At 53.6% G+C, this 68,002-nt stretch overlaps 6 protein-coding genes across 7 annotated transcripts; 2 read left to right on the top strand and 4 right to left on the bottom strand.

Moving 5' to 3' along the window:
• On the bottom strand, nucleotides 2,445-9,861 carry CNGA4 (cyclic nucleotide gated channel alpha 4). Of its 2 annotated transcripts, none has more exons than XM_021062349.1 (6): nucleotides 8,616-9,861; nucleotides 8,392-8,493; nucleotides 8,057-8,163; nucleotides 7,148-7,688; nucleotides 6,063-6,412; nucleotides 2,445-3,743 (listed from the first exon to the last, which is right to left on the bottom strand). In XM_021062349.1, the coding sequence occupies exons 1-6, from the start codon at nucleotides 8,675-8,677 to the stop codon at nucleotides 3,235-3,237; spliced, it is 1,671 nt and encodes a 556-aa protein (XP_020918008.1). In that variant the 5' UTR covers nucleotides 8,678-9,861; the 3' UTR covers nucleotides 2,445-3,234. The 2 variants fall into 2 exon arrangements, with proteins under 2 accessions (XP_020918008.1, XP_003129509.3); XM_003129461.6 differs by having other exon boundaries at nucleotides 2,446-3,743; nucleotides 7,148-7,793.
• Nucleotides 13,063-35,687, top strand: FAM160A2 (family with sequence similarity 160 member A2). The gene is given in 13 exon segments (XM_021062351.1): nucleotides 13,063-13,203; nucleotides 22,343-22,671; nucleotides 22,800-22,944; nucleotides 22,947-23,437; nucleotides 23,802-23,960; nucleotides 24,135-24,221; nucleotides 24,411-24,578; nucleotides 28,301-28,380; nucleotides 28,602-28,807; nucleotides 29,200-29,979; nucleotides 32,363-32,541; nucleotides 32,712-32,874; nucleotides 35,165-35,687. Coding segments are annotated over 12 exon segments (2,958 nt in total). The 5' UTR covers nucleotides 13,063-13,203; nucleotides 22,343-22,533; the 3' UTR covers nucleotides 35,527-35,687.
• Nucleotides 13,178-14,083, bottom strand: LOC106507823 (extensin-like). Its single transcript, XM_013989465.1, has 2 exons — nucleotides 13,834-14,083; nucleotides 13,178-13,689 (listed from the first exon to the last, which is right to left on the bottom strand). Exons 1-2 carry the CDS (start codon nucleotides 14,081-14,083, stop codon nucleotides 13,178-13,180), a joined length of 762 nt encoding a protein of 253 aa, XP_013844919.1.
• Nucleotides 36,006-40,962, bottom strand: C9H11orf42 (chromosome 9 C11orf42 homolog). The gene is made up of 3 exons (XM_003129432.4): nucleotides 40,891-40,962; nucleotides 36,367-37,165; nucleotides 36,006-36,136 (listed from the first exon to the last, which is right to left on the bottom strand). The coding sequence occupies exons 1-3, from the start codon at nucleotides 40,960-40,962 to the stop codon at nucleotides 36,006-36,008; spliced, it is 1,002 nt and encodes a 333-aa protein (XP_003129480.1).
• On the bottom strand, nucleotides 44,320-49,303 carry LOC110255363 (olfactory receptor 52W1). Its single transcript, XM_021062352.1, has one exon. It carries the CDS (start codon nucleotides 46,775-46,777, stop codon nucleotides 45,815-45,817), a length of 963 nt encoding a protein of 320 aa, XP_020918011.1. The 5' UTR covers nucleotides 46,778-49,303; the 3' UTR covers nucleotides 44,320-45,814.
• Nucleotides 59,305-62,091, top strand: LOC100514118 (olfactory receptor 52B2). The gene has a single exon (XM_003129433.4). The coding sequence runs from the start codon at nucleotides 60,131-60,133 to the stop codon at nucleotides 61,097-61,099; it is 969 nt and encodes a 322-aa protein (XP_003129481.2). The 5' UTR covers nucleotides 59,305-60,130; the 3' UTR covers nucleotides 61,100-62,091.

The following is a 68,002-nucleotide window of genomic DNA, read 5'->3' on the forward strand; positions in this document are numbered from 1 at the left end:
TCTCAAATCTTAGCCAGGCGTCTTGAGGTGTCTTGAGGTTAGTGACCCCAGGAGGGAAGTGGGTGGGGCCCTAGGTCCCTGGGGAGGAAGAGGAGCTAAGCCAGAAGCAGCGGGGCTCTCGGCAGGAGGGCCCTTGAACAGTTCTGACACCCTGCAGGAATCTAGCCATGACTCCCCAACCCCTGCCCTCCTCCCACTGCTGCGTGGGTGCAGGCGTGTGCAGGCAGCTGGAACTGGCAGCTCTTCTCCAGAGCAGTGGGTGGTCCCTTGTCTTTGGATCTCACTTCAGCACCCTGGGCAGCACAGGCTTGCTGGTGATTCACAGGCCCTGCTCTGCTCCATGACTCTCTCCTCCTCTGGTACCACCCTGCTACCACTGTTACCGCCCACAACAGTCATTCTCAAGAAAAGAAGGAGCTTGCCTGGCCTTGGAAATGGTTGGGCTGAGATGGTTGGAAAACCACTTGAGAAATTGGGATGCATCTTCCTCCAACACTGGGCCCTTACCTGCTTTAACGCCCCTCTCTTTGATGGCCAAATATATTTAAGGACCTACTGTACGCCAGGCACAGTTTTGGCCTGAGGATACAGGGGTAAACAAGACAGAGTCAGCGCCAGCCTTGTGGATCTCCTCATTTGTGGGGAAATATCACAAAATAACCATCTACTTTAAAATGCTTAGCAACATGGATGTGTCTAGAGAGCCTCCTATTAAGTGAAGTAAGTCTTAAATGAGAAAGACAAACAACATACAATATCGCTTACATGTGGAACCTGAAATATGGCACAAATGAACCTGTCTACAGAACAGAACAGACTCACAGACACGGAGAACCGCCTTGTGGTTGCCAAGGCGGAGGAGGAGAGGAGGGGGCGGACTGGGAGTCTAGGGTCAGTAGCTGCAAACTTTGCGTTTAGGATGGATAAGCACCGAGGTCCTGCTCAGTAGCACAGGGGACCACATCCAGTCTCTTGGGACAGCATATGATGGGGGACGATACGGGAAAAAGAATGTATATATTTATATATGTATGTATGACTGGATCACTTTGCTGTACAGCAGAAATTGGCTCAAGATAGTAAGTCAACTATATTTTAATAAAAAATACAAAATAATTATTTAATGTGCAATGACTCTCATCATCTCTCCTGACACCTCAGCTCCAGCCCCTGCCTCAGTCTCTATGGTCATTTGAAAAAGTTCTAACGCAAGTCCTTCTTGTCTGAGTCCATCTATGTCACTTGCATCATGTCTGAAACGTCGGTCAGCTTAGAGGACACCAAGAGCTCTGGGCAACACCGTGACCACACATCAGCAGGTGCCGCCTACGCATCCCGCCCTCACGGCACTGAGGGTCCCGCCCTATGTTGCCTTGTATCACCTGTAATAACATTCTTGATCGTCTATAATCGATGATTCGGCATCTTGAAATCATGAGAAAAGTCAGTGACCAAGGCTGTTTACCTCTCCCCTGTGGTCTGACTTTCAGGGTCGCTTGAAAATCGTATGACGAACCTTTCAACTGTGAGCCCCCCAGTGGCATTTTGCTTCCTACCTGGTAGGAGAAGTCCCCACCTAACAACTTTCCACCTCTGTAGTAATAAAGGCTTTTTGCCCATGTTTTCTTCCTGTTCCTTCTGCCTCCTGACCAACCCTGGTGCTTCCCCACGTGGCCTCGAATGGCAGAGTGCACCCTCCTGTCGGGGACTGTAAGTAATAAATCCTTCTTTCAATGGCCTTGATCTATGTCATCAATCAATATAATATATGTATCAGTTTAATATTGGTTAGTTAAATTCCAGACATGTTTTAAAATACCAGCTGGCATAGCTCGCACTCAAAGCCTGGCCCGGCCCTGGAGGAGCTAAAGTTGTGGTGAGAGTGAATCTGATTCAGAGGTGACACCTGACTCTGCCTCAAGCCTGCAGACCCCTTCTAGGTGTGCCAGAGATACCCCGGAACTCCCCAAACGCGCATCTCCAGCGGTCTCCAAACATGATATTCCATCCTGCCTAGTCTCCATTCAGTGCACTCTGTATTTTGAAATACCATATAGAGGTGGGCTGGATTTCTTTTTTCTTTCTTTTTTCTTTTTTGCCTTTTTGCCATTTCTTGGGCCGCTCCTGCGGCGTGTGGAGGTTCCCAGGCTAGGGATCGAATTGGAGCTACAGCTGTCGGCCTACGCCAGAGCCACAGCCATGCAGGATCCGAGCTGTGTCTGCAACCTACCCATAGCTCACGGCAACGCCAGATCCTTACTTAACCCACTGAGCAAGGCCAGGGATCGAACTCGCAACCTCATGATTCCTAGTTGGATTCGTTAACCACTGAGCCACGACGGGAACTCCGAGGTGGGCTGGATTTCTGTCAGGACTAATGCCAGCTCTGACAACCAGCCTGGTAAGACGGGCCAGGTGGGTGCTTCTGGAAACAATTCTCCCCCTGGAATCAGTCCTGAGTGCAAGGTAGCCCTGGCCCCAGGGCGGAACCAAAGAAAGGAAGAAGGGGCAGGGGTCGGACTCTGACTGCCCACGCTAGATCCATCCCCTCAGAGCTCAAGGGGCTGTAAGAGGCAGTGGTCAGTGTGCGTGAGTAGGTCTCTGAAAGCATGTGATTTTGTAGCAGTGTGATGCAGAAGCCTGCTTTGCCTGGGCTCAGTACCACTTCTAGAATCATCAGGGAGCCCTGCCTCTTTGAATCCAAGCCATGCCCCTTGCCCCTGGAAATCAGAACTCAGACCTCAGACAGGATTCCCTGGCTTTGCTTTATCCAGTCAGCCCCAGAAATGCTTAGCGAAGAGGCAAATACTTTATTGAAGCACAATCGCAGGGCACCCTTGTCGGCCCCCCATAGGGAGAGGCATTTACAAGCTACCTGGGAACCAGAGGGCTCTGGGAGAGCTTCTGTGGGCTCACCTGTGTGTGCAAACCTGTGCAGGGCATCCGTGAGACTGGCGTGTGACTCCAAGTGTGTATATGATATGGGTATAAGACACACCCACGTGAGAAAGCATGTGTGCTCTGAGAGGGGGACTCCAGAGCATTTTACTTGAAATGCACAGTCTTGCGGCAGGTGCGTCTATGTGCAACTGGTGTGTGTGTGTGTGTGTGTGTGTGTGTGCCCGTGTGTGCTGGGGAGCGAGGGGTGACGTGTACCCGCATCTCTGCAGACCCAGTCCCCTGCCTTCTCCGTAACTGAGCGGGCAGGATGGCAGTGTCTGCAGGCTGGCTTTCCTACAAGTCGGGACTCCGCTTGGCGGGGGGGTCGCGGGATAGGCCCGGGTCACTCTGGGCCTGGGGTCCCTCCTGGCCAGCTCTGCCCTCCCCCTCCTTGGACGGCCCCTCCCCGGGCTCGGCCTCGTCGTCGGCCTCAGCCAGCTCCTCGGGCAGGGGCCACTCCCGGGTCTGCCACTCCAGCCGCTCGACGCGGTAGGCGATCTTGAGGGCGCTGGACTCCAGCTCGGCCAGGAGGCGAGCGAACTTGGTCTGGAGGTCGTCCAGCTGCTGGTCGAGGCCGCGCAGCCGGGCCTCCGTGGCCTCCTGCAGGGCGATCTCGGCCGCCTCGGCGTTTACGTCCAGCTTGTTCATCTTGAGCAGGATCTCCCGGCCCTTCTCCTCCATGACCGTCTGGGCCTGCGGGTACTCGCTCAGCACTTCCCGCAGGTCCTCTTTGCTCAGGCAAAACAGGTCCGAATAACCCAGACTCTTGATGTTGGCTGTGCGCCGGTTGCCAGACATGTTCCCTGGGGCGCAGGGGCAGACGCGCGGGGGACAGTTAGTCAGGGCGGGGGTGGGGGCAGTCTCTCGGGGACCAGGACCCCCCCCCCCAACGGGCGTGCCTGCCAGCCTCTTGCTGCCTCTTTCTTTCATTCAGTGATGCGCCGGTGGGGACAGGGCCCCGTGCTGGGTATGCGTCAGCGACCTGCCTCTAAGAACACACAGGCTAGAGGATATGGACATTCAATTTTGTGGTTTTTTTTTTTTTTTTTTTTTTTTTGATGTGTGGCCGCACCCACAGCATATGGACGGTCCCAGGCTAGGGGTTGAATCAGAGCTGTAGCCTCCAACCTGTGCCACAGCCACAGCAATGCCAGATCCGAGCTGCATCTATGACCTACACCGTAGCTTTTGGCCATGCCAGATCCTTAACCCACTGAGCGAGGCCAGGGATCGGACCCATATCCTCATGGCTACGAGTTGGGTTCTTAACCTGCTGAGCCACAATGGGAACTCCTAGAGGACATAGACATTTAACTGGATAGTTATATAACAGTATAGCTGATGCAGTGTAGACGCGCATCTGTACTGTGGGAAGACAGGCAAAGAGCCCCTAAAACGCTGGAAGGCAGAGAATTTAAGGAAGCCTGGAGGAAACGCTGTCTGGACTGAGTAGGAGGGAGCTGGGGGAGTCGGGGGGCAGCTAGGCAGAGGGCTGGAGGCAGGAGAGAGGTAGGTAGGTGGTTGCAGGAAAGAGTAAGCAGCCCAGGGTGGCTGAGGAGCAGGGTGCGAGGGGGAGGGAGAGGTGGAGAGAGGCGAGACACAGCGTCTGAAATACTTAAGCGGGGGAACTGGTATCATTGACATTTTAGTATTGGTGGGTGGTGGGTGGGAAGGTAGGTTGGTCTGGATTCTGCAGTCTCAGAGCTAAAAGGACCTTAGAAGGGGCAAGGGTGGAGTGCCCGTTGTGGCTCAGCAGGATAAGATCTTCCATCCCTGGCCTTGCTCAGTGGGTTAAGGAGCCGTTGTTGCTGAGGCGAAGGTTGCAGATGTGGCTCAGATCTGGTGTTGCTGTGGTTGTGGCAGCTTTCAGCTCCAATTCCACCACCCCTGGCCTGGAACTTCCATACAGCACAGGTGCAGCCCCCCCTGCCCCTGCCAAAAAGGAAAAGGGAAAAAAAAGAAGGGGCAGGGGACCCACTGCTTGTTGAACTCCTGCTGTGTGCCAGGCACTGTGCTGGGTGCCTCATGCATGTAGCTCATTTAATCCTCACAGATAACTCTTTGGGTTTCTAGTTTTATTTCATTTTATTTTTGGGGCTTCACCCACATCATGTGCAAGTTCCCAGGCCAGGGCTCAAATCTACGCCACAGCAGTTACCTGAGCCATGGCAGCAACAATGCCAGACCCTTAACCCACGGTGCCGCCAGGGAACTCCATGCTGGGTTTTTGGTCTCAGCCCTTTGGGTAGGAGAGGAAACTGAGGCCTAAAAGAGGGAAGTGACTTGTCCAGAGTCAGGCAGACAGTGGTGGACGGCAGACATGGGGTGCAGGGAGTTCTTAGAGGAGAGACATGAGGCCTTTAGGACAACTGGGGAGTGGGACCCCCAGGCGGAGAGCTCATCCAGCCTCAGTCAGTGACTGTGTGCTCACCCTCTTTTCAGCTCTTCCCACCCTGTGGCCTCAGCGTCTTTCCCTGTGACTGGGTCTAACAGCTCCCCTGCCCAGGCTGATAAGAGAACAAACGAGCCAGGGTGCAGTACCTGGCCCAGACTGCAGCTGATGAGTAGATAGGAATTCCTTCCTCCTACCTCCCTTTCCATGTGGCTATGGGAAAGTCGTCCCAGGGATCGGCCCCAAGTGTGTATGCTTAGGACGTGTGTGCCCTTGGACAAGCTCCCCAAAGTCTTTGTGCTCCCTTTAAAATGGGGATAACGGTACCTATTTTATAGAGCCGCTGGGAGAATTTAATGAGTTGGTGTATGTGGAGCATTTGAACAGGGCGTGTAGTAAGCAGGCAATAAACATTAGCTCTTATTATTATTATTAATTGCTATTATCTTTGCCACTTTTCACTGGTCCGTTGGTGCCTTTGGTGGACACCCACGGCTCAGGTCTGCTCTCTCTTCCGGAGACCCACCTGCTCATGGACCTCGGCTCAGCCTCTTCTCAGGGAACAGACCCTCTATGTCCTGCTTCCCTCTTGAGCCCTCTAGGGACTCAGGAAAGGGCCAGGTGTCCTCGGTCTGTAGGCCCCCAAGTGCCACCTGGTGTCAGCCTGGAGCGCTGCCGTCCCCGTCCCCCTCCCCTGGCCCTGCCCCTGGAACGAGGGCGGGGTGCTCACCTTTGATGTTGATGATGCTGATCTCCCCAAAGTAGAGCCCTGCGCCAAGCACGGCGTACTGCGTGACACCATCATCAGCCACCACGGCCAGCTGACCCTCTCGGATGATGTACATCTCTCGGCCGATGTCCCCCTTGCGGCAGACGTATTCGCCTGGCGAGTATGTCTGGGGCTGCAGCTTTAGCACCAGCTCCTCCAGCAGGCTGGCCTCACAGTTCTGGAAGATCTGCACCCGGCTCAGGGTCGACAGGTGCACAGACACGGCCACTTCTGCCCGCAGCCGCTCAGGCAGGTGCTTTAAGATGGCGACCTCATTGGTCATCTTTTTGTTGATCTGCAGGTGCTGGTACCTGGGGGCAACGGTGGCATCAGTTCCTCCCCAGCCCCTACGCGCCTCCCTCTCCCTGTGCCTTCCATCAGGACTCTTCAGCCAAGGACCCAACCGCACCGAGATCTCACGGGGGTCATGGGACTACTTGAGGGTTGGTTGATAAAGAGCTTCGGTCCACTCTCTGTGGGTCACGATGTTTGGACCTCTCCTCCCTCACGCAGGGCCTGGAGGCCGCCACCCGTTGACAGCGAATGGGAGGGACCCTTCAGCTGCCGTCAGGCTCTACCTACCCGCCACTCAGTGAGGTCTTGAACCATCCCTTCAGCCACCAGGCCCCATCTTCTTCAGAGGTCTGCTCTAGCTCCCCGTCTTGGTGCCTCTTCCCTTTGTCCAGCCTGCGGTGTGGACTCCGGGACAGCGTCACCCATTTCTTGGCCACCCCTTGAAGAGCACTGCTCTTCTCACTTACCCTTCCAGGGCCTTCTGAGTCCTACCTGGGAGTGGCAGTTCCAAGGCCCTGGATGCTGGGTTAGCCTTCCTTGCGTAGGAGTCGCTGTCCCTGTCCATCAAGCCCAACTCCTCCCCCGAAGTCCACCTCCAGTTGGTGGAGGACCAGCCAGGGAGCCCCCCAAGGGAGGGCCCAGGCATCCTGATTGCCCTGCCTGGCCCTCGGCCCGCAAGACCCCAGCCGCGGTGCTCCGCCTCTGCGGCTCCACCGCCCCCTGTGCCCGTCTGGACCCCCCGGCATCCTCACCAGTCAATGACGCGCCGCTCCAGCCGGCGGTTGACGCGCTGCAGCTTCAGGTACTTCTTCACCAGCGCGTGGTCCGGGAAGAAGGCGGCGTCGGCGGTGTTCATGTTGTAGATGACGGAGCTCATGCTGCCCATGATGGTGGCGAAGCCCATGACGGCCAGCAGGAAGTCGCCCACCATGAAGAGGTACTCCTCCTCCCGCGCGGGCAGCGGCGTGTCGCCCACGGTGGTCAGGATCAGCGTGGAGAAGTAGAAGCTGTAGAGGTACTGGCGCCGCAGGCGCTCGAAGCCAGGCTGCGCGGGGTCGGGGTACACCCAGGCGTCGCGCCCGAAGCCCAGGTACCGCGACAGGGCGAAGTACAGGCAGCTGTTCCAGTGGATGACGACGAAGATGTAAAGCATCAGCTTGGCGATGCGGAAGGCGTTGGGGTAGGCGGTGCGGGTCTCCGTGCGGTCGAAGGCCTCGAAGAGGCGCGGCACCCGCAGGAAGCGGTTCAGCCTCAGCGTGGGGACGTGCGGGCCCAGACTCACGTAGGCCACGTCTGTGGGCAGCAGGGACACCAGGTCCAGGAGGAAGCTCCAGGTGCGGACGTAGCGACGGGAGATCCTCCCCTTGTCCTCCACCAGGATGCCCTGATCCAAAAATCCTGGTGGGGGCGGGGCGTCAGCCGCGGGGTGCAGTCGGGGCACCTGCCGGCTCCAGGCGCGAGGGTCAGGGCGGGACAGGGTGGGGTGGGCCTCGCCCTGCTCGGGGCTGGGGGGGGGTTTCTGGGGTGAGCTGAGGGGTAAATGATAAACAGAGGGCCTTAGGACGAGGCTCTCGGGGAGGGGTCACTTTCTGATCCCTAAGAGGCTCTCTTTAGGAAGGCAGCGTGGACCAAAGGGGCCGTCCTGGGACTCACTCACTGACCAGTGTGGAAGTGCACCGCGATGTCTAGGAGGTAGAGCAGGTCGCTCGTGTAGTCCAGCACAAACCAGGCCACCAGGTAACCACGCTGCAAGTCGGGGAAGCAGGCTCTGCGCGGTGGGGACAGAAGGGCTCGGCCTAAGGGCACCCTCGGTTGGCGGTGTGTGTGTGTGTGTGTGTGTGTGTGTGTGTGTGTGTGTGTGTTCTCCCCAGGCCTTGGCTGCCCCCTCGCCCCGGTCTGAGGCGCCGGCTCCTCCACCCCGGGGAGAGCCCGCCCCCACTCCTGGCCTCACTCTGCAGCCCTGGCCTCTGCCAAGGCCGTTGGCCCAGTGCCACACCTGCACACGACAATGACGAGGTTGTACATTACTGGGAAGACCATGGTGTTCAGCCACCAGTAGTAGTAGTCCCCAGATGGGTCCAGCACGGGCAGCAGCCTCCTGTGGGCAAGGGCGGAAGTCGGGTTTTATCCATGCACCCGTGTGACTGGGGGCACCAAGAGGGCATCCGGTGGTACCTAGCGAGGCAGGTAGATCTGACAGAGGGGACCAGCATCTCTCACCTGGCCTTGGACGGGGCGGGGGGGCTGGACTCTGTCGTCTTCACTTTGCTGTTCTGGCTCATGTTTCTGTGCACTGTGCCCTGGGTGCCCAGGGCCTCTGCCTGCAGGTGCCTTCAGGAGGTGCGGGCTGGTCCTGCCTGCCTGGAAGAAGCCGCCCTCGGCCTCCGGCTGTGATGCCTCCGTCTTTGGCTTCCGAAGCTCTTAGCAACACAACCAGGGCCAGCCGCTACGGAAGGGGCGGAGGCAGTGTGGCTCTGGTGTTCTGCCCTGTCTCCCGGGGCCTGGGCTTACACCTACCCAACTAAACATCTCTAATGAGGCCCCTGGAGATGGTGGGGTGCGTGCCCGACAGGGAAGGCTGGGCCCTGTCTCCCCCGCGCCTGACTCCTTCCCCAGAGCTGAACTGCATCGGGGTCCTCTAGTCAGGAGTCCCGGGAACCCGCGTAGCCTCAGAAATACATTCTGTTCTACCCTGTGCAAGTTCCCTGCCCCAACCTCATTTTTTACTTACTTAACAACGATTTACCGAATGGCTCATTTCTGTCAGGTGCAGAACGGGTCTCCAGGGACAAAGAATGCCGGGCCACGTCAGACGTAAGTTCTGTTTCCATTACCTGCACCTTACCTGCGTCTCATCCCCCTCCCTTCCTGCCCCTGGATAGTGTGATGGGGGCCATCTCATGACACTGCTGTCCTCATTCCCTTCCTGTTACCTCTCGTGCCTGATCTTACCAATTATGTCTTATGTTTTCTAGAACCTCAGCCTCTTCCAGTTTTCCATCTGTGCACATGCTTACATCTCTGCCACACCAGAACGAGCAAAATGCCCTAAAAATTTCCCCTCAACGTGATGTCTCTTTCACTGCTGTCATCTTTCTTGGTCAACATCATAACCAGAACACCTGCTATGTGTCAGGTTAATATCGTGCTAAGTACTGGGGATAAAAGATGAATAAAACACATTTCCTGGCCTCTGGACACTCACAGTCTGGTAGGGGAAATAGTCAGGTAGACAGGTAATTACACATCTGATGGGTATTCTCTTAGGTGGATATAGAAAGGGTGAATACAGAACCTAGGAAGGGTCTCAACTGAGGCTGGGTTTTGTAGGATGAATAGGAGTTGCCGTGTTTAGAGATGGAAGAGTGAGAAGCACCACAAGCAAAGTGCCTATGAGTATGCAAAGGCAAAGAGATTTCAAAAGGTTTGGATGACTGGGGCACGTCAGTTTTTTTTTTTTTTTTGTCTTTTTAGGGCTTTGCCTGTGGCATATGGAGGTTCCCAGGCTGGGGTCCAATTGGAGCCACAGCAATGTGGGATCTGAGCCACGATTGCAGCCTACACCACAGCTCACAGCAACACTGGATCCTTGACCCACTGAGCAAGGCCAGGGATCGAACCCGCATCCTCTTGGATACTAGTTGGATGTGTTACCGCTGAGCCATGACGGGAACTCTGAGATTTGGTTTTTGAAGAGAACCTGAGAGGCTGGTGGTGAATGCTGAGGCTGAATGGCTGACAGAGGACAGCTCGGGGAGAGCTTTGTTAGCCACATTCCAAAGCTAGGGTTTTCTCTAAAGGCAGTGGCAGTCATTCCCTTGTGGGGCACAGTGGATTAAGGACCTGCCGCTGTCATTGCCGTGGCTGGGGTTGTTGCTGTGGTGCAGGTTTGATTCCTGGCCCAGGAACTTTCACATGCATCGAGTGTGGCCAAAAATAAATGAATAAGGAAAGGCAATGGAGAACCCGCAGAGTGTTTTGCACGGTTGAGCCACGTGGCTAGATTTGTGTTTTTGGAGAGTTTCTTGGAAGAAACAGCTACAGTCCCCCACATTTCGTCTCATTTGTTTTTTGAAATCTTCTTTTCCATGGCTTCTGTTGACACTATCATTTCTTGGTTTTTCTATTTTCTTGATTCTTCTTAGTCTCTCTCCTCAGCCCCTCTGGCCATCCCTCTTGTTAGGGTGATTTTGAGGCCTCTGTGCCAGGCCTTCCTCTCCCTTTATCCTCCCAACTCTCTCTGGCCGATCTTGGGGACCCACAGGATCTTCTTTAGCATCTAATGACTCCCAAGGACTCTGCTGGAGCTCCGAGCCTATCTCGGCTATTCCACAGCCACCTTCAGTGCGTTGGCTCTATAACCGAGCTCATTAATTCCCCCATCTGCTCTTTCTCTTATGATCCATATCTCTGGCCTTTTAGCCGAAACACCCAGCAGCAGTATTTATTATTATTATTTCTATTGGATAACATGGTGGCAGTTTTAGAGAACTTATGCTCCTTCCTTGTGACCGTTGCAGCCAAGGGAATCTGGCCGGAGTGAGGCTGTGTGACCTCTGAGACTAGGTCTTAAAAGGCCGTGCAGCTTCCTTCTGGTTTTCTGAGAACACTCACTCCCCGCTGGAAGCTCCCAGAACATTCACTGTCTGGACGCTTCCCCTCAGGATGCTGCCTCTTGGACCCTAGCTGCCACGTTGTAAGAAGCCTGAGCCATAGGAATAGTCATGTGTCTGTCCTTTGTTTGACCATCCCAGCTGAGCCCAGCCTTTAAGTTGTCCCAGCTCAGGACTGAAGAAGCCTCCAGATGATTCCAGCCACCAGCCTCAAGTCACCCCCCCCCGCCCCCCCGCCACCAGGACTGAGCGCTTTCTAGATGAGTTCTCAGACATCATGGGACAGAGACAAGCCATTCCTGCCCCGTCTTGTTTGAATTCCTAGAATCTGCATTTAGGCCATTGATTTACACTGAATTTGGGATGATTTGTTACACAGCATAGTAACTAGAACATCCATACAGGAAAGAATGTGTTTCCTAAGTACACAGCTTGATACATTTCACAAAGTGAACACACCCATGTAACCAGCACTCACATCACACCACTCTGCCCTCTTCCAGTCAAAGGTTTTCCAGGAGTAATCACTATCCTGACTCCTAATCCCATCGTTTAGCTTTGCCTGTGTTTGAATTTATACAAACGAACTGTCCAGTTTTTAATCCTTCCTCTTGTTTTCCTTTCATATCCATTCAGTCATCAAGTCTGATGATCTAATAACCACATCCTTACTAGTCTACTTTGGGCCTTGTCAAGCTGATCATAAAATTATTTATAGTTCTCTATTATCCTAAGGGTAAAGATCTAAACTCCTCAGCAGGGCCTACAAACTCTCTGGCGCCCGACCTCTGTCGGTGCCCTCAGCCTCATGTTACAGTGTTTCTTCGGCATGCTCCTGAGGCTCGGACAAGCCCTACTGATTGGAGTTTCCAGAGAATCTCTCACATGTTGTCCATTCTTTCTCACTTATTGCGTGCTGATCCTTTGGCCTGAAACTTCCATTTCTTTTTCCTTTAAAATACTTTTTTCTTTTGAATTATTTTTGGGCTTACTGAAAAGTTGCACAGATAGTATAGAAAGTTCTTGTAAACGCTTTACCTGTGTCCCCCTGTTATTATCTTATATAACTAGAGCACAATGATCAAAACCAGGGAATTAATGCAGATAGAATACTTGCAACTAAACTACAGTTCTTATCTGAAACTTCCATTTCCCTGTTTCTCAAGTCTGTTCCATACATCATCTCCTCCCGAAGGGCTTCCCTAGGCCCCTTTGCCCTTCTTTTCCCTCCCACTCTAAGCGCATGAAACACGCTAAGTGCTGCTCCTCCAACACAATTACTACGTTGCAATTGCCTGGCTATGAGGGCTGAGGTCCTGGAGGGCAAGGATAGGTTCTAATTGATCTGGAATACCGCCAGACCAGGAGTTTACACCGTGTTCCTTGAATGACTGAAAAAGACAGTGCCCGAAGGATCACGGGCAGCCGCTGCAGAGGAGTCCACAAAGGGCGCTGCTCATCGCCGGGTTCTAACCGAGCCCTGAGCGCAGCCGGGGCCAAAGCGGACCACACGGGTCGCCACCGGCGCACGCCACGGCTCCGCTTTGCCACGGGTCCCGCCCACCTACTGACTCCGCCCCTCGGAGCCTCCCTCTGCGTTAGCCCGCCCCCTCCACGCCCCCCTCTGCCCCCGTGAGCCCCGCCAGGGCCCCGGGCCCCGCCCCTACCACGTTAGTCTCGCTTTGAGCCCGAGCTCTCCTAAGCTCCGCCCCCCGGTCTTTCCCTGCCCCTTTAAGTCGCGTCACTCTCTAGGTCCCGCCTTCTGCCCTCTGGTTCGACCTTTCCTCCCCAGGCTCCACCCCCACCCCGCGCGCCTCCGCCTCCCCAGAGGTCTTCCCCTATGACACGCCGCAGTTCTTCCGAAGGGCGGGGTTTGCAATGCGAGGGGGTGGAACCCGGGAAGAGGCGGTTCTCCTTGCCCGAGACGCCGTCGGCGACCCCGCCCCTGCGCTCTGCCGTTGCCAGGAAACAGGCATCGACGCTCTGGCCTAGGCCGGGCCCAGCCAATGAGCTGGTACGCCGCTGCCCAGCGGTGCGTCGCTGGGCGGCTACGTGTGGTGCGCGGGGGCGCAGGTTGCGTGTGGCGCGGGGCGGGGCGCGGCCGGTGCGCCTGAGGAGCGATGGCGGCGTTCTGAACTCACCTAGCACCGCGGTGGCGGTCGGGCCTGCTCAGAGCCGGGGTTCTGTGGGTGACGGTACGTCAGGGCCAGAGGGCCCGGCCGGCGCGGGACAGCGGGTGGGGGCCTGGGAACGACGGCCCCGGGACTGGACGGTCCTGCCGTGGGGGGCCGGCTGAGGGGCTGGCATGCGGCGAGGGGCCCGGTGCGAGCGTCGGAGGTCGGGGAGCCGGGTCGAGAGCCCCGGGGTGAGGGGGTTCCTCAGGAGCCGGGTTGTGGGAGGGCTGGGGTGCCCTCTGAGGGCCGGCTGGAGGGGACGTCTGGACGCGGTCTGCCCAGGGACTGGGGCTCCGAGGCACAGGTGAGGGGCAGCCTCGGGGCCGGGGCGGGGGGCCGGGGCCTGTGCGCGGACGGGGGGGAGACCGGGCCAAGGGCCGGTGGCGGAGCGGGAGGGAGTCGAGGGCAGGGCGTGCGGGAAGGAACGGGGGTGGTGAGGCTTGGAGGACGGTGAGAGGTTGGTGCCGAAGCCGCCTGGATGCAGGGTCCTCCCCCGTGAGAGCGGAGCTTTAGGTGGAGTAGACAGCTCGCGGGGAAGTGTGCTGTCCGGGGCGCCTGTGCTCCACCGGCTCTGCGTGTTTGAGACGATCCGAAAATGAAGGCGTCATGGCAGGAGTGGCGACGATGGTGAAAATCGTTCGCGAGGCTCACTCTTGACGGAGTCGTCGCTGCAGTCCCCCGTCCCCTCGAGTTTCTCCCCCGGGACCGCACGCTTGAAGACGGCCCCTCTCGGGGAGGGTTTTTGGCGGCGGCTGCCTGTGCGCGTGTCCTCTCTCCCTGAATCTGGGCAGCCTTCCTCTGCCGCCGCTCCTTTCCCGTGCCGATCCGTGGGGTTTTGATGGGTGCCGTCGATGTTGGACTCACCACTTGGAGTTGCTAATTCTACTTTCGCGGAAGTCATCTGCTCTGTTACATACAACGCTGTGTTTAGATTTCCGAACCGGATGGCTTGGCTCTCATTTTCTTGCAGTTAAAATTAAAGAAACCCCCTCGTTTGTGTGCAGTAAACTGCTCATCTTTAAAATGCACATCTTTGATGCGTTTTGACACTTGTTCGTATCTGTGAATCCATCACTACTTTGAAGATACTAAACATTTCTGCCACCCCTCAAAGTTTTCTCTTATCCCTTTGCAGCGCGTTTCTCCCAGGACATGTTATTGGATTCATGTGTTACAGGTTTTTTTTTTTTTTTTTTTTTTTTTTTTTTTTTTTCCCCTGCTCACCCATAACGCACGTGAAAATTTGAATGTTCTAGAAAGCTGGGTGGGCCCTTGGTGATAATGGCCACTTCCACCCCATTAAAATTTCCTCTCTGTTGACTGCCGGCCACAGAGCAGCTACCTCCCCCACCCTCGCGGAGAGGTAGACCTTCCCTATCCAGACCTTTCTCTGAGAGTTAGCGCAGCCCGAGTCCCCATTCTGTCTGGAGTCTGAGCCTCAGAACCAGCTGTTCTGTCTTATAGCATGTTTCCTCTCCGGAGGCCAAGCAGGTTTTTGTGCTAGTGGATCCCTTGGCAATCTGCTCAGATGGTGAGAACCCTATAGAACTTACATGTGTAGTAAAAGGGCTTAGAGAAGTGATTTCTAAACATTGGACCGAAGACAGTGCCAGACCTGATAAAGTTTTTGTCTGTTTAAGGTGGAAGGAGAGAAGGACAACATATGGAACATGAGTTTTTCATAAAGATAAATTTATTCTTAGGTTATCATTCCTGTTTTTTTTTTTTGGTGGTAAAGTGCTCTCTCACTGATGAAATAAAGGTGACAGTGGAGAGTGGGTAGAAAAACCAGTCTATTTGCCAAAGTAAAGAGTAACAGTTCTATTTTAAAAACCTATTTCACCTGGTTCATGAAATCCAGAAATTTGGAGGGATTATGGTGTGGCTGCTGTATTGTGGAGAAACCATGTATTTATAGAGTAATTCTTCTCTATAACTTCTGACATCTAAATAGCATCCCCAAGTTACAGAGCGATCTCAAATTTTACCGGACTTAGATAGATACCCTTTAAAGTATTCAGGAGCAAGAATTCTTATTTTATAGATGGGGAATCAAATGCAGAGGTCACACAGTAGCAAAGCGGGGTCCCAGATTTGGTCTCCTGAGAGTGATGGAGACTTGGGAAAAGACGGTTTGTAGCAGAGTGAAGGCGATGGGCAATGGAAAGCATGTGACGTATGGGAAAGGTGGTGACGATGTGGCAATACCCCTTTTTAAAGTGATTTGTAGTTGTTCTCTTTCTGAAGGAGATTAGAGACTTTGAGGGTGATGAAGATTTGAAATTTAGGTTTAATAATGTGGCAGAGACACAGGAACACGAGTACATGAAACCTGGGTCACGTTGTGAACGTGATCGGGTCAGTCAAGTCCTGTGTCACAGGGTTCTTAGGGGACTGTTCAGATTCTCGATTGTTCTGGAGAAAGCACTGGGTTTGGTAAGCTCATTGTTGGTTATACTGACCTCTTTGTTGCATTAAGTATAATGGATTTTGCCTTATGACGTGTACAGCTGAGTGGTAGGTCTGAGAAGATGAGACATAGATGAGGATGAGGGTGGAAACGAGTCTGGAGCGCTGGGTGTAACCATTCATTCCACATCTGCCGTGTGCCAGGCCCTCGGCTGAGAGCTGGGAGGAGAAATTCATTCACTTTTATTCGCAGATTAATTCATGTATTCACTCAGCAGATACTTCTTCGGCAGGTAGTCTGCCCTTGTGATACTCACATTTTATGAGATAACAAGGCCAATAAAATGTGGTCCTCTGAGCTCCTAAGGCATTCGCAGTCTGGTTGGGAGAGCTAGACCCATGAAAAGAGAGTTTCAATGTAGGGAGAAGACGTGAAATATGCAAATATGACATATCCTAGTGCGGTGATTCCTGCTCTGTATCTGGGCTCAGTCTCTCTGTGTTCCTGTCATATTTATTAGTGATCTCCCTCTGTATCTCCTCAGGCATTGCAAAGTTAACCTGTCCAAAGCGGAACTCACTGTCTTTGCTCTGAAGCCTGCTCTTGCCCCAAATGCGGTATCTCAGTCCAGGCAAAGGCTTCAACATCATCTTCCACTTTTTCTGCTCCTCACTCCGTGTGTGTGGCCAGTCGCTAAAGTCTTAATAGTTCCACTCTCCTTTTACCTCTGTTCTTTTCCTGTCTGCAGCTCCGTCCTCACTGGTGAGGCTGTAGTGTATTTCCTCTTCGTCTCTCATCTGGATTCCCTGCCCAGTCTCCCGCCTTCGGATTTGCTCTTTTCTGGTCTGTCCCTGGAATGATCTTTCTAAAAATACAAATTCGATCACGGAACTCCTCTGCTTGAACACTTTTGGCTCCTTGTGTCCTGTAGGACACCGTCCAAAGTCCTTAACGTGGCATCACTTGGCCTCGACTCACTTCTCCAGCCTCATCTCCTGCCGCTCTCTCCTCTGTGTTCTAGCTTGAATAAATTGTTCACAGTTCCCTAACAAACATGTTACTTTTTGGAGCCTTGAAATCTTTGTAGTAGCTGCTTCCTCTGCTAAGAGGGCCTTTTCTCCTCAGCCAGTGAACGTTCCTCATCCACTGGGATTGAGTTCAGTTTCAGCTCCTCCTTGACTTCTTTGTCCTCCTCCCACAAAAGGGGAGGAGAAAGCCCAGTGTGCCCTGGGGATTCCCGTTTTTTTTCTAGGTGTGTTTTTTTTTTTTTTTTTTTTTTAAGCGTATAATTGATTTACAGTTTAGGTGCCAATTTCTGCTGTACGGCAAAGAGACCTGGTCGTACGTAGATGCACCTTCCCTTTCTCGTGTTACCTCCCTCGTGGTCTCTGGGATTTACTGTGGTCAGGTGGGGTCCCCAAGCGGAAGCGTTCACGGTGTGGGTTGGAAGGGCTCTGCTAGAGCTGGGTGGTGGGTCCCTACAAGAAGCACTGGGGACGGGGAGGGCTGGAATCGGACCGCGTTACTGGCATCTCATTTGTCTTACACGTAGAGGCTGAGGGATACACGGGGAGGTTCTGTGTAAGCTGAGCTCTAGGTTGAGACTGTGGGCTCCTGGGAGGTGGGCTTCCCCCCCCCCCCGCCTTTTGTATTCCTTTGAGGTTTTAACCAGATCTTTCCGCTTTCAGAGGGTGACAGCTGATCCTTTCCTCTCGCCTCAGTGAGAGGACGAGCCTAAGAGGAGCCGTAGGAGCAGGGGAGAAGCCAAGCTGTTCTTAGAAGGTCCTTTTGGTCGCTCTCTGTCTGCCTAGGTGTTGCAGGTGCATTCCCGCCCCCAGCTCCCTCCCTCTCTTTGCCTCTCCCAGGGCAAAGGTTCCTAAGTGAGGCCCAGCCACTTCCTGCCTTGTGCCTGCTGTTCTGAGGTTAGTGGACACCCTTGCTGGGTGTGCCTGTGAGGCTGTGTTTGGGACCCTGTGACGAATGTCTGACCTTGACCGTGTGGTGGTGGTCGTGGGGTCTGAAAGATCAGCTCCTCCTTTTTTTGCTGCGATGAGTCTGTAGGTAAATTTGGGCAGAGGGGTGACTTTGCTGTGGGAGGAAGGGGCACCCTGATGGGATGGCGCTTTCACTCTGGCTGTTTCTGAACCATTCAGGGCTTACAGGGAGTGAGGGACCCGTGAGCAGGAGACAGGAACACCGAGCTGTGGCTTTCTTGTGGTTTGGCAGAATGCGAAGAGGGCCCTGTGTTGGCTTTCGGGTTCTGAGACGCCGCTTTCAGTGCGGCTCTTCTCTTTGCAGAGAAATGGGGGTGGGGGGGGGAGGGCAGGTCCTGGAGGCTGGTTCCCCTGTTAGCTAAGCGCGGGAGCAGCAGCGGGCCGCCCCCCGGGGAGATCACGAGGTAGAGCTGTCCCTCCGTCATTGGGATTGCAATGTTCTAGAAGCCGGAGGCAGGGCGGTGTGGCCGTGTCGGGGCCTTGTGTTGCTGAGGGGTGAGCTTCCCCGGGGTGTGAGTGTGAGGTGGTCGGGATGCACGTGTCACAGATGAGGGCTCCTTGGCCCCACGGGATCAGGAGACGGAAGCACGGAAGGAAAATGCCGTTTATAGAGCCTCTGACTGCTGCAGAGCTTATCTTACGCCACTCTTCAGACAGTAACCGTGCGTATGTCATCAGGAATTTGTGGGCTCTGACGTGTGAAGAGATTTATTGGAGGTCATGCAGTCGCGGCTGGTGGACTGAGTCAGGCCTTTGTTTGAGGGACTCCAGGGCTCATGGCTTAGTTACTCCTTGGTGGGACTTTTGCTTGACCTCAGAGCCTCTGTGTGTTGTCTGTCCTCCCATGAGGTGAGCTTGAGAGAAGCGTTCTGTAGCCAGCAAACACTCTTGGGTCAGTCCGGGTCCTCGAAGGCAGCAGGTGGCGCAGATTCGAGCTGGGAGGAATTCAGTAGCAGAGGGACTGCGTTTATGAAGGTAGGGGAAGAGTTTATGGAAACTAGCAGTGTCCCGGGGCTAAGAACAGGGGAGCAGGTCTAGGAGCAGGGGAAATTTCTCAGCAGGCATCTCAGTTGTCGGCTTGGCTTTCACCGGCCCCTGTGCACCTGGGACCCTGAGTGCGAGGGCAGTGCCTTTCCCAGCGCATCCCAGCTGGAGACAGTTCCTGGGCGGCGGGTCGCCTTTGGTGGTTTACAGCGGACACGTGCAGAAGGCTGAGCCCCCGTGCGGCTCTTCCACCTTCTCGCCCCGGCTCTTCTCCCTACCCCAGCTCTTCTGGCGACTCTGCTGGGTGAGCGAGGGAGGGAGTGGGTAGGTAGGTGGGGGGGTGGTGGCGGGAGATAGTAGCTTCCCTCTTGGTGTCTGGGAGGGGCGCCCGTCTTTATCTTGCAGGGTTTTCCTCCTTTCTCAGAGGAGGTAGTACGCTTCGTTTCTCAGACTAATCTTATACTTGATTTTTCTGTCAGTTGTCCCCTCGTATTTATCCACAACCTGTTGCTTTCTTCAGACTCCTTTTCCTCACTTGGCAAACCCTTGAGGCTCCCCATCCAACCAGCCTCAAACCAGTGTCAGTCTTCACTGCAGTCGCCTCTCTGTAGACGGTGCCCTCGGGCGACCCGGTTTCCTGGAACTTCCTTTCCTCGATTTCTCCATCATCGTTGTTTCGTGGATTTCTCCTTCCAGGTCCGGCTCCCTTCACTCGTCTGACTCCTCCTCCTCTGCTTTCCTACATCCTGGTTTTCCCCTAGAAAATCCAGGATTTCGCACTGGGCTCCTCTCCTGATGAGCTGCTCTCTTTGGATGGTCCCATCCGCTTCTGTCGCCTCATCTGCCGCGTGTAAGCCGGCGACGCCTAGACCCCCATGGCTGGTCTTGATCTTGCTCCTGAGCCCAAGCGTATTTCTTCTCGCTTCTGGACCCCATGGCTAGTGTATGGGTATCTCAAGACTTAACGTGTCCAAAACTGTCATCCTTTTTACTGAAACGGTTCCCTTTGTTGCCTGTTCCCGGTCTGTTCATAGAATTACCTTTTACTGTGTCTTCTCTTAGCCTCTGTTTATTGGGTAGGTCTCCTTGCTTCTACTTCATGAGTAAGTTAAATCTGGAGGCAGATTATCTGCCTTTGCATCCAATTCTTGCCACTTACGAGCTGGCGAACCTTGACAATCTGTGTAGCCTTTATAGGCTTTGATTTCCCTCAGGTGTAAAATGAAAATAATACTGCATTTGGGGTTTTTATTAGGTGTGAATGAGCTAAAACTTGTTGCCTAGAATGGAGCCTGGCACATAATAAGCGCTTAGTGTGTGTTAGCTGTTATCAGTTTTTCGTTCAGCATTCAGTTCCATAACCGTTTTTGAATGCCAGGTACTGTGTTGGCACTGGGATTTCAAAGAAAGACTGAAGGATGCGCTCTCTTTTTGTCAAAGAGCTTGCTCTTAGTGACAGAGAGGTTACATGGGTAAATAATTCCATTATCACATGAGGCAGGCGGAGATAGAGGTGACGCTCAGATTTGTCTTTCCTGATTCTGCTCTCACCAGTTTAGTTCAGGCCACCTTTTTCTGTCTGTTCCAGTGAAGTAATGAAGCAGGTTCTCATGAATTGTCTGCTGCCGTCAGTCTCTCTCTGCTTTACCTTATACCGCTGTCTGACACATTTTTAAAGGCAAATTTGGTCTTGCCATTTCCTTGTTCAAAACCCTCCTCTGTCTCCAGGGTGTCCCTAGATAAGACCTGAACTCCTTAGCGCTCTCAGTGATGTTTATAACCTTCAGCCCTGTTGCCCCTTCAGCTCAATATTGTCTTGTATGTGCCGTCTCTAAATGGTCTGCAATTGAGCTACACCAGACTGGCAACTGTTCTTCCGATTTGCCGCGTTCATTCTCAGGGGCCGTATTTTTGTACTTGCTGGTTTTAATATGAAGAAGGCTTTCCCCTCTGCCTCTTGGTGGCCAGTGTCTCGTTGTGGACGATTTAAGTCCGATACCGCCTTTCTTCTAGAGGCCTCTTGTAGTGTCCCAGGCAGACTTAGTTGCTTTCCTTGTTGCCCCCGGCACATTTTTGTAAATACCTCTGTTTATAACATTTAGTGGCGTTGGGGTTTGCTCCTCCAGCTGGTCCTATCCATCTTTGTGTTGCCAGTGCTTGCTTAGCACGGTGCCCAGGCCTTATCCGAGTGTGGTAATGGAGTTAGTCAGTGAGTGGGCCCCGCCTGGTGTCTAGGACGGCCCCACCCTTCCCAAGTCTGGTTCTCCCCAAAGGTTTCCCTGAGCCTAAGGGCGACCTTCCTTTAGTTGTGAGCTGGTAACGGTGAGAGGGTGTGTCTGGGTGGAAGCCGTGGTTAACAGACCGGAGGGCAGAGTGTGGGGCTCTTGCCAGGTCTCCGGGTTCCTTTGGCCTTTGTTGCGTGTAAAGAGGAAGGACAGCGGGAGCCCCACCTTTCCTCTGGAGTTTTTATTCTTGGGAGAGACAGTACTGCTGAGGGGGCGGTGGATGCGAGGAAGAAGGAAGGGGAGCCTTGGCCGAGGCCAGCAGCTGCTCTGGTATCTCCCCACTCTCTAGTGAGGATGACGTGGCGTGTGCCCGGCGGGGAGGGTTGGATGCATCTGGCGGGAGCGGGTACCTATGTACTACCCGTGTGGATGGGCCTGGGTCTTTGCGTTCTTTGCTAGAGTGAACATTCTCGTGCTTTTTTGGTGGGCTCCGAGTTTTTACCGTGCAGAGTCTTCAGCCAGTTAAGGGTCTGTTTGGGTATTTCCTGCTGGGCGCTTCTAGGGAGGGGCCTGTAATAAATAGTTAAAGAGAACTCTTGTCTTCCTCACCAGTCCTAGAGGGCTGGGGTCGGATCCAGACGGAATTTCTCCGTTGCTCATTGTTCGTTCGTTCCTTCCTCCTTTCACTTAAGTGTCTGTACATCGAGTCTCTAGGAACTGGGGACACAAGAGTAAATAAATCGGCAACATCTTCCCCTCAGTGAGCTTACATTGCAGTGGGAAAGACACATACATAATAAGCAAATAAGTATTTTCAGATAGCAAACAAAACTGCTGAGAAGAAAATAGAGTTAGGAAGCCAGAGAGCGACGGTGGGGAGATGTGCTATTTAGATAGAATTGTAACGTCGGTCCTCTCCGAGGAGATGGCCTTTGAAAAGAACTGAGCCACGTGAGCCACGTGAGGATCAGGAAAAGAGCGCTGCAGACCCACGGAGGAGAAAGTGTCCAGAGGGCCGGCAGAGGGCGGGTGAGGCGGGGGTGGGGCTGATACAGATCTGGGCGGATAGAGCCCCGAGGCCAAGGTTAAGGATTTGGCGGCTAAGCTGTGCGGTTCGGGAATCTTCGCTGGGCGTTCAGCAGAGGAGAGAGGAGGTATTATTTATGTTATTTATGCTTGCTGTGTGGAGAGTAGACTCTCGGGGGCACCACTGGAAGTGTGGGGACCACCCTGGAAGCTGTTGCCATGGTGACACATGCTTGGAGGGTGTAGACGGTAGGCTGATGACCTGGATGTTGGAAGGAAGGGCAAGAAGAAAGAAGGATGATGCCTGGGCTTTGCGCCTGAGCAAGTAGGTGCATATTGGTGGACAAGGCTGGGGGGTAACAGGTTTGGTGCTGGAATGCGTGCTGTCTTGGACACTTGAGTTTACACGGCTGCCAGCGTACGTGGAGCTTTCGGCTGGCGGTGGTTCTGTCTGCTTCCTGCTGGGCGGCAGAGAGAGGCAGACTTCTGCTAATCCCTGCCATCCTTTCTCTTTGAATTAGGTCTGTAGGTCTGGATTGGGCCGCGACCTCCGGGCCCACTGCTCCAGCCGGGTGCATCTTCTGGCTCCATGGACAGCTCCTGGCTCTTACAGACCGGATGAAGCAGGCTAGAGACACGCTCGGAGAAGGCCTCCGGCTGGCGGAGTCTCAGAGCGTGGCCCGCTGGCCGCCGGCCCTGCCCAGCCTGCCTCATGGAGAGGATGAACTGGCTGAGCAGACTGGCCTCGCGGGGCCCCGGGCACCGTGCACCCCAAGGGGCCAGTCTGCAGACCCCCGTCATGGCCGACCCTGAGACCTGCCTCATGGTCCTCAAGAACCACTGGTCCCAGGTAGGAGACTGCCCGAGGGGCCTGGTCCGCTGGCCGCCCGAGGCCCTCTGTCCCCGTGTGTCTCTCCCCTGGCCGTTTCGCCCCCCTGTCCCCTTAGACGCCTTCTCTCGGCTGTCCTGTTCGCCCAGGTGGTGCGGATCCTGGAGCGGCAGGGCCCTCGGGCGGCCCCCGGGGGTGCGGACGACCTCAGCGCCGTGCGCAACCACACCTACCAGATGCTGACCCTGCTGGCCGAGGATCGGGCGAGCCCCTCGGCGCCCACGGCTCCGGGCCCCTGCTGGAGTTTGCGCTGCGCGAGGATCTGCTCACCCGTGTGTTGGCCTGGCAGCTTCAGTGGGACGAGTTCGGGGACGGGGTTGAGGAACGGCGGGCTGAGCAGCTGAAACTCTTTGAGATGCTGGTGAGCGAAGCTCGCCAGCCACTGCTGCGGCATGGTCCAGTTCGCGAGGCCCTGCTGGTCTTGCTGGATGCCTGCGGCCGCCCCGTGCCCAGTAGCCCAGCCCTGGACGAAGGCCTGGTGCTCCTCCTCAGCCAGCTGTGCGTGTGCCTGGCCCGGGAGCCTTCGCTGCTCGAGTTCTTCCTGCAGCCGCCTCCTGAGCCCGGAGCTGCGCCCCGCCTGCTGCTCTTTTCTCGCCTTGTCCCTTTCGTCCATCGAGAGGGCACCCTGGGCCAGCAGGCCCGTGACGCCCTACTCCTGCTCATGGCTTTATCAGCTGGGAGCCCCACTGTGGGCCACTACATCGCAGACCACTCGTACTTCTGCCCGGTCAGCACCTCCTGGGATGCGGGGAGGGCGTGGTGCGGGCCCCAGAGAGCACCTTCCTGCCCAGCGGGGGAGGAGGGCCTCTCCTTCAGGAAGTGGGCCCCCCTCTCCTCTTCCCCCCTGGGGGGGTTGGAGAGCAGCACCTGGAATCGGGGTGGGGCTGAAACACGGGCTCATGTGGCTAAGGCGTGAAGGCTCTTCACGGGCCGGTGTCCCCAGGTGCTGTCTTGACACCTCGGATAACTAAATACCTGCCCTGGTGATAGCTCTTGGCGCGACTGCCATCGAAACTCGGGGCTGGCCGTTCCCGGTTGCCCTCTCGTGTCGCCCGAGCCTGTGGTAACCTGTCCTCGGGGATGGCCCCTAGGTGCTGGCCACAGGGCTGAGCGCCCTGTACTCTTCACTGCCCCGAAAGATCGAAGTGCCCGGGGATGACTGGCACTGCCTGCGACGGGAGGACTGGCTGGGAGTGCCAGCCCTTGCGCTCTTCCTGAGTTCCCTGGAGTTCTGCAATGCGGTCATCCAGGTGGGACTGGGCGCCCGGGAGGTCTGGCCCTTGGTGGTTCTGGGAGGTGGGGGTGAGGGGGCGCAGTCTGCGGAGTTCTGGTTTTCGGCCACGTTGGGGGTAGGGAGCTCTCTTCTGCTCTCCTTCTGACGGCGACCCCTTCAACATCCGCCTTCCCCTCTCTTGCACCTGCAGGTGGCTCACCCTCTGGTGCAAAAGCAGCTGGTTGATTACATCCATAACGGGTTCCTGGTGCCCGTCATGGGCCCTGCCCTGCACAAGGTGAGGGTCCCGGGGGGAGGCAGATGGAGGGCTGAGGCTGAGGAGGGGTACCCTCGGGGCCAGGAGGTGGGCTGGGTCCTCCTCCCTCTTCCCCGTCTGGGCCTGGTACCTCCCCAGAGCCTCAGCAGAGCGGCTCCGTGCGTGCGCGGGGCAGCCCTGCATTTCCACCCGTTCCCTCCGTTGGTCCAGACCTCCGTGGAGGAGATGATCGCCAGTACCGCCTATCTGGAGCTTTTCCTACGGAGCATCTCGGAGCCCGCGCTGCTCCGGACCTTCCTGCGGTTCCTGCTGTTACACCGGCATGACACCCACACCATCCTTGACACCCTGGTGGCCCGCATTGGCAGCAACTCCCGGGTATGGCCCCCGCCTCTGTCCTGGCTTACGAGCCGTCTCCTCTCTCCGACCTCTGTCCTGGGAGGGTGTTCCTGCCCTTCTTTGGCCTTTGTCTAGCAGCCACTTCAGAGTTAGGTGGCATTTTCTTGTCTTTTCCTTTTTGGCCGTGCCCGCCGCACGTGGAAGGTCCTGGGCCAGGGATTGAACCCGGGCCCCAGCAGTGACCCCTGCTGCTCCTGTGACATCATTGGATCCTTAACCCACTGTGCCACAAGAGAAGTCGCAGCATTTTCTTTCTAGTGTTAAACTTTTAACGGTTCTGGGTACCGTTTGAGTTACTCCCCTGCGCTTGCAGTATATGAATGTAGGACACGGTTTCCTGACTTTGGCTGCTCATCGTGGCTGTAGGTTTTTTGGCCATTGTGTGACGCTCGTGGAGTCTGATTGGCCCGGGGTTCTCTCCAGCCAGGTAGTGCTCTGTGAGTGACTTGAGATCACATCTCCAGGGTTTGTGTCTGCTTTGGTAGGTGGTCCAGCCGCTGCTCGCGGGCGTCCCCTTCCTCCTCTGGGTGTGCTGTATTGACACTGCTATAACTTGGGGCCCCCGTCTGCCTGCCTGCCTGCCTACGTTTCTGCCTCCTGAATGCTTTGACCGCCTGCTCCCTCTGCCACAGTCTTCTCTGGTACTGAGGACGGCGTGGGGAGCGGCGGTTGCTGGCTTCACGGGGCTTCCTTCCTAGAGGAGGTGGACATCGAACATATAACTCACATACGTAACTGAAAATCGAGGTGATTCTCATGAAAAAGCCAGTAGGGTGCCTAGGAAACAGGCGGTGGTCGGGAAACCTCTGGACGGGGTGGCATTGAGCTGAGCCCCCGAAGTCCTGGGGGGCTGGCCTGCCGAAGAGCAGGTGGAAGAACAGTCCAGGCGAGGGAGCAGTGCGTGCGGAGGACAGGCGCGGGGGGCTGAACGCGTTTGCAGAAATGAGAGAGCAGTGTGACCGGAGGTGGAGCGAGCAGGGGGAGATGGAAGGACAGGCGGCCAGGACTCGGCTCCCGGGAGGCCTTGTAGCCCATGGGAACAAGTTTGATTTTAACCAATAGAATCGTGGGTAAGATGGGAGTAAACTGTTTCTAAGTAACTAAGACCTGAAGTCTTTGTGGGGGAATAAAGCAGGAGGTTAGCTGTGGGCTTTATAGTGTTATTTTGGCTCTGGCACTATTTTCGTTTCTGTCTTTTATTACAAATAATTGAAGTTCTCTGGCTCCTTGTGTCTAATATAGAAGGTCTCGGATCACGGTTCTAGAAAACTGTTCTAGATAATTGAGATGTCTGGTAGCAGGGCTGCAGGTGGATAAAGTTCCCAGACAGCTATGTTCTTCGTAGCTGAGTTAGGGGTATGTGAGCTATCTAGACTGATTCTGTTTCTGAACGAACCGTATACTTGAAAGTATTTGAAGCTCTGCCTTAGGTCTCTTGAGTTATCATCCTTGGAAGCGGGCCCACGGCATGTGTACTTTCGCCGTGTTCCACATGTAATGATGATACCCATCTCCGGTTAAGAAATAGTGGTTCACATCGATAGGGGACAGATGCTGAAGCTTTGGTTTTACCCAGATGTCGACAGAGTTGTCTTCCTCATTTTACGCCCAGGTTAGACCCTGGGTCAGTTTGGCCTCATGGAGTGTCCTGTTCATGTTTTGGGACTGTCGATTTTCGTCTTAGGGTTGACCTTTTTTTCCTGTACGGGGCTCTTTCTGTCTTATTTTTATCTTACCCGTATCCCGACATCGTTGATTCTCCCTCGTGGTCTTTAGTCTTTAGTGTCTATTTCTGTGAGTCTCATGTTCGGCCCCCCGTCCTTGGAGCCTTTCGTATTCTTGGAGTATTCAGTCTTGAGTCCGAGTTCTCGGAGGAACGGCTCTCTTCTGGCTTCAGGACGCCCGTGTTAGATGCGCACACGCTTTCCTTTCCGCCGATGGGCCTTCGAAGCTTGATTCTGTTGGCCTGACTGTGTAACTGCTCTGGCCTGTGTTTCGTATCTTAAGGTGGATCGTGCTGGCTAGCTAGCCTGAGTGCTTGAGGAGCTGTGTTCGTTTCCTATACCTGTCAAAACAAGTCACCACAAACACAGCGGCTTAAAGCAACACACAATTACTCTCTTACATTTCTGTAGGTCGTGTATCTGACATGGACCTCGCCCCACTAGAGAGTCAGAGTGTCAGCAGGGCTCTGTCCCTTCTGGAGGCCTCTAGGAGGCTTGTTTGGGTCATTGGTAGAACTTACTTCGTTGTGGTTGTAGGGGCGAGGTTCCCTCGTTCTTCTCTCTTGGCTGCGGTGTGCAGGGACTTGAGGTGGGATGTCAGCTTCCAGACCAGGGACCGAACCGCAGCAGTGAAGGTGCTGAATCCCAACCATCAGGCCACCAGGGATGGTCTGTGCTTCCTCTTTCCTCAGGGACTGTCAGCCGCTGGCCGTTCCTGGCTTCTGGAAACCAACCCGATCCTTGAGTGGTGACCCCTCTTCCATCTTCAGAGCCCTCAGGGTGGATGGAGTCCCCGTCACGCGTCAGTTCTCTTCCTTCTTGTTGACCTGGCGCGCGAAGGTCCTCTGCCTGCGCAGGCTGGCGATTCGATGGGGCCCCTCTGTTCTGGATGGTCCAGGCCGCTCTCCCCATCTCAGTGCTGTGCCCTTAGTCATACCTGCACCGTCCCTTCTGCCACGTAAGGGCAGGTATTTAGGGGTTCTGGAGATTAAGTTCTGGTCTCTTTGAGGGGCCATCTTTCTGCTGCCGCACAGCCTTTCACTGAGGCCGAATGGTTTCACTGCCAGGCGAGGTGGCCATTTAGGAGAAACATCCATGCGGTCAAATGTCAGCTGCTGGGCCCTCTCTTTGCCCTGTGACCGGCTTTAGTTCTCCCACACGTTTCCTAAGTGGCGGCCCCTCGGCTGGGCAGGTCGTGCCCCGCCCTGAAACCCGGGAGTCTCCGGGAGCTCAGGGTCCACTTGCCGGAAGGGGCGTCTGGAGAAGGTGCCGCGGGGATTCGATGGAGCGAATCTGTTTTCTTCGCCCCACCAGAGCCACCCATCCTCTTTACGTCTCGGAAACAAAAGATTTCCCTTGTTCTGGACCCACCTATTTTTTCCTTTTCCTGTCGGTGGCCTTGAACTTGTCCTGGTCCCTCCTTGTGCGGGATGCTGCTGGTGGAGAGGTGACTCAGACCCCAGGTTCGCGGCCCCGCCCGCTTCCCAGGGGATTCTTCCAGCTTTTGGCGCTGGCTTCCTGTGGAAGGCGCTCCCGTCCGTTCCTCCGCTGCCACGGTCCGCTGCCAGGCATTCCCGCTGCCAGGCATTTGCTTGCCCACCAGGTTGCTATGGCCTCCTGCTCAGTCATCCGCGCACTCTGGCCGTTTCCTGGGGTCTCTTTATGGGTTTTCAGGCAAGTTGGGCAGGAGTCTCTGTGGCCAGGTGTGTGCAGCCTGCGTCTGCTGACCTGCGCCTGGGCTCTAGAAATCCCCTCAATCTGACCCGGGGCTCCTCATTCCTGCCTGAGGAGAATAAAGTTTTGACCCCAAAGATCCTGTGATCCTTTTCTTTATATTCGAACGCTTGTTGCGTGTTGGGCCCCGGGCCCCTGTGGCTCAAGGAGGGGTCGGTTGGGCCTGGGGTTGGGGCTCCCGCTCTGGCTCCGGCACCGTCTTGGGGGGCGGGGCGCTCTTGTGACTCCCTGCCCTCCCCCCAGCTCTGCATGGTCTCCCTGAGCCTCTTCAGGACCCTGCTGAACCTCAGCTGTGAGGATGTCCTGCTGCAGCTGGTTCTCAGGTACCCGGGGCTGGGCTGAGGGATGGCGAGCCCGACCCCTCGGGGCCCTCGGGCCTGGGGCCCTGCTGGGGCAGTGCTGGGGGCGGGCAGTGGGTCGCGCTGGGCTGGCTGCGTGTGTCCCCTCGAAGCCCGGCTTAGCCGTGTGGTTCCACGGGTGTTCTCCCAGGCCCTGTCCTTCCTTCCTGATCCATCCTGGCCCCCTTTCCTGCGGTCTCTGCCAGGTATCTTGTCCCGTGTAACCACGTGATGCTGAGCCAGAAGCCAGCCGTGCGCGACGTGGACCTGTATGGCCGGGCAGCAGACAAGTTCCTCTCCCTCATCCCGCGCTGCTGTCGGCACCGTGCCCCCAGCCCGCCCCGGCCGGAGCATGCCTCGTGGGCACGAGGTGGGCCTAGCCGAGAGGCAGGGAGAAGGGAGGACACGACGGGTATGGCCTGGGTTCTGGGGGAATCTAGCGAGAGGCCGGGCCGAGGCTGGGAGGGGGAGGGGGCTGCGAGCGGCCTTCGTCCCCGGGGAGGTTGCTGAGGGCTCGCAGGGCGGCTCCTGACCGCCAGCAGAGGAGTTTGGCTTCCCAGCCAGGCCGTTGCCTTTCTTCCCCCCTGGTCTCCTGTACTCTGCTCTTTCTGTCGTTTCTCGGGTGTTGGGGGTGGGAGCGGGCGGCGGATGCGGGAAGGCGTCCTTCGGGGGGTGGCGAGTCCGCGGTCTGGATAGGTCCCGGGTCCCTGCGGCCTTGTGGCCTTCGCTCGGTTCCCGTGGAGTCTCAAGTCGCCTCCTGCACCTCGGTCTCTGCGATTCCTCTCGTGTGCTTTCCCTCCGCAGGCCCTGGAAGCCCAAGCGTTGACTCCTCTTCTGTGGTGACGGTACCCCGGCCCTCCACGCCGTCTCGCCTGGCCCTCTTCCTGCGACAGCAGAGCCTGGGGGGCTCCGAGGCCCCAGCCCCAGCCCCTCGCTCCCCAGGGCTCGCTGCATCCCCAGCCTCCAGCCCTGGCCGGCGGCCCAGCCCCGCGGAGGAGCCTGGTGAGCTGGAAGACAATTACCTGGAGTACCTGCGTGAGGCGCGCCGTGGCGTGGACCGCTGTGTCCAGGCCTGCCGAGCCTGGTCTGCCCCCTATGATGGCGAGCGGCCCCCTCCTGAGCCCAGTCCCCTTGGCTCCCGGACTAAGAAGCGCAGCCTCCTGGCGGAGGAGGACGGGGACAATGCGGGGGAGGGCGAGGAGGAGGAGCTGGGGGGCGGGGGGCTGGCTGGGGGTGCTAGGGAGGGCCCCGGCCACCTGCCCCCTCCCCAGCTCAATGGGGTACCAGGACCGTGGCCTGAGGGGGCCAAGAAGGTTCGTCGGGTGCCCCAGGAGGGAGCTGGGGAGCTGCCGGAGGGCACCCCCGAGGCTGTGGCAGGACTAGAGGGCTTTGGGCAGGAGCTCCGGGAGCTGGAGGTGGCCCTGAGCAATGGGGGCGCCGGCTCAGAGCCCTCCCTAGAGCCTTCACTACCTCTTGAGGAGGAGGAGGCCTACGAGAGCTTCGCCTGTCCCCCCGAGCCCCCCGGCCCCTTCCTCAGCAGCCCCTTGCGGACGCTCAACCAGCTGCCAAGCCAGCCCTTCACTGGTAAGCCACGCAGCCCAGGCCTTCTCCTTTGGGCACTCTTTGCATGTTCTCGACGCGTCTGTGCTGGTCTCCAGACTTCTTGGCCACGTCATGCCTGCGTACTCGCCCCGCTCCTCATCCGTCTGCTTGGGTCCCCTCCAGATACACGTCATGTCCCGCTCGTGTCTCCGTGTCTCTCTGTCCACCTCCCCTGCTTGTGCTGGTTTGTAGTGACTGAGGGCCAAGCCTTGCGTGTCTGTCCTGTGCTCTGTCCTGTGCGCATGATCCTCCTCCCCGGTCTGGCCGCTTCCTGGGATGTGTGATCAGGAGAGTCTGTGTTTGGTGTTTCCTGGTAAATTACAGCAGTCACGGGAGCCACGTGGAGGACATGCGTGCCGTCCTGCGTGTGAGGCCCCTGTCCCGTGCCGTCTCCCAGTATCCCTCCCCGGGCGGTGGGTCTCCTGTCGGTTCTCCTGTGGCCCGGGGTCCGATCTTTGGTGTTCTTCCCTCTCCAGCCCGGGCCTCCCTTCTCCCAGCCTCTTCAGAAAAGGACTCAATGTCTAGTTTCTTTTGTTCCCTGTCCTTGTACCGTGTTGGTCGCCATGACCGCTTAGTAAAACGTCCTCGAGGGTTTATGGTTAACAGTACAGACCGAAGCAGATGGAAGGAAAAAGGTCTGTTTGGGTAAATGAGATTAGGGACATACCCTATCCGGGCAAAGGGCAAAGCATGGCCCTGAGCCCCCAGCTGAGTTCTTTTGTTTTCCCCCAAGACCCTGGAGTTAGACTTGGCCTGAATGTCCGAGCCGAGTGCCAGCTTTACCCTGCCCAGCTCGCGTCTGGCCTCTATCCTTACGCCATGCGGGGAATTGGGGGCTGGCGAGGGGACTTCGGGGAAGCAGTGTCATGCTTTGGATCAGATGGACCCGGAGGTGGTGTGCCGTCTGTGTCATTGATGCCTGCCAGTCACTTGCTGGGACCCTGGTGCACTGTGAGGACTCCGCACTTGGAACTGTAGGGTTGTCATCTCTGGGGTGCCTGGCAGATCCAAGTTGACGAAGGCAAGCACCCGCGTTCCTGTGTGGTAGCCAGGCTATGCTGCGTCGATCAGTCCACGTCCTCACGGGGCCTGGGACATCCTGCCAGGTGCCTGTGCAGCATCAGGCCTTCTGCTCTGGTCGACTTGCTCTTGCAGACTACAGAAACTCCGTCTTTGCATTTATTTAGCCTTCGTTCTGTTCTTCCCTGCTCTGTGCCCCTGGAAGAGAGTGTGCAGGTTTCACCACATTCTTGAGGCGTTCATTGGAGCTCTGACCTTTTCCTTCTTTGTAATAAACTCATCTGGGCTTTTTTCTCTTGCAAGAAGTTCCTAGGAACGAGAAGGACAAAGTTATGGGGTCACCTAGGACTCTGCTAAGTGAGAGTTGTTTTTAGAGCTAGAGCTGTCATGCGCATGTGGGATCTTTTCCAGGCCTCACTTCCTCTTCCTCTCATTGTTCTGCCTCAGGTCCTAGTGCGGGTCCCAGGCCCCGTCCCTCTTCCCTGCAAATCCCTGACCAGACAGGCTGTGGTGGTTCGAGCATCCTCCCGCTGGTGACCTGGCTCGGTTGAGGCCAGTTCTCGCAGCAGATGATCTGATCCCTCAGAGAGCTGCCCTGAGCCCGCTCTTCTCTGGCCCTGAGCTGAGCTCTTTGTCGTACAGATTCCTTCCACCTTCTTGGTGCCCCGCTCCTGCACAGACCCGATTTCTTCCTTCGTTCACCAAAGATTTCTCCCCCACGACCAGTGTAGCCGCCTTCTTGGCCTTCGCAGGCTTTGTTCGTGTTTGCTTTCTGACCCAGTCTGTCCTGTGTGTGACCTCATTTCTTCTTTGGGTCCTAATCACCTTCTCACTTGTTTTTCTTTGGTTGTCTCTTGGGTGGAGCTTTTAAAAAACTGAGAAAGATCATAGAGCTTATAGTTATTACTGAATATTTGTAACTTGCTAGATCTTGCCCTAAATGCCGTGTATCAGTATCTCTCTGCTCCTCCCGATGACCTTAGGAGGTGGGTTTATTGTCTTATTTTGCCCAGTAGGAAACTACACTCAGAGAGTTTAGATTCATCCAGGACCTCAAATGGTAAAGCTAAGATGTGAAACTGGATCTGTCTGATTCTAGAGCCTGTGGTCTGCCTCCCCAACTCAGATGTGTATAAAGCCGGCTTCTGGACCTCGTCTGGGTCTGTGTGGTGCCTGCCATCTTATTTCCTCCAGGATAGGTGGTCACAGGACATTTGAAATACCCAGAGGCTGACACATAAAGAGTTTTCGTTTAGTGGGGAGTGGGGGGGGGTCTCTTGTTTTGGGGAGGAAGGCGTGTGGTGTGCCTTGTGTTCAGGCTTTGTGTCCTGTGCCCACCCCCCAGGCCCCTTCATGGCTGTGCTCTTTGCCAAACTCGAGAACATGCTGCAGAACTCCGTCTATGTCAACTTCCTGCTGACGGGGCTGGTGGCCCAGCTGGCCTGTCACCCCCAGCCCCTGCTCCGCTCTTTCCTGCTCAACACCAACATGGTCTTCCAGCCCAGTGTCAAGTCCCTGCTGCAGGTGTGCGATGCATGCATGCATGGGTGCGTCCAGGCTCCATGGTGGGCCAGGCCCACAGCTGGAGTGGCCCCCCAGGGTTGGGGGGGGTGCTGGGAGCAGGCCCCGTGGGACCAGAAAGGGCTGTGTCAGTCCAGAGCCCCCCAGAAATGTCATGAAGTCACGCTCCGTAGGTGCTGGGCTCTGTGAAGAATAAGATCGAGAGCTTCGCAGCCTCCCAGGAGGACTTTCCCGCACTGCTCTCCAAAGCCAAGAAGTACCTCGTTGCCCGTGGCAAGTTGGACTGGACCGAGGGCTCGGCAGCAGGACCTGCCCCCCGCCGCTCTGATTCACTGGGTGAGGCCTGCCCCGCCACCCCGCCCTGACCTCCCGGACGGCACAGTAGCTCAGGTTCTTGGAGGTCAACAAGGTTGGAGCCTTGTGCCAGGAACTGGACACTTGCAGAGAGTGGAGTCTTGATTTTGTCCTCAGGCCTCTGGTCGGAGGATAAAACTCAGTTCTGTCCACCAAGAGCCAAGTCAACAGTACCAGCAAAAACTACCCTAGAAGTTGGGGACAGGCAAGGTGACAGAGCAGTCTCTACGTTGAGATGCTGCAGCTTGGTGAAGGACATGGCATTTGACTTGGGCCTCGGGAGATGGGTAGGACTTGGGTAGGCAAAGGAATGAGACGGCCTTATTCTTTTGGTCAGGGGCTAGCACAACTGTTCAGTTGTAACAGGATTTGAAAGATGGCAGAACAGCTTTGACCAGAGCAGAAGGTTCTCAGAGTAGCAGTTGGGCTGGGTAGACGTCGTGAATGTTTAGGCGGTGAGACACCCTTGGAGGTTCTGAGCTCTGGGAGGGGACAGCTGAGTCTGTTCATTCGCGTGTCGAATGCCCCGGAGCTGTGCACATGGGACCTGTGAGGCTTGAGTTGGACTAGTGGGAATAGGAAGAATTGGCAGAGTTTGGTGAGTGGTTGTGGAAAGAACAAGAGAAGAGTTAAATTTGACCATGAAGTTTTAAATCTAGACCTGTCATCAGCAAGCAGCTGGGCACCTGGGTGCTAGGTGTGGTCTTTGGCAGAGGGGACTCAGGGAGCTACAGGACCAGATCTTTGCTTTCAAAGAGCTGGTCGTCTAGACGGTGACTGGCGGATTGTCCTAACGGAGGGAACAGGGCCCCAGAAGGAAGTACGTGGGATTCCGAGCACCAGCCAAGGGTGTTCCCCTTTGAGACAGAGGAGGAGAGATCAGAGGAGGAGGTGATAGGTGTCAAGGGCGTGCTGAGGTGTGGAGGGAAGCTCAGGACGCTGAGCCGTCCTTTCTTGCTCATCAGAGCAGCAGGCAGGATATAGGCTGACGGCAGGAGAGCAGGGTGAGAGGGGCTTAGGGAGAACAGTGCATCGGTGGGACCGCGAGAGTCGTTGGAGTGGGGAGAGAGGACCAGCGGGGTTATCGCAACGCTCGAGGCTGAGCTTCCTTGGCGTGATTTCCGCCTGGTCCGGTGCCGTGGGTATTTCTGGCTTCCCCGGTCCTGCAGGGCCCAGGACGTGCAGGTAATTCAGACAGCGTCCCCCCGCTGAAGCTCACAGATTAATGTGTGGGGTAGGAGACACGAGAACAAGTTATTAAAACACACCGTGATGGGGCAGTAAAGTGGGCAGTTGAGGGCAAAGTAGAGGAGAGCGGGGCACGGGGAGACTGGGCCAAGGATGCGACGTCGGGGAGAGCAAAGTTAAGGCAGAGGGGCCGCAGAAGCCTGGAGAGAGCCTGGAGGGTTGCGGGAAGAGCAGACAGGCGTGGATGCAGAAGCGAGGGCGCTGGACAGGGTTTCGAGAGTGGTCAGAAGATGTGTGTGGGCGGCTTGTAACGGCCCTGCACGCCGGGTCGCGTGCATTTGTCCAGCAGGTCTCTGCAGCCAGTACCACAGGTCGAGGACGGCCAGTGTCTCATGGTCTGGAGACCAGCTCCCTGGCGTCTAGGCCCTAGGTCTTGGGCATGGATCTGAGCCAGGAAACTTGGAGAACATCAGAGGAGAGAGGGCAGTAGTTTAAGTGGTTCATTTGAGTCTAGGCTGACAAGAAGCGGTGTGGCCACGACTTGTGGGAGGTGGCTCGGGTGGGTCTAGGAGCGGGATGGAGGGAAGGCAAAGTGGTGGCCCAGGAGAGCAGATTTTGGAGGGGCAGTGCCGAGTGGCAGATCCAGTGAAGTCCCTGAGCTGTGGGCGCCTGTAGCCCGTGGCTCTTGCAGGAGCGAAGGCTGTGGGCGAGGCGGTCCGGGAGGGCGCTGGGACGCAGAAGTAAGGGTACCGTTAGGGACGGGTGGGGAGGGCGGAGCAGCAGGAGGCCCCCCCAGGGGACGGCCTGGAGAAGGCAGCGGGGACGCAGGGGGACGCAGGGGGGACGCAGCGGGGACGCAGCGGGGACGCAGCGGGGACGCAGGGGCCGAGGTGTCGCTGGCTGGCCCTCATGTCCGCAGGCTGGCTGCCGGCGGTGGGCCGGAGGGGAGGCGGCTGGGCAGGGAGCGCTTTGGTGTTGCGTCCAGGTCGAGCCGGCCGTGAGCCCGGGGGGCTGGGGAGGCCGCCCCCCGAGGCGGGAGCCCGGCTGAGCCCAGCCCCCTTGCGACACTGCTGTTTGTTCCCAGTGAAGAGCCGGAGGCCGTCCCTGGGGGAGCTGCTCCTGCGGCACGCACACAGCCCGACGCGGGCGCGGCAGGCGGCGCAGCTGGGCATCCAGCCTGGCAGAGACAGCGGCGGACTGGGCCTGGGCGGGGGCTCCCCAGGGGCGTCGACGCCGGTCCTGCCCCCCCGGGGCGGGACCCCCGAGCGCCAGGGCGAGGCTCTGCGAGTCAAGAACGCCGTCTACTGCGCAGTCATTTTCCCTGAGTTTCTCAAGGAGCTGGCGGCCATCTCCCAGGCCCACGCGGTCACCTCGCCCTTCTTGTTGGATTCTTCCGAGGAGGCCCCCGGCCCTCCCGTCTCAGGCTTCGGGCCCCTCAACCCCTAACTTTCTTCGGTGGACAATCAGGGCCTTGAGTGGCCTGCGCTGGGGCCGGCCTGTCGGCTCCTTTTTATGTTTGCAGGCAGTGGCAAGAGGACTTTTTAATTTATTTCCAATGAATGTTTTCTGGAGAACTTGTTGCAATATGTATAAAAGGGAAATCTCTATGCTGTGCTCATTCTTCTTTGCCACCCTCTTCTCTGGGGCTGCAGCCCCGGGACGCTGTAGACGGGGAAGTGGTCAGGGGTTTTCTCTCTGCTGAGGACACGGTGCCAGGGTTTCAAGGTACTCTTAGGCCTCTCGAGGGTGAGGAGGCGTGCGGGCTAGGGACAAAAGCTGGGACTTTCCTCCTTCCCCAGACCCCCGCGGGAAGAAGCGGCGCGGGCCCAGGAGGCTTTGGGGGAGCAGCAGCTGATGTTTATTGGGGACCAGAATCCCTAGGTCAGATCCGGGGGGCCTTGCCCCCTGTCCCTCTTGCCGTGGCTTCATTCGTCGCTGTCGAACTCTGAGGACAGACCCTGCAGCAGGGGCAGGGACATGGAGTGCCGGTCGGGGTCCCCGGGGCCCCCACCCTGGGCTCCTGGTGGGGGGTTGCGGGGGCTGAAGAGCCAGTTCTCTGCCAGGGTTGGGGATAGCCACAGCTTGACTCACGCCCTGGTCTCTCTGCCCCCCAGTCCCTCTCCCCGGCGTTCTGTGCCGTGCCCACCCCCTCGCCAGGACCGCGTGCCTGTCTCTGCGCCCCCCCCCCACCAGTGCGCCCAACACATGCCTGGGCTGTGCTGTATCCCCGTGTGCTCTCCCTCCACCGTGGCCCAGCCCTCCCCTCTCCGCTCCCCCTCGCAGTACCTGACAGCATCTGGGGTCCCCTGCGGAAGGGGTTTCGGCCCTTGTGGGAGAGTCTGGTTGGTCTGCCCTCTGGCCCTTCCTGGGGGGGTGGCGTAGGTGGGGCTGGGATAGGCGGCGACACCCCAGCAGCCTCAGGGGTGTCATCGGGGGCTGACGCCGGGGCCGGAGGTGGCAGGATGCTGAGGTTGGGTCTGACCCAGCTGGCCCCATGGGGCAGGGGGTCTTTGGTCAGGGGCTTCTGCGGCCCCAGCACTCCCTTGGGCTGCAGCGAGAACTTGAGGCAGGAGAAGGCAATGGGCAGTGACCGTTGTAACCGCAGCAGCTGGGGCTCCTGGGCTGTGGGCAGCAGCCCCAGCTGTAGCCAAGAGCAGGAGAAGACCTGGTAGATGACATAGATGCTGTGGGCGCTTCGGAGCCAGGGAAGAGTCTGCCGGAGGCCCACCTGCCCTGGCGGCAGCAGCAGGAAGGCCACTTTCTTGCGCAGGCCGCCCATATGTAAGCAGATCCGGCAGGGCTGCCCGTCCAGCAGCCGCATTTCTTCATAGGCTATCTCTGCCCTGCCGTTGGGTGAGTATTCCCGGGTGCAGTGGGCAAAGGCGCCCTCAGACCCGGCCTGCTCCAGGAGGTTCGGCAGCGGCCCCACTGGCTGTAGCGCCCGCCGACCCTGCCGACCTGGCAGAGCCAGGCGGGTGTGGGCCGGGCGGGACTGTTTCACCAGCACGCCCAGCAGGTCATAGCAGGCTGCGTCCGACAGGAAGGGCACGGCCACTACATTGGGCCCGAAGCGCTCCTCGGTGACCTGCAGGCGGCCAGGGGATAGATAGTCAGGGGCTGGCTTCGGGGTGGGTAGGAGCTCCCTACAGCCGTTGCAGGTCCCCCCCCCACGCCACGGTTGGAGCCCGTCTCCGCAGTGAGCTCAAACCGTCATGCGGCCCGCTTCTCTCCGGTGTCTTGCTGCAGCAAAACCTCGAGTGTCTGCTGTGCCCCAGACGCTGCTAGAGGCTGGGAGGGATCGCGCAAGGAGACCGTCCTTGGCCTGACGCAGCTCCGTCTAGCGGAGGGGACAGGCGTCAGCAGCAGTCGGCAGGTCGGGTAGGAAGAGGCCAGGCCGTGGGGCAGTGAGAGGGACCTGGCAGCCTTTGTCTGCGGTGGCGAGGCTCAGGGACAGATCCTGGGGGGCTCCTCTAACTTCGAAGGGCTCAGCCGGGGGGGAGAGTGCTCAGTCCAGGCAAGGGAACAGCCGTGAAAAAATCCGAACCCCTAAACTCAGAGGGGCCCAGTCAGGAGCCTATAATTTCACGTTGCTTACGTGTGTGGAGAGGGACAGGCACGCGGGCACTTGCTGATTCAAGGCCTCGTGTGCGCCCGATGGTGGGACTTTTACCTCGGGGACAATGGGAAGCTACTTGAAGGGCTGTGGTTCGGAGGGGCAGGATCAGAGGGACATTCCAGAAAGTTCCTTTTGCAAAGGAAGGCATACATGAAGAGGCAGAAAAATCCGTTCAGAGTCCTGTGAAATTCCAGGCAAGACAGGGCGAGGCTGGGCATGAACGCGGGGGGAAGATACTTCGGTGCAGAGTGATAGCACTTGGTCATTTGGAGGGTGTGGGCCAGGGGATCCTGCAGGAGTGTTCTCAGGGGACGGGTTATGTGGGTGATGGCATTGGCCAAGACCGGGTCCCCTGAGCTTGACCTGGAAATCCGTTCCTAACACGGTGTCCCTAACCCGTGTGTCCACCGCCGCCTGAGCGGTGGGGGATCACGCGTGTGGAGATTCGAGGTCTGTGTAATGCTCGTTCCAGTATGTGCCCTTAGGGTTACTGTTCCTCTTGGTTTTGTCCTTCTTGCCTTTGCCGTTTCGGGCTTGGGAACCCAGTTCTGAAAAGGTGAACGTCTTGGCCAACCGAGAAACCCTGTAAGGTCCCCCCAGTGATGGTGCTTCGCTGTGATCTTGGCTCCGCCGGGACATTGTTGACCGAGGCAGTGTCTGGGTCTGTGCTCTGCCAGGGGCACACACAGTGCCCTCTCGGGGCCCCTTTCACGTTAGAGTCCTGTCTCGAAAATGCTGTGTGCTCTAGTCTCCCCGCAGCCCCCACATGGCATGTCTGCGCTGCTCCCGAAGGCCTCCCCCCTGCGCTGCGGTGGAGTGCGCCAGTGGTCCCTTAAGGCTGACCTGCTTTTTGCTGCGTAAAGCTGTGTGTCAAGTGCCGCGCCCTCGCTAACTGGTGGAGTTGTGTCTGGACGTCACACAAGCTCAGGTAGCTTGGAGACCGCTGTCTTTTGTCCTCGAGCTGAGGCAGAACTGGTGCTCTTGGTTGATCTGCATGGAAGACTTTGCCATCATTCTTCACTTCTTCGTGTGTCACTAAGACTCGGAGCACTTACTTTCGGGAGGGGGCGTCTGGTTGAAGAACAGGGCCCGGAGAAGGGCCCGTGGTTTCCAGGGGTGAGAGCAGAGCAGCGGTGGGTTAGCATTTTTGTACAGAGTGCTCTGCCCCGTGACAGTGAAAACATGCCCGTCCAACATCACTTCAGAATCCCACCCGCGCTGCCCCGATGGTGCCTGGGATCCGTACAGATGAGGTGAATGAAAATATCTTTGGGAGAGACCTCCCCCCAGCAGGAGTGTGATGTTTAAAGTACCTGGTTCTTGGAGTTCCCGTCGTGGCGCAGTGGTTAGCAAATCTGACGAGGAACCATGAGGTTGCGGGTTGGATCCCTGGCCTTGCTCAGTGGGTTAAGGATCTGGCGTTGCCGTGAGCTGTGGTGTAGATCGCAGATGTGGCTTGGATGCCACATTGCTGTGGCTCTGGCGTAGGCTGGCGGCTACAGCTCCAATGAGACCCCTAGCCTGGGACCTCCACATGCTGCGGGAGCGGCTCAGGAAAAGGCAAAAAGGCCAAAAGAAAAAAAAAAAGTACCTGGTTCTTGATGGTCTAAGTTTCTGCTAAAAGGTGAATCCCTGCTTTGATTGGAATTTCTTTCCCAGAATATAGATGTGAATTTGCCCCGGATTTCTTGAGTCCTTAGTCTTTCCCTCGAGGGCCCCAGCAATGAGCCTAAACTAGGGCACTTCAAGTGCCCAGTTCTAGGCCGGGGCGACCGTGTTCTTGGCAGAGTCCCCTTTTGAGACACTCCCTGACGCCACTGCCCTTGTGTTTCTGGGCGGCGGCTCTGAGGGACTCAGCGGCCAGCAGGTTCCGCTCTCCGGGGGACGTGATGCCGGAAGGTCATCTTCCTGGAGGGACCGTGGCTGTTGGAATTGTGGGTCGGGAGCCCGTGAGCCGCATCTGCTTCACCAGATGTTCTACCGAGAGCCCGGTAGACCACAGGCAGTTCCGGAGGGAGGGAGCCACTGCTTGAACTTGCCACCTCCCGCCCGTGACTTCCCCGGGGGTCCCTACCTTGACTTTGCTGACGGTTGTCCTTGTACGTGGGATGCGGCGTTTTCCTGATGCTCGGCGATGGCGCAGCCTTCTCGTGGCCAGAGGCCCCGCTTACTTCACCCCGGTTCTGACTGATCTGGTCTAAGACCCGCCTTTTACGCTGTGGAAACTAGTTCCTCTCCTCCTGGGAGGACCTTGGCACTCCCGTTTCTGCTTCCCTGGGAAGCTGCCTTTTGCGGTGAGCAGCTGCCCCGTGTCGTGTGGGAGCCGCGTGCCGTGGAGGTGGCTTTGAGTCTGGTGGGCACTGCTTTAAGCTGATTGTTTTAAAACGGGGTGGGCTGCCTTCTGCAGATGCCTCAAACTCACGCTCCCTCAGCACGACCAGAACCCGACCCCTAAATTCTCTAATCGCAGGAAGGAGTGGCCGTCTAGCTTTGGGGGGGTTTTTTGGACACCTGCCACGCAGATGGAGCAGAGATCTGCCTGCTCCTGGAAACCTGTGTGTTGGGCTCGACGGCTGACTTGCTCATCCTGTGGCAGGGAAGCTGGAGGGCAGAGCTGTGAAGAGGCCCAAGGCAAACTTCAAAGGCCCTTTATCATCAGCCCCTGTTCCTCCTCATCCTCATTTCACCACTGCTCTTTTGAGCTCTGTTCGAGAGGACTGTTTGCAGGTCGCAGAGACACGGTTGTCTTCTTTCTCTCCTGGCTTTTGTGCATATTCTGCCGTCATTTAAGCCACGGTTCATCCACCCCGCCACCCACCTGCTCATGAACGCGTTCAGGGGTTCACGTGGCAGGCGCGCCTCTGGCCTCCGTGAATAGCCCCTACTCGCCGAGCCACAGTGTCCCTCTCTCCGGGAGCCTTCCTGACCTCCCGAGTCTGCCCCTGACTGAGCACTTCTTTCTGCTCTCACAGCCCCCAGTGGAGTGTCTTTCAAGGAATCCTTCTTAGAGTTTTTGCGCTTGGCATCGAAGTGGACGCTTGGCGCAGAGCCCTTAGGGCCGTGCCCGCCAGGTGAGCCAGCACTGCCTGACTGACAGTCAGGCCTGTCTTGGGGCCTCCCAGCCCTTCCTCTCAGAAGCTGCTCAGGCCCATGTAGGTCACCTTGTTACTTCCTCCTTAGCCCTCTTTACCCACCTTATCTTTGATGAGGGTCCAGGTGGCATCAGCTTCGTCCAGTGTCAGCAGGTTGGGGGTACCAGCCAACATGACGGGGCGTGGGAGGGGTTAGGCAGGGCAGTGGCTGCTGCAGGAACCCCACGCTGCCCAGGCAGCTCAGGCCCCGGGCCCTGGGCTCTGTCCTGCTTCAGCGTGAGGTCACAGAGGTCCTGCTGGGTGTCGGGGCCTTGGGCGGGGAGGGGGCGGTCACTTTCACAGCCTCACTCTGCCCGCAGCCCGAGTCCGTTATCTTTAGTCACCTACTCGTTCTCCTGCTTTAGGGGAGGAAGACGCAGGCATCCTGGAGGGTGTGTTTATATATGTTTGTGTGTATGTGTGTGTGTTTCCTTGAGGGTGTGTTTATATATGTTTGTCCGTGTGTGTGTGTGTGTGTGTGTGTGTGTGTAGTTCCTGGTCTGATCTTTGAGGAAAGAGGGTCAGGGCTTTCTTCCTTAAAATATTTGCTCTGCTGTCTTGTCGGTTGCAGATGCTTCTTTGTGAGGCTGGCTTGGGCTCCTGGGAGAAGCACAGAGATCAGGACTTAAACTGAAACAGGGGGCTTCATCCTTGGCTGAAGGAATTACCTGGGAGGTTTAAACGTTCCTGATACCTGGACCCTACTCCCGGGATGCTGATTTGGTTGGTCTGGAGGATGCCTGCGCATCAGGATTTCCAGAAGCGCCCAGGCAGTTCTGCTGTGCAGCCTGGGCTGAAACCCCTTCTCGGGTGGGTGACAGTTGCCTGCGAACCAGGTGTGTGTGCAGGAGGTGCCATGCTGAGCGGTGACAGCGTGGGAGATAGGCAGTGAGGTGGGATCTCGTTGCCTTAGTAACCGGAGAGAGCTTTCAGGCAGCCGCGATCACCCAGACGAATGGAAGGACGTTTTTCTTCCTCCTCTACGCCCTTTCCCAGGCTGCTTGTGTCTGGTGCAGCTCTGATCTGTGTGTGACTTTCCCTCGTGCCTCTCTCAGAGAGCTCGGTCTGTCTTGCGCTGGAGAAGAGCCCCGCTGGAGAGTCTTTTCTAGGAGCTGCTTTCTCGCTGCCCACCTGTGTGCCCAGAGCACCCTTTGTGTGGGAGCATCCTCCTCGCCCCGCCCGGCACCGAGGGCCGACCCAGAGCCGGCTGAGGTGTGGAGTGCGGGGCACGGGCAGGCCCTTCCACGGTGGGAGAGGCCGTTGCCAAGAAAAGTTTCCTGCAGGAGCGGGAACTGGCCTCAAGGGAGGGCAGGGCTCCCGAGACAGAGCTAAGGCTCAGGGTGCCAGGCCTTTGGGCGCAGTTGGACGGTGAGCACAGGCCTGTGCCCCAGGAGAGGGGTTAATGTCTCCGTGTTTGTTGAAATCAAATGTGTCAGGGGCTGTTCCGCACGCTTTGAACACGAGGTAATCCTTTGAGGAACCTCTTGAGGTATTATTTCCCATTTTACAAGGGAGTTAACAGGCTCAAAGAGCTTAAATAAACTAGTGCAAGGCACACAGTGAGTTATGGAGGGCCTAGGATTCAGATGCCTGCCTGATGGTAGCTTTAACCATGAGGCACAGCTCCTTCTGGGGACGGGAGAGAACGGCCTGTTCCTTCCGCTCCCCTGGGTGGGTGGGTGGGTGTGTCTGTGTGTGTGTGTGTGTGTGTGTGTCGGGGGTGCCAGGTGGAGGTAGCACAGCGGGTGGAAAGGGAGCGGGCGGGGTGTGGGAGGAGCTGCAGGAGGCCAACCCGAAGCCCCCAGTTTCTTGTTAGGTGACATTTGTTGGGTGACAGCAGCTCTCCTGCTTTGGCTGGGAAAGCAGAGCTGGCCTCTCCGTTGGCTCAGAAGGGAACCGGGAGCGAGGCAGGCGGAGGTGGAGGCGAGGGCGGGAGACACAGGCCTGGGCAGATCCGACCGTGCGAGGAGCCCGATGCCGGGGGACAGAGACGCGCGTCTGCATCCCGAGGGGCGTCCAGGGTGGGAAGGGGGGTGAGCTGCTGGCAAGATCAGACGGGCACCGGGGTGGGGTGGGGTACGGGCGCCCTTGAGCTCCTCAGCCTCTGCCTTCTCTTCCTGCCGTCCGAGGACCCTAATTCTCTGGGCTCCCCGGGTCCCTCCTGCCCGACCCAGAGGGAGTCTGTCTTTCCTTTTGGCTCGCAGAGCCTGCGTCTGGACGTTGCTGCAGGAGAACACAGGGCAGCCGAGTTCTGGGTGGAGCTGAGGAGCCGAGGGCTGGGCAGTTTGGGCCACACGGTAGCGTGTCCTGGGGTCACCAGCCTGGCTGAGGGGGACCCGGGGTGGAGAGCGGAGGCCAGCGGGCGGGTCGGGGCTGCTCGTCCGGGAAGCCCGCTGTCCGCCCTGCCAGAGCCTCCAGGGCGGCGCACGGCGGTGCTGCGGCCCCGGTAGAGGGATGAAGGGCCCGCTCGAGCCTCTGCCCCCCTCGCAGCCGCACACATGGTCGCTCTGGTCCCTCGTCCCTTCCTTGAAACCTTTTGGGGTGACCGTGTTTTGGATGAAGCCGTTTTCAGATGTCGGGGAGGGAATCTCGTGCCTTTGTGACAGAGGAAGGAGTACCCCAGTGAGGCGGAGGACAGCGGCCTGCCACCAAAGCCGCCAGTGTTTCTGAGGCTAAATGTGTGCCTGTTCACACTCAGTGAGACACAGAAAGTCTAGAAATGTGATCACCACGGGTCAGGCCAGATTTGGGGTCAGAGTTAGGGAAAAAACCCTATTGTTGAGAGATGTTTTATTTTGGAATGAGGGATAAGGGGTTACGGGCTCACAGTTGTTCTCAGGTTGTTGGGAGGAGGAAGAGTGCCAGAAAAGCCTTCTAGACACACCTCATGGTGGGTGGGTGTGCAGTCTGAATCCAAAACCAAATCCACACGGCCAGGGGGGTGGGCTTTTGGGTGGAGGGTGAACCGTGTACAGCTCTGGACTCGGCTGCACACCCGCGGGTGACGGTGCCTTAGAAGAGAGGCTTCCTGGGGTGGGAGAGAGAAGCCACTGCTTATGAGTCCCCCCTCCATGTACCAGCGGGGGGACAGGAGGTGGTGCGTGTGCGCGTGGCCCAGGACTGTCACACATCGCTTTATATTTCTTATAACAATGTTGTAATAAATATCTTCCTGCCGACGTCTCTGCGCATCTCTCTCATTATTTTGTCAGGAGACAAATCACTAAGAGAAGGAGGGGTACATGGTAGAGACTCACGACCTACTAGGATTAGAATTTCATCACAGTCGGGGTTCCCATCGTGGCGCAGCGGCAACGAATCTGACGAGCATCCATGAGGACGCAGGTTCGATCCCTGGCCTTGCTCCGTGGGTCAAGGATCCGGCGTTGCCGTGAGCTGCGGTGTAGGTCACAGACGCGGCTTGGATCCCACACTGCTGTGGCTCTGGTGCAGGCTGGCGGCTACCGCTCCCATTGGACCCCTAGCCTGGGAACCTCCATGTGCTGGGGGTGCGGCCCTAAAAAAACAAAAGCAGAAACAAACCACACACACACAAAGTACTTCATCACAGTTATCTGCAAAATCATTGCCTGGAGGGCTTTTAAACTTAGAACCTCCTGGCAGAGCTGAGTCCTGAGAAGGCCTGGGCCACCCTGGCTGGAGGACGGAGGGTTTCCTCCCCGTCCCCTTGGCTTCATGGGACGTGACAGCACCCCTGAAACGCATGCAGAGCCCCTGGGCTGTCCTCAGGTCCCTGTTCCTGAGGATCTGACGGGACCCCGCGTGGCCCTGGGGGTGGCATCGCTTGCTTCTTCAGGCCTGCGGCCTCCTGCGTGGTGCTCCGTCCAGCTGTCCGCCGAGCGGTCCTTCCTGCCCCGGGCTTCCGGGCCAACTCCAGTGCCCGCAGTTGGGATCGTTGTGCCGGAGAGCCTGGGCCCGCGTGTGCAGCCCGTAGCTCTCTCTGACCTCGTAGCGGGACTCGCTGCTTCTGTCTGAGGATGTTCTCCTTCTGGACGTCGTGCTGGCAGTGCCCCTCCTGGCAGCATGGAGGCTTTTAGCTGGCGGGAACCTCATGCGGGCACCACCATGGCACTTCCTATGTGGGATCTGTTCTCTGGCGGCCAGAGCAGTGCCAACTGTTCCTGTTTCGTCACGTTGCACCTCCATTGTGTGCTGCTTGTGCCCCTGGCCAGCGCAGACGGGGCGCTGATGAGGCCTGTATCTGGGGTTCTACGTACTGGGCTGAGGACACACGGAGGGCAGGTTGCTAAGAGACCCTGATGAGCTGGGCCTCAGGCCAGCAGGTCAGGTGCCCACAGTGGTTTCCCAGAAGCAGCAGGCCCAGGGAGCGACATTCTAGTCACTAACTGCCACGACCTTGGCCGGTGGTGACGGTTGGGGGATGGGGCTCAAGCCCGAGACCGAGAACCTTCTCTGAGCTGAGAGCGTCTTACAGATCAGTGTCTTGGACACACGTGGGGCTCCAGGGCCCTTTATCCTGGTTCTCAGAAGGGGGGGAGGAAGCGTTTATCTCCTTCCCTCAGGACAGGATCTGACCCCAGGGATACAGGGCTGTGGTCCCAGACAGGACCCCAAGCACCTGCCTCCAGAGGCAGCGTCACCCCCAGACTCCCAGGCCCCGGTCTGGTTCGTGTGGGAACCAAAGCCGACTCGGGCTTCCACGATGGGTGGAGCTGGGGCAGGAAGAGAAGGAGGGTAGTTTTCTTTAAATCGAATCCGTAATTCCCGGATCCCTATTTTCTCTGCCTGGTCGCTTGGTACCCCGCCTCCTGCCGCCTCCCCAGCTGGACGGGCCCGTCTCCAGATGCCGCTGTGCCCGCGGCAGACCCTGCCCAGCAAATACCTGTTGAGCGATTGTCACAGTCGTGTGCAGACCGTGGGGCAGAGATGACGTCATCCGCACCCCCAGGGACCCTCTGGACTTCTCCCCACCTCCACCCCCAGGCCCCACGGCTTTCCCTGCCCCTTAGAACCGGCTCCTGCTGGGTGTGAAGGTTTCCAGGAGCCGGCCCCTGATCTGCTTGGTGCGGGCCCCATAGATGAGAGGGTTGAGGGCAGGTGGCAGCAGCAAATAGACGTTAGAGAGCAGGATGTGCACAGGCTTCGGGACGGTGCGACGGCCGAAGCGGTGTGTGAGGTAGGAGAAGAGACCGGGCACGTAAAAGGCCAGAATGACCCCGACGTGGGAGCTGCACGTACCGAAGGCCTTGGCCCGGGCTTCCCGGGTGGGCAGCCGCAGCACGGCGTGGGCGATGAGCCCGTAAGAGCCGGTGATGCCTAGAATATCCACGCTGGACACGGCCAGCGAGAGCGCCAGCCCATACAGGTTGTTGGCCCGGGTGTCCCCCACCACCAGCTCTACCACCGCCATGTGCGCACAGTACGCGTGGGCTATGGTCCTGGCTCGGAAGTGCCCAAACCGCGCCACCAGCAGAGGGAATGGCACGACAATAGCCACAGCTTTGAGCGCCAGGGCCAGGGCCGCATAGCCCACGCGGGCCTTGGTGACAAGGACAGGGTAGTGCAGTGGACGCCCCACGGCCACAGCTCGGTCACAGGCCATGGCCAACAGCACGCCAGATTCCACAGCAGTCAGTGCGTGGACGAAGAACATCTGGACCAGGCATGCGGCGTAGGGCACCGGCCGGGGCCCAAGCCACAGCACAGCCAGCAGCCCCGGGGCTACCGATGTGGCTAAGCCCAGGTCCGTGGCCGCCAGCACAGCCAGGAGCAGAAACATGGGCTGGTGCAGTGCGGTGTCCGCGTGCACCACCGCCAGCAGGGCTCCGTTGCCCAGCAGGGAAAGCAGGTACATGGGCCCGAAGACCAGTGTCAACCAGGCCTGGGCACCCCCCAGCCCTGGCAGGCCGGTCAGTATGAAGAAGGCTGGGCGTGAGAAGGTGGAGTTGGGCTGGGGAGCTTCGGCCATCCTGTGGCGTCAGGGCTTTCGGGCTCATGGAGGCATGAGTCCTGATACGGGAAGGACAAGGGAGGGAATTTGGGGCTGTCACGGTGGCACGGATCCATCCATGTACAGGTAAGCTCAGTGCAAGGCTGGGAGGCTCGCCGCTAGGACCCGTGACGAAGGTTCGGGATGGCTAGCCAATGTCACAGCCCCGGTCAGGATGGGAGGGTCCTTGTACCTGAAATCCACAAGCATTGAAGGGAGAGCCAGGGGGACAGAGGTGACGGACGGGGGTGTCTCTGCTGCGGTGGCTGTCCCGCCAGAGCCCTCCAGGTGGAGCTCAGCTGAGAGGGGAGCTGAGAGGAAAGCCTTTTCTGTCCTCAGGGTCCAAGGAGAATCAGTCTCGGTCTCTGCAGGTGGGGAGCAGGCCAGTTCTGGGGGGCTCAGGCCTCAGGATGGCCCTACTCCTGCCTGCGTATCCCGAGGCACGACTCCCGGGCCTCAGCCTCCTCAGCTCTGTCCCGGGGGCGGGACACAGGGACACTACGCGTGGCCAGCTTGAACCTTCTGAACCAAGAAGGAGGACGGTGGAGAGAAAGGGAGAAACGGGAACAGGAGGCAGATGGGCCTTGAGTGCAGCTGTGAGGCCGACGTGCGCGGAGGACACCTGGTGGGTTTGGGGGTGTGGGGGGCTTACGTTCGTCTTAGCCTGGCACTGGCGCGTGGTGAGCTCAAACACGGGTCGGAGAATTGCCCCTGGATCTGGGAAGCCGCCGAGAGAGGGATGGCAGCAAAACGAGTCTTTCCTTCTTCACGGTCCAGAAGCGGGTTGCACTCCAGTCTCATTCCTGGGGTGCCCGAGAGCGTGCAGGTCACAGAGGGGAGGACGTGGCACTCCGCCCAGCGTGCCAGCCATACGAGGAAGAAGCAGCCGCAGGAGGAGGAGGCAGGAGCAGCAGAACGGATTCCTTGGAGGAGCTAGTCTGTGGACGCTGGAAGGTTGGATGGGTAAATGCAGGAGAAGGAAGGCAGCAGCAGACGACTTGACCAAGAAGAGACCTAAGCAGGGCACGCTGGCAGCTCCTCTTCGCCTCGACCGATGCCTGCGGGGCCCTTTATGTGGCTCTTCTACCCGCCTCCCTCAGGGCCCTACCCCTCCCACTGGGCTGCATTACCGCTTCCCCGTTGGGCTTCTGAAAGCCTGGGGAACTCGGGAAGTCGAGTGAGGAGGCAGCAGTGGGGGCAGCAGGCACAGAGACTGACTTCTGGCTGCGGGAAGATCTGAGATAGAGGAATGCTGACCCCCTGAGGTCCAGAGGGAAGACCTTGCTCTCTGTCTTCTTTGTGAGTATCCGTCCCCCTCAGCTGTCATCACTGGTCTCTCTCTGTCCCTCTGGACTGGAAGAGTGACAGGCAGGGCGTCTTAGCTTCAGTCTCACCACTGCTTATTGCAATGCCTGTTATTTGCCTCTGAATAAATATTGATTGCTCTTAATTGGGGGACAAAACTGCTGGCCCAAACAGCATTTGCTGACGAACAGGGCCGTGACAGTTTCAGAAGCTTTAGGTGTCCATGGAAACGAGAAAGAGTTACTCACCGTCAACCACAAGTCCCACTGAGCACCATTCTTTCTGCTGGAACGATACATATTCTAAAAATCACCACACTATGCAAGATAGTCTAACAAAACCACAGGGCCTATGGGAGGAAAAATGGGAGGAGGCCACAACATTAAAAACTTCATCAGGCACACATTTAACAAGGAGAGGAACCTAATAAAAATGGTGGTGGTACCGTTTTACACAACACACGCTAACTGGCTAGAAAGTACATAAATACACCAATAAGTACGACACTTTACCTGGAAAGAGACCTGGAGTTTTCCTTGTGGAAGTGGGTGTTGGAAACAGCTTGTGAATTACTCTGAAGTGGTAGAAAGACAAATTGAGAGTCGGGTGGAATGTTGTAACATCGGATGAGGTTGCGGCTCATGACACAAGTGGTGAATGGAGGCGGGTGTTGGATGTTTGTGGATGTGCGTGTGTGCATGTTGGAGTTTCCTAGGAGGCTTGGTTCAGCTGGTACAGTTTTCTGCGTTCACTTAGTTTCTTGCAGAGGGACTCACGCATAAACAAACAGGAACTTCACATTAGGCTCAGTCCCCTAATATACCAATGAACATAAATGCAGAAATCCTCAACAAATTATTAGCAAACCGAATTCAACAATACATCAAAAGGATCATAAACCATGATCAAGTAGGATTGTTCCTTGGGGTGCAAGGACGGTTCAACATATGCAAATCAATCAACGTAATACATCACTTTATTAGTAGAATGGAAAAAGAAACAAATGGTCATCTCAATAGATGCAGAAAAAGCATGTAACGAAATTTAACATCCATTCATGATAAAAATTCTTAACCAATTAGGCATAGAAGGAACGTATCTCAACATAATAAAGGCCATATATGACAGACACACATCTAATTTCACATCAATGACGAAAGGCTGAAAGCTTTTCCTCTAGGATCAGGTACAAGACGAGGGTGCCCACTCAGCATGCCCGTTCAGTGTAGCACTAGAAGTCCTACCTAGAGCAAACAGGCAAGACAACATTAAAAGATACCTGGATTGGAAAGGAAGAAGTAAAATGATCTCTATTTTCAGATGACTTGATTTTATATTTAGAGCATCCTGAAGACAACCAAAAAGCTGTTAGATTTAATCAATGAATTCAAAAAAGTTGCGGAATATAAGATTAACATGCAAAAATCAGTAGCATTGGAGTTCCCAGGTTGCCTAGCACTTAAGGATTTGCCACTGTCACTGCTGTGGTGATGTTCCGTCCCTGGACTGGGAACTTCCATGTGCCAAGGGTGTGGCCCCCCCCAAAAAATCAGTAGCATTTCATACACTAATGACAATCTTTCTGAAAAAGAAATAAAAAATTGATTCCATTTACAATAGCATCAAAAACAATACAATAATTCGGAAGAGATTTAGCTAAGGAGATGAAAGACCTCTACCCTGAAAACTCAAGACGTTGATCAAAGAAATTGAGCAAGACACAAATAAATGGAAAGATATCTCATGTTCATTGATTGGAAGAATTAATTTTGTTAAAATGTCACTACTACTAAAAACTATAGATTCAATGCCAGTCCTATCAAGATTCCAATAGCGTTTTTTACAGTAGTAGAAAAAAATAATCCTAAAATTTATACGGAACCATAAAAGACCCTAACTAGTGAGAGAGATCCTGACGAAGGAGAACAAAGCAGGGGGCATCACGCATCCTGATTTCAAGCTATACTATAAAATTATAGTTATCAGAGTAGTATGCACCGGCAGAAAAACAGACAAATGGACCAATGGAACAAAACCGAGAGACAGAAATAACCCAAACGTACACAGTCAACAAATACTTGACAAGGGAGCCAGGAATACTCGATGGAGAAAAGATAGCCTTTTCAATAAATGGTGCTGAGATAACTGGATATTCACATGTAAAAGGACAAAACTGGCTTCATATCTCATACCACTCACAAAATTGACTCAGAATAGATTGAAGACTTAAGTGAATGGACCTGAAACTATGAAACTCCCAGAAGAAAAAGAAATACATTTCCTTGGGATGGATCTTGGTAATAATTTTGGGGGTATGACATTTACAACACAAGCAACAAATAAAAAAAAAACACATGGCACTACATCAAACTAAAAAGTTTCTGCACAGCAAAAGAAACCATTAGAAAGTGAAAAGACAATCTACAAAATGGGAAAAATGTTGGCGAGCCATGTATCTGATAAGGGGTTAAAATCCAAAATATACAAAGAATTCATACAATTCAGTAGCATCAAACCAAATAACTGATATAAAAAATGGGCAAATGACCTGAATAGACATTTCTTCAAAGAATATATATGGAAGGCTAACAGATACATGAAAAGATGCTCAACATCACTATTGATTAGGGAAATTCAAATCAAAGCCACAAAAGGTTGGGAGTCTGCACACCCCTAATTCTTTCATTGTTCAAGGGTCCACTGTCTATCCAAAGGACACGAAAACACTAACTCCAAAAAGATACCTGCATTCCCAAGTTCATAGCTGCATTATTTGCAATAGCCAACACATGAAAATAGCTTAAGTGTTTACTGATGGATGAATAAAGAAGTTGTGATAGATATATATTTTTCATAAATGGATAAAGAAGTTGTGATAGATTATACAATGGGATATTTTTCAGCCATAAAAAATGAGGAAAGCCTACTATTTGTAACAACGTGGGTGGGCTTTAAAGGCATTATGCTAATTGAAAAAGGTCAGAGAAGGACAAATACTGTATGATGGCACAGTCTAAAGAAAGAACAAAAGAAAGGAAAGAAATGAAAGAAAGAAAAAGAAAGCAAGAAAGCTCTCCCCACCAACTCAGAGCAAAAGAGATCAGAGTTTGGGTACCAGAGGTGCAAGGTGGGGGGAAGAGAAATTGGAGGAAGGTGGTCAAAATGTACAAACTTTGAGTTATACGATCAATGAGTGCTAGGAGTGCTATGTACAACATGATGGCTCTAGCTCAGATTGTTGTATAATATACAGGAAACCTGTGATTTGTCTATTTTTCCTTTCAGTTTATGCTTAATGTGTTTAGAGGCTCTGTTTGTGTGTGTGTGTGTGTGTGTGTGTGTACATACTTATCATTTTATCTTCCTGGTGAATTGATACTTTTATTGTTAAGTAATGTATCTCTCTGTCACTAGCAATTTCCTTTCTTTGAAGTCTTATTTTGTCTGGTATTAATGTAGCCACTCTTTTTTGATGTTTGTGTGGTATATAGTTTTTTTGATGTTTGTGTGGTATATAGTTTTTTTGATGTTTGTGTGGTATATAGTTTTTCATCCTTTCATTTGTAACCTAGCTATGTCACTGAATATGAAGTGAATTTCTTGTAAACAGCAGGTAGTTGGGTTGTGTGTACTTTTTTTTTTTTTTTTTTTTTTTTGTCTTTTGTCTTTTTTGTTGTTGTTGTTGCTATTTCTTGGGCCGCTCCCGCGGCATATGGAGGTTCCCAGGCTAGGGGTCCAATCGGAGCTGTAGCCACCGGCCTACACCAGAGCCACAGCAACTCGGGATCCGAGCCGCGTCTGCAACCTACACCACAGCTCACGGCAACGCCGGATCGTTAACCCACTGAGCAAGGGCAGGGACCGAACCTGCAACCTCATGGTTCCTAGTCGGATTCGTTAACCACTGCGCCATGACGGGAACTCCGGTTGTGTGTATTTTTTAAACCACTTTGCCAGTATCTCTCTCTCTTTTTCTTTATTTTTTTATTTATTTATTTTTTTTGGTTGCCCTGTGGCATATGGAGTTGCTGGGCCAGGTATCAGAACTGAGTCGCAGTTGCAAGCTACACCACAGCTGTGGCAATGCTGGATCCTTAACCCACTGTGCTGGGCCTGGGATCACACCTGTGTCCAGGGATGCCGCCAATCCCATTGCATCACCGGGAACTCCACTGTGTTTTTAAACTCCACTCCGATCTCTGTTTTTTAACTTGTGTGTTTATGGACCATTTACAGTTCATGTAATTATCAATATTTTAGGGCTTAAGCCTACCATTTTATTATTTATTTCCTGTTTGTTCCGTTGTCTTATTCCTCTCTTTCTGTTTTCTTGCTTTTCCATGGGCTACTTGAACATTTTTAGGATTCCTTCTTGATTTATTTATAGAGTTTTTGAGTGGATGGCTTTGTATAGCTGTCTTTGTGGTTGTTCCATTAAGATATACACATACGACTCATGGTCCACTGGCACCTACATCTAGTGCCATTTACGTCCCTTTATTCTTCCCATTTTAAAATGTTATCATCTTGAGTATTTGATGGTGTAATAACTTTTGCTTTAATCATTGCATGCAACGTAAAAAACTCATGGGAAGAAGCATTCACCATATTCCTTCCTCTTTCATTACTCTTTATTCCTTCCTGATGCTCCAAAAAAAAAAAAAAAAAATCCTTCTGACGAATGTAGACACCCATGAAGCCCATGTTCCTCTCAAATGTAGACTATTGTCACCAGGGAAACTTCCTTCTGCTTCCTCCCACCTCAGAGGCAGTCACTGTTTTCATTGTTATCACTGTAGACTGGTTTTTGTCTGTGTGGAACCCCATGTAAATGAAATCACACAGTGTGTAGCCTATACTGTCTGGCTTCTTTCACTCAACATAATGGTCTTGAGTTTAATCTGCATTGTTGCATGTTTTAGTAGTTCATTTTAATTGCTGGACCGTATGCCATTTTATGAATATATCACAATTTTCTCTCCCTTCCTTCCTTTCTCTCTTTTGTCTGTACCTGCAGCATATGAAGGTTCCCAGGCTAGGGATCAGTCAGGGCCGTAGCCACTGGCCTGTGCAACAACCACAGCAATGACAGATCCGAGCTGCCTTGTGACCTATGCTGCAGCTCACAGCAATGCAGGATCCTTTAGCCCACTGAGCAAAGCCAGGGATCGAACCTGCATCCTCATGGATACTCGTGGGTTCTTAACCGGCTGAGCCACAATAGGAATTCCTCTTTTATTTGTTTTTTATTCAAGTATAGTTGATTTACAATGTTGTGTTAATTTCTTCTGTACAGCAAAGTGATTCAGTTATACATTATATATACATTCTTTAAAAAATATTCTTTTCCATAATCACAGCATATTTAATATAGTTTCCTGTGTTAGACAGTAGGACCTTGCTGTTTATCCATTCTATATATAATAGTTTGTGTCTACTAACCCCAAACTCCCACTTCGTCCCTCTTCCACTCCCCTCCCCCTTGATAGCCACAGGTCTGTTCTCTATGTCTGTGAGTCTGTTTCTGTTTTGTAGATAAGTTCATTTGTGCCATATTTTAGATTCCACATATAAGTGATATCATATGGTATTTGTCTTCCTCTGTCTGACTTACATCACTTATATGATAATCTCTGGTTCCAACCATGATGTTGTAAATGGCAGTATTTTGTTCTTTTTTATGGCTGAGTAATATTCCACCGGATCATCTTTATCCATTCATCTATCAATGGACATTTAGGTTTTTTCCTGTCTTGGCTCTTGTGAATAGTGCTGCAGTGAACATATATCCATTCTTCTTTTGATGGACGTTTATGTTGTTTCTATTTTTTTGGCTACTGTGAGTAAAGGTGCTATGAACGTTTTTGTTTGTTTTTGTTTTTGTTTTTTTTAGGGCTGCACCCATGGCATGTGGAGGTTCCCAAGCTAGGGGTCAAATTGGAGCTGTAACTGTCAGCCTACACCACAGCTACAGCAACACCTGATCTGAGCCACATCTGCAGTCTATACCACAGCTCATGGAAATGCTGGATCCTTGACATTTTTGAGCAAGGCCAGGGATTGAACCTGCATCCTCATGGATACTAGTCAGATTCATTTCTACTTAACTATGACTGGAACACCTGCAATGAACCTTTTTTTATAAGACTTTGTGAACTTATGCTTTTAATTTCTCTTGGGTAAATACCTAGGATTGGAATTACTGAGTTGATGGCTTTTTTTTCCCCTTCCTTGGGTTCCTAGCAACTTCTTTGCTCCAAAAGTTACAGGATGAGCTGGGAAGAATTACTCTCCTCCCAGCAATGTCAGAGGAGAGTATGTTGTAACACTTTTAATCAACCTTTCATTTACTCCTTTTCTCTTGAGTGGTTGACCCTGCAGAGTGGCTTGAAGATTCTCCTTCTCAGTTCCCCTAATCAGTGTTTCTGGACTGAATCCGAACCCTCTGACATGTTCACTGAGGGAGCTTTTGTCTTTTCTCCTCATTAGCTGCTTAGTCTCTCCAAGCCTGTATGTCCTCATCTGCGAAATGGACATAAAAATTATGCTTTAAGTCACTGGGTTGTTCTGGGAATCAAAGGTGATCATTTATCTTCAACCATAATACAGGGACATGGATTTAGTAAGGGCTCAACAAACATTAGCTGTTATTATGTTACCAGTTTGCTGCCAGGATTTCCATCACAGCTCTTAGGCTGTGTCTTCCAGTACTTTGTGTGCATTTTTTTTTTTTTTTTGTCTGGAGCTAATTATTGTCCCCAGAGTTAGCGGTCTCTCTTGGCATTAGGGGAGGGTTTCTACTTCTCCTTTGGTTCACTGACCAAAGGAGAACGGATCCCAGGGGTGACTCTGACACCTGCTTTCCGAAGAAGGAAGATGAGCTGGTGTCTCAGTCTCTAAATATAAGCACCCTGTACAGAGCAGGAACAGTGACACCCCCCATGCCAACATGGTCAATCTCCAGCTTTCTCTTTGCTCCTCATTCCTCTTCTCTCAACAAGCAACATTTTCAGCTGTTCTCTGCCACTTTCTCAATCCCTCACCTGGTACTGTGATGTCGTAGGTAAGTTTAAGAGAATTGATGGTCGGGGGAGGGATTAGCAGAATTGTGCGTGTGTGTTTCTGTGTGTGTGTGTGTGTGTGTGTGTGTGTGTATTTAGGAGTATCACTAAAGGACAAAGACAAGCTGGGAGAGAGGAAACAGGTATGTGGGAGAAAGAAAAGCAGGAGAGAGGGATTGCAGCCTGACAGAGCATGGCAGTGACGGCGGTGGGCGGGGGTGTGGGCACTGGGGGAGATGCAGTGAGTGTAGGAAGTAGCCCTGGTTAGAGTGGAAATGCAGAAAGGGAACTGGAAAAGCACCCAGAGAATGTGTGGGAAGAGAGACTTCTTGATGTAAGGTTTGAGGGCAGTTCATAGAGCCGTCAGAATCAGACTCTACCGGGACAGGGGATCTCAGTAGGGGCTATTCATGAAAACGGCTCAATTTTGATCACCGCCTTGGAGACACAATCAAAGCTATTGATGAAAGGTTGATTGACACATTCTGTGGTTCATTTGTTGAGATATTTCCTAGGGACCGATGTGCCGGACCCCGTGCTTAGTGCCGTGAGCATCCTCATCTCCAAGGGAGGAGAGCTCTGGCGGAAACGTTCTCTTGGGGATCTGGGTGTCAGGTGAGTATCGACCGGAACGATCCTCCTTTTGTCTCCCACTCTGCCTTTTGCAGACCAGATACAGGGTCTGGGAGAAGAAGGGGTTGCATCTTGGAACTGGGGTTCTCCCTGTTTTTGCCGTCACATCACAAGACTATTGTGATGACAGTTCCACTCGACACACCACCATGTGCTCGCTCGAATGTTGACAAAATCCTCAAAACGTTTATAGGGAGTGAAACAAATGGTTGATCCACCTTTTTCTTGAGATGTTTATTTACTAAGAAATGTGAGTCATTCCTAAGGATGTGTCAGTGGATTAATGGTATCTCAGTGCTTCTACAGCATAAACGGCACTGGCTTTAGATTATGAAAACATGTTACCTGCCGGCTTTAAGTGGACATGAGCAAGGCTGAGGTTACTAGAGCTATAAATCTGAATTTGTTCCAGTTTATTAAAAGAGTAAAACCATCTGCAAAACCGGTACTTTGCTTCTCACAACTAATGCTTCTATATATTGTGCTGCAAACAGAAGCCATCCTTATAACCCGAAGTGGGGGGCAGGCTGTTTTACCCATTAGGGACATGGCTTCAGTCTGGGCACTTTTGGGGGGCTGCTGTGGTGCCAGTGCCAGGTCCTTAGCCCACTGAGCCACAGGAGAAGCTCCAAGGCTGTGCATTTTAAAGATTCGAGTGGCGAAGGACATTGGAGATCTGAAACACATGTGAAAGAAAAGTGGCCAAATAAAATGAATGCTTGTTTAAATAAATGTCCTGATAATATAACTCAGCAAAAGGCAACGGACTCAGCTCCTATCTGTTTATCTAAATGTTGTATCTCTTGTGGTTTGTGGGTGCATTTGAATATGTTATGATGATGTTAGGAGAGTCTTCCAAAATAAAGATGCATGAAGAAATGAAGGGACCTTGCATGTCCCCCTAGAGAGGGAAAGGGCGGAACCCCCAAACAGAGTTGGGTGGGACTCAGGAAGAAAGGAAGACCTGGGGAAAAGAAGAGAGAGCAGCATCGGGTTGGGGAGTGCAGGGAAGAGAAGGCTCCCCTCCTCCTTGGGCCCGCCAGACTCTTCTGTGATTCCCACTCCTGGCTGTCCTTGGTTCCAGAGCTGAAGCTAGGACCCCATCCCTCTGCCCTGTCCTCGGGCACTCAGTCAATGATGCCATACGCTCTCGCTCTGTTTCTGCCAAGGCAGATGAGTGTTTTTCCAAGCACTTGAAGGAAGCCTACCAGGTGGTTCTGACTCAAGCTAAGCCCATCACTGGTGGTCTTCCTGGTACCACCCAAAGCCCTCAGGTCTTGGTTCTGAGAGATCTCTTTTCAGGCTATTTCTCTCCTTGGGTCCTTTGCTTCTCCTTTAGTCCTGGCAAAGAAATTTCCTCTGGACATATTGTGGGGGAAGAATAAGACTTTAACATCGCTGAACTTTATATTAGTAAAGTTCATTAATAATTTTAATGAACCTTAAACTTCATGATTGTGTTTTGCCTATTGGAAAAAAATAGGATGGTGGCCAAATTGATTTATAGCTAAGAGTCATCTACTCTCCTGAGTGCTTGGTATGAATTGACTTGTTTAATCCTCTTAATTACCTTATAAGTTTATTATTCTCCACACTTTACAAATGAGAACATGGAGGCAGGCGGGGGTAAAGGGACCTGCCCAAGACCATCCAGCTGGGAAATTAACCCTGCAAGTCTGGCTCCAGACCAGGGGGCTCACCTGCCGTCCCATCTTCTCTCGCACTCAGCAGGCTCCTGGCTCCAGCTCTACGGTGCTGGCTCTTTTTTTCTCACTCATCTGGATATTCTCTTGGGACTCAGACAGGTTCTTTCTGTGAGACTTTGGATGTGCCTTCTTGTGCCTGGGACTTCCCTCTCTTCTCACCCTTGACTTTTCCTAAATGAAACTAGAACCCTCACAGGGTTCTAGGGCTTCTTAGACGGAGCCCCCCCGCCCCCAGTCACTGAGATGAAAGTCCTTCTTCACACAGGCAGACCCCCTTTCCAGAACCTACCTCATCAACAGCCAGTCAGGCCTCACCGCCTCTCTCCCCACCTTGCCTTTGGTGTCTCACGGCTCAGGTTATAAGGCACCAGGAGAATTGCAGGCAGAGAACTGGAGTTGTTTTTATGAGAACATATATATCAGGTATTTTTTATTCTCAGAAGTCGTATGTTAATAACTAACAGGCTTGGGAGAAGGGGTGAGAAAAATTTTCAGTAAGTTTCCTTTTTTTTTTTTTTTTTTGTAGCACTATAGTAAGTATTCACTGAAAAAAAAAAAATCTGTGTACAGGAAGACCTGCACAGTTCAAACCCATGTTTTTTAAGGGTCAATATGGTACTTATCTGCAATCTGTGTGTATATATACATATATATATATATTTCCCTCCCCCCCCCAGTAGATTTCCTTCTAAGGTAAATGAATTTGTTCTCTGGTGATGCTTTTATTCATATATGTTTGGGGCCGGTGCTTGAGGACAGAAGCAGGGCGATGGCCCTTTGTCTCTGTGCTTATCCCAGGAAAGCTCAGCCTCTCCTCTAAATAGAAGCTGGATGCGTATTTAAAATACACGAGCTGGAAGGATGTCAACTTACTAGCTCATCTGGGGCCCTTACTTGTCCAACTCCGGCCCTGGTCCCTTCCCCATGCCCACCTGGAGTCCCATCGCCCCTCCCCACAGCCCATCACACCCTGGCACGCGCATCTGCACGAGGCTGGAGGATGGACTCGTGACCCGGGGCTTCGATCCTTTGGACATCTTCCTCCCGGGACTCTGAACACCGAGATCAGTGGAGCCACCTGGAGTTTATTTGGTTCCTTTACCTTCCTGGTGTTATTCTCTAGGGTCTCTTTTCCCCCGCATTTTGGCTTTTCTGCCAGATTCTTTCTTTCTTTCTTTCTTTCTTTCTTTCTTTCTTTCTTTCTTTCTTTCTTTCTTTCTTTCTTTCTTTCTTTCTTTCTTTCTTTCTTGTCTTTTTGTCTTTTGTTGTTGCTATTTCTTGGGCTGCTCCTGCGGCATATGGAGGTTCCCAGGCTAGGGGTCCAATCGGAGCTGTAGCCACCGGCCTACGCCAGAGCCACAGCAACGCGGGATCCGAGCCGCCTCTGCAACCTACACCACAGCTCACGGCAACGCCGGATCGTTAACCCACTGAGCAAGGGCAGGGATCCAACCCGCAACCTCATGGTTCCTAGTCGGATTCGTTAACCACTGTGCCACGACGGGAACTCTTTTTTTTTTTTTTTTTTGTCTCTTTCTTTCTTTCTTTCCTTCCTTCCTTTCTTCCTTTCTTTTCTTTCGTCTTTTTAGGGCCACACCCTCGGCATATGGAGGTTCCTAGGCTAGGGGTCTAATTGGAGCTACAGCTGCCAGCCTACACCACAACCCCAGCAACACCAGATCTGAGCCACATCTGCAACCTACACCACAGCTCACGGCCACGCCGGATCCTTAACCCACGGAGCGAGGCCAGGGATCGAACCTGCATCCTCGTAGTTCCTAGTCGGATTCATTTCCACTGATCCACGATGGGAACTCCCGGATAAGGAGATCTCGACATAACCTTTATGGAAGCGTTTAGGGAGGAGAAGCTGATAAGTATGGTCCCTCTCAATTCCACCAGCGGTCCCACTCCTCGCAGCTTTGTGGGGTGGGGGGGATTTGAACTTGGGCCAGAATGGGAGAATCCATTCCTGAGGCTCCTTCTGGCTTTCCACTTGGTGCTCCACTTCCGCAACTGCCAAGATGTTAGGCAAATCTCATGTGAAACCTTCAGCGTACTAGCCAGATAAATCCAATGCGATTCACTTATAATCAAATTCAACATAGTTTAGCTAGGTGTTCAGGAAGGAGATATTTTGCTATGAGCAGGGGCCACTGCAAAGCAGTGTGCTTTAAGGTATTTTGGGGTTGAATTTTGAGTAAGCAGAAGGGGAAGGGAAATTCAGGTAAACCCAGAAGGAGCAATGACTTAGGGGAAGGAGGAGGAACAGCGGGTAAGAGGGTGGCGGCTGCTCTTGCGGAGATGGTGGAAACAAGGTCAGACAGGCAGGCTGGGGCCCAAGTTTGGGAGCAGGGGACCCGGAGGCGGGCTGAAGGCTCTGTTGGCTCCCGAAGCATGACAACCACGGAAACTCTCCCTGCAAGTCAACACCCAAGGTCAGAAGTCACTCCTCCACCCAGCGAGCCTCTCTGGGAGAACGTTCCCCTGGAGAGCGAGCCGCCCAGATGAGACAGCCAGGCTGTCCTCCGCGATCCCTGGGCACATTCAGTGGTGCTTCTGTTCCTCTCGCTTTCAGCAGACTCCTCCGCTGCTGACGCATCCTAGAGGGGACCCCGAAGGGCAGCATGACCCACGCCAACCTGACCCTCGTCCACCCTGCGGTTTTTGTCTTACTGGGCATCCCTGGGTTGGAGGCTTATCACCTCTGGCTGTCGGTACCCCTCTGTTTCATGTACGTCACTGCCGTCCTGGGCAACAGCGTCCTGATAGCGGTCATCACCACAGAACGTCGCCTTCACGAGCCCATGTACTTCTTCCTGTCCATGCTGGCCGCCACCGACATCTTGCTGTCCACCACCACCGTCCCCAAGGCCCTAGCCATCTTCTGGTTCCATGCTCACGCCATTGCCTTCGAGGCCTGTGTCACCCAAGTTTTCTTTGTCCACACGATGTTTGTGGGGGAGTCAGCCATCCTATTAGCCATGGCCTTTGACCGCTTTGTGGCCATCTGCAACCCCTTGCATTATGCCACCGTGCTCACGTGGCCTGTGGTGGGAAGGATTGGTCTGGCCATTGTCACCCGAAGTTTCTGCATCATCTTCCCAGTCATCTTCTTGCTGAAGCGGCTGCCTTTCTGCGGGACCAACCTCATCCCCCATTCCTACTGTGAGCACATTGGCGTGGCCCGCTTGGCCTGTGCCGACATCACCGTCAACATCTGGTATGGCTTCTCGGTGCCAATCGTCATGGTCCTCTTAGATGCCATCCTCATCGCCGTGTCTTACTCCCGGATCCTCCGAGCGGTGTTTCGTTTGCCCTCCCAGGACGCCCGGCACAAGGCCCTCAGCACGTGCGGTTCCCACCTCTGCGTCATCCTCATGTTTTATGGTCCGTCCTTCTTTGCGTTACTGACCCATCGCTTTGGACGTAACGTACCTCGGCACATCCACATCCTGCTGGCCAATCTTTACGTGGTGCTGCCGCCGATGCTCAACCCCCTGGTCTACGGCGTGAAGACGAAGCAGATCCGGGAGGGGGTGGCCCGCCGGGTCTTCGGCATCAGGGTTTGGTGCTGTGCTTCCCCGCTGGGCTGATGGCTCCCCTCGGAGGCCCACTCCCAGCTGCAGGTGTGAAGCACAGAGATCTCCTAGACCGAGAAGCTTTTCCTCTCACTTCCTCTCCTCCTCTTCTTCTTCCTCCACATTTTCTCTTCTGGTTATTCTTCCGTGTCGTCATCTCCTGTTTCTTCTGTTTCCTCTTCTGGTCTCTTCTCCCGTGACAGTCTGTCCCCAGGAAGAATATCTATGTGCATACGCCTCTGATATGAACATTCGGCATCCTCAGCAGACCAGACACACCCCAGAAACACAGGGAGCTGAGCGCCACATGAAGTGAGGGAGGCAGAAATGGATGCACATAATTCTATATTTGCTATCTGAAGGGATTCCAGTCTTTTCGTCCCCAGATGTGCACTGACTGTTTGCACAAACCCCCGTAGCTCTCCACCCACTTCTGTCCTCTGGAAAACGCCTGTTCATCCGCTAAAGTTGAGTTCGAGAACCGCCTTCCCCGAGATGTCTTCTCTGGTCTTCTCGGATAATCCCAGGCTTCTATCTCTGTATGTCTATTGCATCTTGTACCCATCTCAAAATACAGGAAACGAGTTATAATGGGTTGCTTGTTTCTTTGTACCCCGCGTTGACTGTATACTTGAAAGCAGAAGATTGTGTGTCATTCGTATTGGTACCCTCGGTGTGTCCCCGAATGCGTGGAACATAATAACTGTTTGAAAAATAACAGGAGCACAATTACCTTCCTCAAGTTAGAACATGCATCTCTGTTTTGCACTAAGGTGACCAGCCGGATTAGTCCACAAACCCAGTGACTGGTGAACCAGTTTCCTACAAAGGCAGTTGTCATACATGCGGATTCCTTCCTTTTCAGAACTTTGCTGTACTTCAAAGACCAGGGAAAAGCCAAGAGTAGAAGGACACAGGGTCCTCTTCCTCTGATATCTGGCTTCTGACTATCCCCGATACTAGGAAACAGAGCACATTTTCTTCCTGGCCACGTTAGCCAAGTTAGAGTTCACGGGTTTGTTGTTGTTGTTGTCGTTTGCCTTTTAGGGCCACACCCACGGCATATGCAGCTTCCCAGGCTGGGGGTTGAATCGGAGCTGCCGTTGCCAGCCTACATCACAGCCACAGCCATGCCAGATCCGAGCTGAGTCTGCGACCTATGCCTCAGCAATGCAGGATCCTTAACCCACTGAGCGAGGCCAGGGATTGAACCCAGATCCTCATGGGTACTAGTTGGGTTTGTTTCTGAGGTGCTGCAATGGGAGGAGTTCACGGTTTTGGCCCTTGTTCTTTCATGTTTTCTCAGAAAAGGTCACGTACACTCCTTTCTTCAACCACCACCTGCCTTCGTGGGTCCCCCATCTCTCTCTCTCCATCACGGAATTCTCTTTGAAGGTTTAGACACCCGAGTCCAACTGTCAACTTGTTACCTCCTCCAGGATATAGACTCCCACGCAGGCTGGATTTCCTCCTGTCCCTGTTCCTTTTCTTGGGACACCCGTGAGGCTGATCCTGTCCATTTCACTGAGCTGGAAACCCTGGGGAGTTGCTCAGCTCCTTCCTCTCCAGCCTGCTCCCCAAGAATTGACTGCTCTTGACCACAGCGCTAAATAGTTATCTGGCTGGTATTTGGAGTTGTGTCAGGATTCGGGTCCTATCCACATTGTTTTCTAGCCGTGGGAACCTGTGAAATTTATTCAGTGTTTTTAGTGCCCCAATTTTTTTTAATCTATAAAATGGGAGAGCAATTGAACCTCATGGGGTTGTTGAGAAGATTAAGTGAAATAAACCCTGTATTCACCACTGTTATCTTCAGCGCATCGCATCTGAGAAATATTTCATTACTGCTATTAGTATTGTTAGTTTTTTTCCACATTGTCCCTTATCCATTACTTAGACCCCTTATCATCTTTTCACCTCAGATATGGCACGAGCTGCTTAATTAATTTCATGTTTTAAGTCTTTTACACCATAACCTAAATTATACATTAACCCTCCACATTAAGCATTCTCAAAGGCAGGGCCAATCCTACTTCTTTTCGTCAAGTATCTTCAAGCCGTCTTTGTTTGGGTTTTCCACAGAGTATTCCATAGCAACAATGACACATATCATCATGGAGGTTTAAAAGTTCCAGAGTCGAAGAAGCATGACAAATGCTGACACCACGAGTCACGTCGATGGCCATCCAAGAGAAGACGAGAATTTGCAACATTTCCCACACTTAGGTGACCGGAGATATTTGTATCTGTGCTTACGTAGCTTCTTGATAGCACATCCATTTACAGCTGTAAAATAGCCTCGTGTTCCATCAGCCGCAGTTTGGAAATCACAGGACCGCAGAGCAATATCTAACCTATTGATGTCATGATCTGGTCCTGCTTTGCTTTTCTATCACTATCTCGAAACACGCCACCCCATAGTCGTGACTACATAATAAAATAATGTTGCTGACAATAATAACTGCAACACTAGCTAGTGTTCAGTAAGAGGTCACTCTGCGTTAGGAAGAGTGTTAAGCGCTCTGCTGCACTAGAGCATTTAATGCTCATACAACCTCATGAAATAGCACGGTTGCTCTCTCTGTTTATACACAGGCCACCCAACGCTCAGCTGGGATAAGTAATCAAGACCCTCTGGCCGGCAAATGGTTGTGTCCTGAGGCCAACTCTTCTTTTATTTTTCATTTTTAAAAAATTTATTTTAATTAGAGTTGATTCACGATGTTTTGTCAATTTCTGCTGTGCAGCAGAATGACCCATTTATACATATATATATATATGTATATACACTCTCTTTCTCATACTATTTCCCATCATGTTCCATCACGAGGATTGGATATAGTTCCCTGTGCTATCCAGCGGGGCCTCATTGCTTATCACCCCAAATTCAGTAGTTTGCATCTAACCCCAAACTCCCGGTGCATCCCACTCCTTCCCTCCCCCTTGGCAACCATAAGTTTATTCTCTATGTCCTTGAGTGTGTTTCTATTGTATATACAGGTTCATTTGTGCCGTATTTTAGACTCTGCACATGAGTGATAGCGTATAGTCTTCGTCTTTCTCTGTCAGGATGAGACTTTCTAGTTCCAGCCTCAACTCCTCTTTGACGTCTTTGCCAGGTCCCCTCCGTCCGAGGGGACCACCTTGTCTTCTGGGCCTCACAGCAACGGTATTTATGGTTTCAGCTAAATAGTCATGACTCTGGGAAACCACTTGAGCTGTCAGAGGGCAGAGACTGTGTCTTAGTCACCCGTATAGTTCCAGCGTCTGGCACAGGGTTTAAAATGTTGGTGAGGTGGTTGACCTCTGGACCCTTCACTGATGATATTATCTAATTTTATGACGGAAAGCATTTGGGGACAGACAGACAGACAGACACACCACCCAGCTCTTTCTGACTTACTATTTCTTCTCTATTGCTCAAGTTTCTACGTACTGTGAGGTCCAGCAAGCATAGTCAGGGCTTAATGTTCTGTGTCTGAGCAGCAGCAGCTAATGCCCCCTGCCCACTCTGTGTCCCTATGTTGGCCAGAGATAGAGCATCATTAGCAGCTGCTGTTTGTACAGACTGCTGCCGGGAGGGCACAGATTGCCCACGCTCTCTGGTTCCTGGGTCAGAGATCTCTGGAGACTAGGCCTGCTGGGGTCTGTTTCTGGGCAATTAGGTGAGATGCCCCCTAAAGACTGACGAAGGCAGAAGCTCCCTCCTCCCCAAGGGAGTCCTGCAGACCAGGCACACAGGCTGCCCTGTTTCACTCTTCATTCTGCCTCTGGTACCTTCCTTCACGTGTTCAGGAAGGACTTTCTCTGGAACTGGGTAAGTTTCTGGGAAGGAATAAACGTTTGGTTCCTGGGTTTTTAGTTTTTTCTGGAATAAACCCAATAAACTGCGGATTAAGACACGATCCTGTCGAGTCCTCTGTGAAAAGGAGTAAAAGTACACACTCTCCAGGGGGGCATCACAGTGTCTTGAGCGGCTGCACACGTTTTTGCTCTTCTGGGCTGGGACTATGGCTCATCTTTTCCCCAGAATATTAAAGGGATTTAAAAACATCGAAACACTGAAAAGCAGGCATAGGAGTTCCCGTCATGCTGAGGGGTAACGAACCCAACTAGGATCTATGAGGACACGGGTTCCATCCTTGGCCTGCTCTGTGGATTAAGGTCTGGCATTGCCGTGGGCTGTGGTGTAGGTCGCAGATGCGGATCGGATCTCCGATTCAACCCCGACTGGAAACTTTCATATGCGGTGGGTGTGGCCCTAAAAAGACACCCCCCCCCAAAAAAAAACAAAAAGGAAAAGAAAAGTAGCTACGGTAAAATCCACAACTTAGTTTAAGTTAAAATATACTATTTATATGAAAATTAGAAAGTACTATAATTTTACTGGCTTTGCTGGAAGAACTCATAAATACTATTTTCAAAATAAAATTATGGAAACATTTAACCATTAAAATCATGTCCAACATGTAGAGGTGGCCTTTAAAACACAGATTTGAGCCGCATGGTTCCACTTCTATGCAGATGTTTTTCCTTTGTAACTACTGTGGCAGTCTACCATCCCTGGTTGGTTTAATCCACGGAGGCAGGACCACCAATAAAGTTATACACAGATTTTCTGCTATCTGGAGGTGGGCGCCCCAACCCCTGCCTTGTTCAAGGCTCATTGATACACAGGGCCTCCTATTTCTCCTTTTGCCTTGAGTCCCAGTGTTGGGTCAGTACAGCACTGTCGATCCTGCCTTTATTTAAAATTTTGATATTTTGTCCATCATGATAGTTGCAGAATTTTTATTTTAAAAGGATTCTATGAAAATATTGTTTGTCTTGCTTACTGAGTTTTTTGGTACCTTTTTTTTTTTTTTTTTTTGGTCTTTTTAGGGCTGCACCAGTGGCATATGGAGGTTCCCAGGCTAGGGGTTGAACTGGAGCTGGAGCTGCCGGCTTACACCACAGCCACAACCACACAGGATCTGAGTCAGCCCTATACCGCAGCTCCCCGCAAGGCCGGATCCTTTACTCACTGGGTGGGGCCAGGGATCAAACCCGTGTCTTCATGGATCCTAGATGGGTTCGTTACCGCTGAGCCATGATGGGAACTCCGTTCGGTCCTTTTAAGTGTACCCAAAAGGCAAGTGCCTCCACTCGTCTCACCTTAACCTTGGCCTGAGAGCCACACCTGGAAGATAGAGCGGAGCGTCAGAGAGAAATGGAAACCCGGACGATGAGTCTTGCATCTTTAGATAATTCTTCCCACCCTGGAAACATATTTTCAGTTTCAGAAACAAAGACCTTTCCCTTTGTGCTCAAGTCAAATTAGGGTTGGATTTTCTGTTACTTATAACGTGTCATAACACACACATAGAAAGAAATTATCTTATGTATTTTTAATCTTGAATTTGCTTTTTCACTTAACCATACGCCATGGTTAAGACACTTTTTTTTTTTTTTTGGCTGCACCTGTGGCATGCAGAAGTTCCTAGGCCATGGGTTGAACCCATGCCACTGAGCCACAGCAGTGACAAAGCCACCAGGGAACTCCATTACTCCTTGAAAAAAAATGGAAACAAGACGTTCCATTGTAATATATGTACCATAATTTATTTATTTACAGATATGGAAGTTGTGGTCATTTCTTTTGCTATTTCAACAGTGTAGCGATGAATATTCTTACAGATGTATCTATATGCTTTCACGTGGTGCCATCAGCACTGGGAGCTAATTGTTTATTTTTACGTTTTCCAATTGATAAGAAAACTACCATATTTTATTTAGTATGATACTGATGTTCACTTCTTTATATTTTGTTCACACATATATTGGCCATTTATTTTCCTTGTGTGATTTGCCTATTTTGATTCTTGGCACAGTTTGTAATTTTCCTTATTCACTTATACCAACTTTTAGGATTTAAGGATATTAACCTTTAGTCGATTACATGCTTTGTAATTTTTTCTCCTAGGATTTTTCTTTATCCTTGACTACATTACATCATTCAACTGTTACTGCTTATGAAGTAGGGTTTTCTTATCTCAGGAAGCGCTTTCCAACTCCCCAAATAGTTTCCTGTGTTTTCTCCTAAGACCCTCAATTTACGTTTTAATATTTTTGAAATTAAAAAAATACATCTTCAATTTATCTGGAGTTTCTATTTTTTACTGAGTGAAGTGGGAACTGATTTTATTATCTGACAACGATAACGTATCCCAATATCCCAAGGCCATTGCTTGAGCAGGGCTTCCTTTCCCCCCTAAACTGAAATGCTGCTTTGTTACATTTTAAATTTCAAATATAGTAGTTTCTATTAATTTGTACTGATTCACTGAATACCTAGGGTTTATTTAGTGTTTCTATGCCACGCACTATATTAGGTAGTTTATAGAATATTTGATTTAAACCTTGTAAAATAAACACGAATAGTTCATTTTCACAGATGAGGCTAAAATTTTATGTTGTGAAAAACTTGCTTATTGTCAATAATCAGAAAGTTGGAAAACCAGAAGTCGAACCTGAGGAAGGCTTCCCAGATGATAAATACTGAACTTATGAATTGAAATGTTAATAGGAGTTTAACACACATTAAAGATGGAAAAGTGTGGTCCAGATTAAGAGAAAAGCTTGAGCAAAGTCATGAAGGTCGGAAAACTCAAATTTTGTGTGGAGAATGAGTTGTAGTCTAATTTTACTTTGTTAGCGTGCCTAACGGGGATTAGAGCTAGAGAAGAAAGCATGCCCTCTGCATCCTTGAGAAATTTGGACTTTATCTTGTACACAATAGATCATTATATAAGACTTGTAAGAAGATGCACAGAAAGATTTGTTTGTTTTGTTTTGAGCATAACGCCTCGGTTGCCACACACCGATGACTGTGGAGAGGTTGAGGATGGGAAGCTGGGAGAGGAGGAGACCCGATTAGCT

The sequence above is a fragment of the Sus scrofa genome, chromosome 9 (assembly GCF_000003025.6).
Source record: "Sus scrofa isolate TJ Tabasco breed Duroc chromosome 9, Sscrofa11.1, whole genome shotgun sequence".
NCBI classification, from domain to species: Eukaryota; Metazoa; Chordata; class Mammalia; order Artiodactyla; family Suidae; genus Sus; species Sus scrofa.

Bases quoted from the DNA above. Each gene is read 5' to 3' on its own strand.
- LOC100514118 (XM_003129433.4), top strand. From the start codon at position 60,131: ATGACCCACGCCAACCTGACCCTCGTCCACCCTGCGGTTTTTGTCTTA.
- LOC106507823 (XM_013989465.1), bottom strand. From the start codon at position 14,083: ATGACTTCCGCGAAAGTAGAATTAGCAACTCCAAGTGGTGAGTCCAAC. The intron at 13,690-13,833 runs GTGAGCCTCGCG...CTCCACCTAAAG, and splicing joins CAGCGACGACTCCGTCAAGA to CTCCGCTCTCACGGGGGAGG.
- CNGA4 (XM_003129461.6), bottom strand. From the start codon at position 8,677: ATGAGCCAGAACAGCAAAGTGAAGACGACAGAGTCCAGCCCCCCCGCC. The intron at 8,494-8,615 runs GTGAGAGATGCT...CCTTGCCCACAG, and splicing joins CCCGCCCCGTCCAAGGCCAG to GAGGCTGCTGCCCGTGCTGG. The intron at 8,164-8,391 runs GTGTGGCACTGG...CCCACCGCGCAG, and splicing joins CTCGTCATTGTCGTGTGCAG to AGCCTGCTTCCCCGACTTGC.
- C9H11orf42 (XM_003129432.4), bottom strand. From the start codon at position 40,962: ATGTTGGCTGGTACCCCCAACCTGCTGACACTGGACGAAGCTGATGCC. The intron at 37,166-40,890 runs GTGGGTAAAGAG...GGCCGCCTGCAG, and splicing joins GGACCCTCATCAAAGATAAG to GTCACCGAGGAGCGCTTCGG. The intron at 36,137-36,366 runs GTACTGCGAGGG...CAACCCTGGCAG, and splicing joins GGGACCCCAGATGCTGTCAG to AGAACTGGCTCTTCAGCCCC.
- LOC110255363 (XM_021062352.1), bottom strand. From the start codon at position 46,777: ATGGCCGAAGCTCCCCAGCCCAACTCCACCTTCTCACGCCCAGCCTTC.